This window comes from Medicago sativa, chromosome 5 (genome assembly GCF_051527215.1).
Source record: "Medicago sativa cultivar Bolivia chromosome 5, Bolivia_mono, whole genome shotgun sequence".
Lineage (NCBI taxonomy): Eukaryota > Viridiplantae > Streptophyta > Magnoliopsida > Fabales > Fabaceae > Medicago > Medicago sativa.
In genome coordinates, this window is record NC_140753.1 from 36236667 (window position 1) to 36308755 (window position 72089).

At 36.5% G+C, this 72089-nt stretch overlaps 1 protein-coding gene and 1 long non-coding RNA gene across 4 annotated transcripts; one reads left to right on the forward strand and one right to left on the reverse strand.

The window, feature by feature from the left end:
• Positions 1–4860: 4860 nt before the first annotated feature.
• On the reverse strand, positions 4861–5709 carry LOC146922041 (uncharacterized). The gene has a single exon (XM_085711441.1). It carries the CDS (start codon positions 5707–5709, stop codon positions 4861–4863), a length of 849 nt encoding a protein of 282 aa, XP_085567567.1.
• Positions 5710–29224: 23515 nt separating this feature from the next.
• Positions 29225–35097, forward strand: LOC146922042 (uncharacterized). Of its 3 annotated transcripts, none has more exons than XR_015012346.1 (7): positions 29225–29727; positions 30268–30342; positions 30638–33162; positions 33332–33439; positions 33596–33856; positions 34547–34627; positions 34818–35097. It is a non-coding gene; the product is annotated as an uncharacterized LOC146922042 (long non-coding RNA). The 3 variants fall into 3 exon arrangements; XR_015012347.1 differs by having other exon boundaries at positions 30288–30342; XR_015012345.1 differs by lacking the exon at positions 30268–30342.
• Positions 35098–72089: the final 36992 nt, after the last annotated feature.

Here is a 72089-nt window from a genome sequence, read left to right on the forward strand (position 1 = left end):
CTCTCTATTTAGTCCTTTCGTCAAAGGATCCGCTAAGTTTTCATTAGTATGTTCAAAATTAACTCTAGCCGTTCCAATAGAGTTACTCTATCTAATCATGTTGTGTTTCCTATTTATATGTTGTATCTTTCCATTATAATAATGATTCTTAATCTTTGCAATAGTCGTGGTACTATCACAATTAACTAACACAGCTGGTAACAGTTTCTCCCATTAAAAGATCTCAGCTAGCAAGCATCTTAGCCAACTTGCTTCTTCACTAGCAGTAGCTAGTTTTATCATCTCAGATTCCTTTGTGGACTGAGCATGGATGGTTTGCTTCTTAGACTTCCAAGAAACAGCTTCTCCAGATATGCTAAATATAAAAAGCAGCGGTCATTTTAGTCTCTAAAATTTATGAACAGACAAATATGTCCTTGAAAACATGTCAGTTTTAGTTTGTCCGTCGCATTTTTACATTAGAGGTACATGATGTACATTAAATGCATATAGAACATCTATATGTAGATCTATGCAATGCTATCATACAACTTACGTCAACAATATCTAAGCTCTTCTCAAGAAAAAAAATTAACAATATCTAAACTTAAATGCACTTTTCTAAATTTTGGAATTTTTTTTTGAACAACTCTAAATTTTCGATTTTAATATTTTTGTTTCAAAAATTTCTGGATTTTTTGCTCACAACTTAGTTTGGGAATTATTTTTCTCACATATCATATTCATTAATATGTGGAATTACATTTTTCGGCATGTCATTGCTTATTTTGAACATAGAACAAACAGGTCATTAAAAATAAACCCTAGACTTTATTGTAGGAAAAATGGGGGGGACTAACATCTCAAGTTTAGCAATACTGGAACTAAATCATGGTTAGGTTAAAATAGGGATCTCTATTGCACAATTTTTTTGGCATCAAGGGCTACCTGTCGAGAGATGTTTCCATATACGACAGTGGAAGAACTTGAAAATGCATGATGATAATTTCTGTCTTGACCAATTTTTACCCCGGAGACTGGAGTCATTTTATGTTTTGTACTATCTTTGTTCTTTTTCAATTCTCTTTTCTTAGGTTTTTATTTTTTTGAGATGAGTTGTCATTTTAAAGTTGTTTCACATACTAAGGATACTATCTTTGTTTCACTTTTTTTATTCAAAATGGGGTGTAGTGTAGTTAAGGAAACGCAACCCTCAAGTAATATACTTATAAGTGATTTCAGGGAAGGAACAAAATCAATCACTAATTACAGAATTAGAGACAGAATTTCGTGTTCACCTTAAAAATTGAGTTGACAAATATTAGTGACAAAATAATTTAAACATCTGCTACAAAATTTCAGTCATTAAATTCCTCACAAAACTAATTAGTTTAAACGTTTGTACTTTGTTATGGTAGTTTAAATGTTTGTACTTTGTTATGGTAGTTTAAACGTTAATTTGTACTTTGTTATGATAGCACTAGTTACTACTAGTGAAGAAACAAGTTGGATAAGATGCTTGCTAACTGAGATCCCTTTATGGGAGAAATTGTTATCAGTGGTGCTAGTTCATTGTGATAGTACCGCGACTATTGCAAAGATTAAGAATCGTTATTATAATGGAAAGAGACAACATATAAATCGGAAACACAACATGATTAGAGAGAAAAGCTAACTGATAAGCCACTAGTCCGGTACACTTGAGTATCAAGAACGGTCCCACATACCTTGGACACAATTTCTTAGTTCTGAAGACACCACTCAAACCCAGTTTAGGAGTAACCTTTAGGAACACATGATCACCTTCACTAAACTCTAAAGGTCTCTGTCTCTTGTCCGCATAATTCTGATGACTCTGAGCTGTTCTCATCTTTTCCTGAATTGATTTAATTTTCAAAGTTGTTTCTTGAATGATTTCTGGCCCAATAATGCCCTTATCTCCAACCTCGGCCCAACATAAAGGAGTCCTACACTTCCTACCATACAACGCTTCATAAGGTGCCATTCAAATACTCGAGTGGTAACTATTATTGTAGGAAAATTCTATCAATGGTAAATGATGATTCCAACTTCCACCATCTTCTAGAACACAAGCACGCAACATATCCTCTAAGGTTTATATGGTTCTTTCTGACTAACCATCGGTTTGTGGATGATGAGACGTGCTCCACTTCAAACGAGTCCCTAAAGCTCTTTGAAAAGCCTTCCAAAAATGTGAAGTGAAAATTGGATCTCTATCCAACACAATACTAACTGGAACGCCATATAGCTGACTATCTCTGAGATGAAAAATTCAGCATAATGCGATGTTTTGTAGGTAGACTTAACCGGTAAGAAATGAGCTGACTTGGTTAATCTATCCACAATCACCCAGATTGAGAAATTGAGTCATGACCTTTATGAGTACAGGGTAATCCTCATACAAAGTCCATAGTAATATGTTCCCACTTCCATTGAGAAATCTCTAATGGTTGAAGCATACCAGCTGGTCTCTGATGTTCTATTTGGACTTGTTGACATACAATGCACCTCGCCACAAATTCAGCAATATCCATTTTCATGCCAAGCCACTAGTATTCCCTCGTTAAATCTTGATACATCTTGGTAGCACCAGGGTGAATTGAAAAACTACACTTGTCGGCTTCTTCCAAGATCAATCTTCTAAGCTCTTGATCACTTGGAACACATATTCGTCCTTCAAACAAAATCGATCCATCCGAAGCCATTGAAAATTCTAGGTAAACACTTCTTTTGTGTAGTTCTGAATCGACACTTTGTGCTTGTACGATCCTTGACCGCAAATCATATGAGACTTCCAGTTTGTGTAACCAAATACCATCATCATCCTCTGTGACTTCAAGGTTAAGGACACGAACCCTCTCATACATATTACAAGCATGCATCATAACTTTGGCTTGAGCTAAAGCCTTGCGACTCAAAGCATCTACTACAACATTGGCCTTTCCTAGATGATATTTTAAATCAAAGTCGAAGTCTTTCAGATACTCCATCCAACGCCTTTGCCTAATATTCAAATCCCTTTGATCAAATAAGTATTTCAGACGCTTGTGATCACTGAATAGTTCAAATTGTGCTCCATACAAGTGATGCCTCCATATCTTCAAAAACGAAAACTATGGTTGCCAATTCCAAATCATGAGCGAGGTAGTTTTCTTCATGCGTCTTGAGTTGTCTAGATGCATAAGCTACAACATCATTTTCTTGCATAAGTACTCCATCGAGTCCCTTAGACGATGCATCACAAAACAAAATATATTTCTTCTCTGGGTCTGGTATAGTTAGAACTGGTGCTTGAGTTAACTTCTTCTTCAGAGTTCTGAAACTCTTCTCACATTCCTCATCCTACATGAAGGGTACATCTTTTCTGGTGAGTCGGGTTAAAGGTAAAGCGATATGGGAAAACTTCATGATGAATCGTCGGTAATAACCAGCTAATCCCAAAAAGCTTCGAACTTCCGAAACATTCTTCGTTCTTGTCCAATTCTGAACAGCCTCAACTTTCGATTGATCGACTGCCACACCTCCCAGAGAAATAACATGACCCAGAAACTTGGCTTCTGACAACCAAAACTCACACTTGCTAAATTTTGCATACATATGCTTCTCCCGAAGAATATCCAATACTATCCTTAAATGTTGAGCAAGCTCTATGAGGTTCTTAGAATAAACCAAAATGTCATCAATGAAAATAATGACAAATTGATCTAGATAAGGCTGAAAAATCCAATTCATATAGTTCATGAACATTGCTCGTGCATTAGTCACACCGAAAGGCATAATTAAGAATTCATAGTGTCCATAACGCGTTTTGAAAGCCGTCTTGGACACATCCGAAGATTTGATACGAATCTGATGATAACCCAATCTGAGGACAATTTTCGAGAACACTGACGCCCCCTTAAGTTGATCCAGTAGGTTATCAATTCTGGGTAAAGGATACTTGTTCTTGATGGTCACCTTTTTCAGATGATGATAATCAATACACAGCCTCATGCTGCCATCTTTCTTCTTGACCAGCAATACCGGTGCACCCCAAGGAGACACACTGGGCCTGATAAAATGCTTTTGAATAAGCACTTCCAATTGGGATTTCAATTCCTTGAGTTCCAAGGGAGACATTCTATATAGTGCTACTGACACTGTTTCGGCTCCCGAAATCAAATCAATTGAAAACTCAATTTCTCTTTCTGGTGGTAAACTTGTGATATCGGCCGGAAAATCATCCAGGTACTGACTGACAATTGGAATATCAATGGGACTTAAATCTATCTATGAAGTCACAGTGAGCATGACATAAAAACCCTTATCCTGAGCACAAATAAATTGAACCATCTGATATGTGTGCTTAAGCAGTTTTGACAAGGCCACTCCTTCCACCGTGTTACTAGTAGGCATGTAAATACTTTTCTCCGCACACCCTATATATACATGATTAGCTGACAACCAGTCCATGCCTAATATCATATCAAGGTGCTTCATAGGACGACACACTAAATCTATATAATATGTCTTGGTAGATACAGTGATAGGAAAATTCTCGCAAACATAGTTTGCTACAATTCCTTCGTCAGTGGCCGTAGTTACCATCACAGGGGGATTTAATAATGAAACAGATAATTGAAGAGCTTCAACACATTGAAAGGAAATGAAAGAACATGATGCACCACAATCAAATAAAACTCTAATAGGATTTTGACCAAGAAAACACATACTGCCAATCAAGTCCTCTTTAGCCTGAGCCTTCTTTCCATCAAGTGAATACACTCTACCCTTGCTCATTGTGGTACTTACACCTTTGCCCTTGTTCCCTCTAGTTGGACAATCTGCCATAAAGTGTCCTTTCTGGCCACAAGCATAACATTAATCGTCACCTACTTTGCATTGCCCATCATGGATCCTTCCATATTTCCTGCAAACTACAAAAGGGTTGGATGAACCCATCTGCTTCCCCTTCTGAGGAGACCCCTTTGGCTTCAACTTTTCATGATTCCCATCAACAAAATTTCCCCTCCTTCTATCAAAAGACGTGGTACCCTCTTTAACAACTTTGTCAAAACCTCTCTCAGCTTCCAGACTATTATGCACCATCTCATCAAAGTTTGTCAATCTCTGCTGACTGACCACAGCATAAAGTTCACCCCTCAAAGCATGCTTATACTGGTTAACCTTCCACATCTCATCACCTGCATACTCGTTGTGAGTAGAGTAATGAGACAATTCCTCAAACTTCCTTGTGAAATTTGTCACCGACATACTGCCCTGCTTCAACTGAAGAAATTCTTGCTCTTTTCGGACTTTGTATGTCACTGAGAGATACTTCTCTAACATCACTTGCTTGAAGTTATCCCAGTTTAATTCCATGCCACTAGCTACCATGCGGCATCGAGCTGTCTCCCACCAGTCTTCCGCTGGGCCACGAAATTGATTAGTTGCAAAAATGACCTTTTCTTCTTTCGTACAATCATCCATACAAAAAATCCTTTCCATATGCTTAATCCACCTCTTGGCCTCTGGCGGTTCAACGCGACCATTGAACTCTGGAGGATGATTCCGATTGTACTCTTGGAAAGCTGGATTCCCCACAACTAGAGGTGGTGGATGCGGTTGATGCACTTCCGGTCCTTGTTGCATAGCTGCAGCCCACTGCTGTTGGAACTGAGCGTTCTGCTGCAACTGTTGTTGCATCATCTGTTGGTTCTGTTGCATCATCTATGCCCACATATTCGCATCAGGGTTAACATTCTCCTCCACATTCTGATTAACTCTTGGTCGGGCTCATCCTCTTCGTGCTCCGGACATTTTCGATCTAACTGTCATATTTAAGTCAAAGTGATCAATTTCAATCAAATATAACAATGAGGATAACATCCTAAACTCAAAAAGAATAACTACTTGGATTGTAATCTTAATGACCCAAAAGGCACGATCTGAAACAACCTGCTCTGATACCAAATTGTAATGCACAATTTGAAAGTGTCTAGAATAGTCAAAAAGTGCGCTAAAACTGATATTGGATACATTAATTATACAATACAGAAATGACATCAAGTCAAGAGTTTAGATACAACGACATCCAAAGTCTTATGTTAAATTATTGTGCTGCAAGATAGTCGAATGAAACAAATCTACAAAGCTCATTACAACCCATCACATAATATAACATATGTATCAAGTAAACAACACGAGATTGGATCCATAAAAGCACGATCATTCCAAAGCTTTCTCTTTAACCTTGCCTCAAGAAACCTGTGAACCTGAACAAATAAGGAGAGGAATGAGACATAATGCCTCAGTGAGTTCTTCCTAACCCTAGGCTAGTGATAACCTCGAGGAAACCTATGGTTACCACGTGTCTAAGATACAACCTGCCGGTTGATTATACATGTGTGGTCATGCTTGCCTAGACAGTAGTGCATACTAGATCAGTCATAGAGTCTTCTTAACTTGTTATAGGCTTCTATCACTAAACGCGTCATGGCGGTCAAGGGGAAACTAAGACCGCTTGTTAAGATACGCTCTGTTATACCCTAATTTTGGACCTAAAAATACCAACTCAATTCTTCTTTTCTTGCATTACAAGCCATTTGATATGTCTCTGATCAATTGCATCTTTCTCTGCACTTTATTTCAATGTTATTTGAAAAATTCACATGTAAGGGCATTTTAGTCATTTCCTATTGTTAAAATTTCTTTCAGTCTTTTAAAAATTTGTTTGAGTCCTTTCAAGTAGTTTGAATAAGGCTTCATTTCAATTCTATGTCAAAATCCATTTCAAGAATTACATTTGAAGTCGTTTTGAGTCAGTTTTGCCCCTAGGGGCATTTTAGTCTTTTCACATGTCAAAACTCGGTTTAAACTCTTAAAATTGTCTCTGAGTCTTTTAATGTTGTTTGTATAAGTTCTTGCTTTAATTCCCTGTTAAAAAATCCATTTTAAATTTGCATCTGAGTCATTTTTAGTCGTTTTAGCCCCCAGGGGCATTTTGGTCATTTCACACGAAATTTCGGCAGAGAGAGGTTACTTTAAAGTACCTCATTTAGGCCATTGGTTCGTTTTAGTCCGTTTTGTCAAGTTTTAATCGTTTCACTTTACGTTATTTGCCGATTACCAATTTTAATTCATTTTATTTTATTTTTAAGTCCTAAATTTCTAAAATTTGCATTTTAGTCCATTTTTTGTCCAAGTCATAGTCCAGTGCCACATGTCAGTCTTTTATTTGTCCAAGAGTTAGTTACGCCACATGGCAGTTTGTCATTGGTCCAGGCAGTACAGTCATCAGCTATAAAAGCCACATCACAGTCAATGGTCAAGGTCACCAATCATTTTCTGCACAGTCATCACAAACAGATTCTTTTCTCTCTCTCTCTCCACATTTTCAGATCAAAGCACCAAATTCTTGATGAACTTGATGAATGTTCATCAAGAACACCAAGAACAAACCCTAACAAACTTTTCCAGGAATCAATTCTGCATCAACACATAATCATCAACGCAGAATCATCAACACAGAATCATCAATCACGCAAAAATTCGATCCAAAACTCATCACAACACTGTCAAATTCAAAACCGAAAATCATCAAACAAACTCCAATTCAGCACCGTTCGTCATCAACAACGACGAATTCAAATTTCAGTTGCAAGTCTGTAACGATCATCATCAACAGATCAAAAAAACGGAACAAAAAAGGCAAACGGTTCGCGAATCCAGCAACAACAAAAACCGAAGTCAGATCGAGCAAAGAAGAAGCCAGAAGAAGAAGGAGAGGAACGAACTTGAAGTTTTCCTTGTAGCTTGAACCTCCGAATTTAACAAGAGGTAAGGATTTGATTTCTCTCTTTTGAAGCTTTGTATGTGTTTTTTTGTTCGAATCTTTGAAGCTAGATCTCGGCCATATGAGTGTGATTTTGAGGAAAATAGTTTCGGATTTGTGCTTAGGAAGAAAAAGGATGTGTGAAACTGCAAAAAAATTTTGAATCTGAGCATCTTCATGTTATTCCGGCGGCGGCGCCGCCACCTTAGGGTGGCCGGCCACCGCGCCGGTGTAAGGTTGAAGATGAAGATCATCTTCTTGTTCTTGATTTTCCAGAAATGTTTAGGGAGAGGGGAGAGAGAACAACACGTTAGAGAGAGAAGGAGATTGGCTAATGAGTTTTCTTTCACGTGCTCTTGTGTTAAGACAATTCTTGATGCCTTTTTATCCCATGTGCTCATGACTATGCTCTTCCCGTGCTCCTTCGCATGCTTGGACCGTGGGATCTTGGATCTGATCCAACTGGATCGATCTAACGATCCCTGTACCTCCTTTTGACCCAGTCTTTCTCTTAGGATTGGGCTTGGGCCCTGGTGTGCTGTTGATTTCGTTTTTTGAGGTTTTTTTGCTATTCGTATGCTGCAAATTTGTTTTCTACACTCCTGTTTATGCTCAAAACCTTTGAAAAATTCCAAATAAATTTCCATAGGTTCTTGATGATATTCTTGATGTTTTTATGACATTTTACATAATAAAATTTGATAAAAAAATATGTATAGCATTTTTTCCTTATTTTTGTTAGAATTAGCAATTTTCTTGCACTTTTTAGTCCAAAAAACCTTTAAAAATTCCTAAAAAGTTTTCTATGTGTTCTTAATTGTTTTTGACATTTTTGTGATGTTGACTATGTCTTAAAATCTTGATTGAAAAGTATGTAGTATTTTCTTGTGAAATGTTTACCTTTTTTTGTTAAAAATATTGTGAAGTTTATATGTAATTTGAGTCCAAAAATCTTGTGAAAAATTCTAAAAATTTTCATACACATTTCTTGATAATTTTGTGGTGTTCTTGTGATAATTTTGCATAATAAAAATCGGTAAAAGATAATGTGGTGGTTCTCTTACTATTTTGTCATATTTTGTGCTAAAAGATAAATGAAAATTTGTGTGATTTTAATTCCAATTGCTTGGTGAATAATTGTGACCTATACCATTTGATTCCGTAGAGTTTAGCCACTGTTTGTGTTTGATATTGATGCATGAGTATGAATCTTGATTAGTTACTTAGCTTACAAGTTAGTTGTGTAGTTAAATAATGCAAACATGTTTAAAGTTTGTCTTAAAATGCCAAGTAAATCATGTTGCCTTAATTCCCATTCCAAGACTTGATTCTAAACCCTTAAAAATGTATTGGAATGTGGGAATTATAGACCACATGGTTCTTGTATTCTATGAACAAATTTTAGCCATGTTTGCACTCATTTTGCCTTTATTTTCTATCCTTTATGTTCTAGTGTTTCTCTTACTTTATTTCCTTTGATATTGTCATGTGTTACTAACCATTTCATTTCATGTCTCATATTCTCCATAAGCATTCCCATTTCATTCCATATCTCATCCCTTTCTCCCCTTTAATTTCTTGCACTTTAAGTTTCAATTCCATGCAAAAATTAGAATGTAATAACTAGGAGTTCTTGTAATATTTTACCTTTATGCACTTTTAATTTCTTGGCAAAGAGGCCATAGAATGTAACTAGGGTATGATGTAAAGGACAATGGACTCTAATGATGTACACCGACACAAGCACCGACACATGCACACACATCACTATATAGTTAGAATATGCATGTTTAGATGTATGTTTAGGATTGTATGTTTAGATGTATGTTTAGGCCTTATACTTAGAAAAATCAATTTCCAAAAAAAATATGAACAAACTTCACTCAAACATTTTTCATAATAAACCTTGGGATCAAAATCCCATTGAATTTTCCTTTTTTATTTTCTTAATCAAATTTCAATGAAAAATAACCATACTTAGACCATATTTTGCAAATGACTAATCCAACCCCACTTTTTACAATCTCATGCCCTTGAGGCCTCTTTCTATTCTTCAAACTCCAATTTTCAAACTTAAAATCAACCAACAAAAACAAAAACATTTTTTGAGAGAGAACTACGGTGGATTTGATCCCTTAAACGGGTACGTAGGCAAGGAACAAAATTCCTTCAATTCAACTAAAATAAAAATTCAAACACATTCTTCTCCCTCCAATTCTTCACTTAGAAACTCTTAGGTGTAAATATCATTTTCAAAATAGCATTTAAAAATAAAGCGCGCGCGTAGAAATTAAAGACGGTTCCTATAGGATACTATAGTCGTTATGGGTGCCTAACACCTTCCCGTAGCGAAAACAACTCCCGGACCTCGATTCTCAAGGGTTTTGCTTACTTTTTCCCTTCCCAAGAAAAAATAAAATATCACCGGTTTAAAAGGTTCAAACGTAATCAATGTTTGACACCTGAAAACCAAGATAAAACACGCTCTACGCATCGAGATCAAACATACCATATTCATGACACGATTGAAAAGTCGGATGATTAAGGGAAAACCTAAGATCGTCATCGACATAACTTTCTTTATCTTATCTTGCCTTCGAAACTTGTACTTCACTTACATCTTATCATATACGCAAGCATAATAATTGTATTCAAACATTAAGTTAGCGGTTAGCGTTGAACAATCAAGATTATCTGAGTTCATTTTACGGATTAATCCCGAGTGGAGTAACCCCGAAAGTTAATCCCTTACTACCGGTGGAAAAACCTAGCTAAGGTACACCGGACTCCCTTAGTGACGTGCGGGTCCCTATCAGCTTACCTTGTTCCCCTTGGAGAACCTCTTGCATCCAACCTTGGAAGGAATACAAAAGACACGACACCTTCACTTACTTAATGGTCTTGACCATAGATAATTCTTGTTAAACTTTCTTGTGAATACGATATCTAATTGTTCACGTCTTAGCATAAATAAATTCATGCTTATCTATCTAGTTCTCGACAAACTATGTCAAGGCTCTATGTTCATTCCCTTACTTGATGCATAGCTCACTACCTGATTATAACCTTATAACTTCTCTCATATACCATGCATTACTCGATTAGTTAAATACTTGCTTCTCTTTCAAGAAAATCATTTCAATATTTATTCAATGGAATCGTGGTTTGAGTGGTTCACTTTTGTAAAAAGACACCATGGAGAAAACCGCCACGCAAAACGCCATGCCTGCCTGAAGCAAGCAAAACAGTGAGTTTCTTCACTGTCTTACTCACCTAGGCGAGTGATTTGTGTGGGAGGCAAGCAGTTGCTCGCTGTGGCAAGTTGGGGGCGAGTAAACCCCCAGTTATGGTGGTTTAGCTCGCCATGGCGAGTAGTTACTCGCCCCGGCGAGTCATGAAAGTCCAGCACCCTCAAAAATGGTATTTTTGACCCAAAAACCTAAAAACCAAGTATCTCAAAGTATAATATGTCTCTAAGGACCATAGAAGACCTGTAAAACCTTAACCAGGCAAGTTTTAACAAGATAAGCAAGCATGGCATGAAAAGGGTAACAAAACTCTATGTATAAACCCTAAAAATTTATGTTTCTCTTACAAGCATAATCACATAATCCCATGGGTAGAATCTAACTAGGAACTCACCTTGATGAAGTTGAAGTTAAACTCAAAAACTCTAGACTTGACAGCAAAACCCTAGGAAGGAAAACTCTAGATGTGAAGAAACTATTTTGGTGAAGCTTGCTTCCAACTTTCTTACCCACACCCTTGATAAAACTCTATTCTTGCTTAGATTCTTACTTGATGATAGATTAAGTGCGGATTCAAGTATTTATGTGGGAAGGAGAAGGAAAAATCTAGAGGGAAGGGAAAGCAAACTTATGCCAAACCCTAGAGAGAGGAAATGAAGAAAATTGTGAAGAATTTGGACTTAAAGTCCTTAAATACAACCTCGGCTTGCAATTCCAAAAATACCCTTGGCCTTAACGCACACATTTTATCGTTTCAGATAAAACCTCGTATCTCTAATAAGCGGGATATTACAGATCCCACACATTAGTGGTGTTTATATAGTGGGGGTGTACCTCTAAGGAGGTGCATAATTAAGTGAACAAAGTAAGCACTATATATATATATATATATATATATATATATATATATATATATATATATATATATATATTATTTGGAAGGTAGCCCCTAATATGGACCTCAAAAGTAAGGGTCCATTGGTGGACCTGTACAAATGACTTGATGCAGCAGGTTACCATCATTTAGATAATAATTTTAATTTTATTAGAATATCCTCATATGATGACAAAAGAACAAAGCTAATTTTCCTGAAATGGTCACTGTTGCCTTTAGTGGTTGGAAAGGTCCAAAATCCTGAGCTTGCATTTCCGAACTTTGACGAATGATGAAGATGGTCCAAATCCATTCTAAATAGATTTATGTAGAATTTCATCAACAAAAAATTATGCAGAAAATCTTCCACAGTTATTTCCTATGTGATTCAACCAAAGCTCGCCGGAGAGGACGATTTTTACCTAATTACTTTGTGGGATTTTATTGATCTGGTGGCAAATGAACTTGGTGGGGGTAGTACAACAATCACAATAGCATGATTAAAAATCAAACCGTATCACCAAAAAATGGTCGAACCTAAAAATGAAAAGGTTGTAAAATCAAGTCTGTTAAGGTACACAGGTCCATCGGTGGACCTTTATTTTCAAGGTCCATATTAGGGGCTCCCTATTTGGAAATGATAAATTAAATAATTAATAAAATCATTACTAAAAAGTGCTTTCTTAGTCCCCAAGTTATGCTCAAATATTTTTGAACGCATTCTAGAATATTTTGGAACACAATCTGAAATATTTTAGTATGCAATCTAATATTTTTAGTGCTTGATCTGAAATATATTTTGGTACATAATATAATATATTTTGGTACTCAAATATATTTTGGTACATAATATAATATATTTTGGTACTCAATTGAGATATTTTTGTACTAGATCTAATACGTGAATTACTTAACGTCAAAGTAATGTATTACTTGTTCCCAAAGTTTCTCACTTATTAGTTGTAAATTTCCTCTATAAATAGAGAGCTCACGCAATGCATTCTACACACCGAAAATTCACAGTTGAGGCTTCATGTGCTTTTCTTCTCTTCTTCCTCCTTCGACTTGTGTTGACGAGTCCTTCTTCCATTCTTTTACTCTTAATAATGTCAAAACCCAATTTAGGAGAATAAGAATCCCTATGTACAACATTTTTATATGATGATTGGTCTTTGAAAATATATATGATTTTCATGATGAAAACTACATTTGCTAGACGAAAACATATATATTTCACCAATTTATTACTTTTATTTACCAAATGGTTTGGTTGCAACTAACACTATGTTCTTGCAACTAATACTATGTTCTTGAAACTTAATTTCAAAATATATGTTGATTGGTCTCTTGTTGGCACATGGAAATGAATGTTGTACACATGGATTCTTTTTCATTGTGGTTTCAAAACAAATCTCCAAAATTCCATTTATAGCAATTTTAATATTTTTACCTTTTTCTTATTTTTGCAAATTTCATATATTTCCCTTCATGATACAAACTAAATAGCAAGTGTCATAGCTTTTTCAAGTTTGCAACAACTCTTTATGTTCTATATTTGATGGGTTTTGACATTATTGCCCTCATCTCACCTACTTTCATGCAATATGGTCCCTTTGTTTTCATTGTTCATGACCCCGCATATTGAAATGACACTTACACCCTCTCCTTCTCTCTCTCAAATCAGAAAAAGTTGTAATGGAGTTTTCGTCTGTTTAAGTTAGCCTTCATAAAGTTTCTATATAATTATTCTTTTTTCCGATTCATTTAACAACTGATGTATCAAGATAATATCATAGTGCAGATGCATTAATTATTTAATGAATCTAAAAAAAGAATATTTGGTTGTATATGTGATCTAAAGGAGTATAACTTTGATATTCTAATAGTATTTTACTCTTCTCAAGTTGTTGATGGTTTAAAAAAAATATTTAAGACGTTCTCGTGAGCATAACTCATTTGCTACGTATATTGTATTAGAATTGTAGGGGTTAGAGCTCGAACAACAAATTCTTCATTTATTCACTTTAAAGGTTAAATTTCGGTCACTAGACTACATGATAAAAAAAGGAGACAAGACAGAGTGTTTTGACATTATTGCTCTCATCTCACCTACTTCCATGCAATATGGATTTTAATAAAAATTTAGATTGATTATCATATTGGTCGCAATCTATTATGAAACCAATTTGTGTTAAAGGTACTCAATCTTACACCAAGTTAAGATATTACTGAATCTAGTATTGCTTTTAAGCTTTCTCTTCTTACATTCAGTAATTTTTCATATAAGTTTTTGTAAAAACAATTTATCTTTAGAGTCCTTCTCCATCTTCTTCTTCTTCTTCTTCTTCTTAAAGTTTCTTCTTAACTAAGAAAGTCTACATGAACAATCAAAACGATTAATTTGTTAATTAAAACACCTACAATGAAAAACAATATAAAAAAACAGAGTGAGAGAACCATTCCAACTCCAACCCCAAAACTGATAGGATTTTGTTATACCCTAATTTTGGACCTAAAAATACTTGCTCAAAATATTTTTCCAACTCTGATGAGTGTCTTTGACTCTTGAGAGATTGTCAATTTGCTATTGTTTTACACTGATATTCTACCCTGCTTTATCTTCCAATTTTGCTTTAAAAATCTTTTCAATTGTGATTTTGCCTATGTCTTCTTGCATTTTAAACCATCCAAAAAATTTTCTTGCATTCCAAGTTATTTGAAGATTGTCTCTGATCAATTGCATATTTCTCTGCTTTTTATTTCAATGTCATTTGCAAAAATTCATGAAAAAGGACATTTTAGTCATTTCCTGCATTCAAACTCATTTTAATCCCTGAAAATGGTCTCTGAGTCTTTTCAATTAGTTTGTATAAATTCTTGCTTCAATTCCATGCTAAAATCCATTTCAAAAAAATTGCATTTTGAGTCATTTTGAGTCAGTTTAGTCCCTAGGGGCATTTTGGTCATTTCACACAAAATTTTGACAGAGAGAGGTTACTTTGAAGTACCTCATTTGTGTAGTTGGTTCATTTTAGTCCTTTTTGTGTTTTTTTATTGGTTTTACTTTACGTTATTTCCAATTTACATTTTTTACCAAATTTTATTATTATTTTCGTTTTAGTCCTTCAAAAGTTTTAAAAAAATTGCATTCAAGTCCTTTTGGTCTTAAAATTGTTTTTCTTAGTCTTTTTTCTTAATTGCAGAACAGTCCCTATTTGTGTCAAGTTTATTTTTTAGTCCTTTTTTTCAAATTGCAGTTTGGTCCTTGTTTTTAAAATAATTGCAGATCAGTCCTTTAACTTCCAGAAATTGCACAAAGGTCCCTAAGACCAAAATACAGCAAGGCCGAGCCAATAAGTCCATAAGTTAGTCCAAGGCAAGTCCAGAACACGTGGCAAACACACATTGGGTCTCAAGTACAAGTGTCAGCCTATAAAAGGCCCAATCATCACATTCCCCATTCAGAATTGAACACATCATCACAATCACAGAAACAGATAACCATTTTCTCTCTCTTGTCAGTTAGATCAAAAACTCAGAAAAGCTCAAGAACACGAAGAACATATCAAAACCCTAATTTTCCAGAATGAAAAATTCAACCAAATTCTCAGGAATTAACAAGAGTTCTCAGTGATTCATTGCTGAATCTTCATCATCGAACCTGTTTCCTTCACAATTCTGGTGCGAATTCATCACCAACCGTGACAAACTCAAGCATGATCATGAAGGAATCGAGTTTGAGAAGAAGAGGAATCGAAGAAGAAGAATCTAACCAGAGAAGACGAAGAGAAACATTCAACAAAATCAAATCAAATTCAATAGAGATTCGAAGCAAGTTCATCAAGATCGAATTAATTTCGCCAGAATCAATCAAGAAACATTTAACAAGATCAAAGCGAAGTCCAATTCGAGCCAATCCAAAACCCTAGGGTTTCGAATTAAACGTCGAATCAGAGATCAACAACGAAGGAACTTCAAACCTGCAAAAGATTGAAACGGTTAGGGTTTGAACATTTTCCAGAAAATTAAAAGACGAAGGGGAAATCGCTCGTTTCTCATCAAAAATTCATCATCGCAAACTGTTCGGTATCATTTCTTCCTTCCTCAACTTGATTTGTGTATGATTGTGTAGTTCTGGATTTTTTACTGTGATTTTGCCTCGTTTATATTTCAAAGAACCGAACCTTTACATCTTTAGATCTAGCAAAATCTAAAAAGTTTTTGAGTGTTTGAATGTTAGAAACGGGAACAGGAGAGGAAGACGATCCTTTCTGTGTAATTAGTTTTGAAAACGGCGTCAGATCGCCGGAGAAGATGAAGATTCCGATGAATCTTCATCTTCCTCCGTCGTCTACTACCGTCCTCCGCCTCTGTTCCCAGTTTCCGGCGAGGCTACTGAACCTAGAGAGAAGATAGAGTGTTTGAGGTTAGAGAGAGAAAGTGATGTTGTAAATGAATAAACCAGTCCCTGCGCCTTTATATAGACGCCTGAACCAGACCGGTTCACAAGAACCAGTCCGGTTCAGGTTATCTAGCGTTCTCAGCCATCAGATCTAGGGTTGATCCATCTGGATCAATCCTGTGGCTCTAGTTCCATACGCTCTGGACCTGGATCTTATGTGTATGGGCCTGGATCTGTCTCATCCTTTCTTTCTTCATTCCCTTCGTTTTTTTTCCTATACACACCACTGAGTTTTGCTATACATTCCTTGATGTATTTGTGATGTATTTGTGAATATTTTACATGTTAAAAATTGATAAAAAGGTATATGTGATGTCTCTTGTAATTTGTTTGATTTCTTTGTTAAATTCTTGTGAACCCTTGCTATGTTTTGACATGATATTTTGTCAATTTGATATTGATATTTGATATGCAATCTTGTGATATGTTTGCCTCTGATTTGTGTCCTTTTTACTGTTTGTGAATGCAATTTGTGGATTGCTTGTGTTACAAGTTATTGGATATTGTTTGTGAAAATAAAGTGTGAAATATGCTTATAATGAGTCATAATTTTTAGAGCTTGACATTGCTTTGTAATTTTCATGTCGTGGCTGAAATAAACCTTTTGAAAAACTTGTCATAACATGAGGATTATGGGACATGATCTTGCTTTGATATTATGATGCATATTAGGCATATTTTACTCCCTTTTTGATCAAGTTTTTTTGCTTTTTGCTTGTTAATATTGCAATTGTGTCTAGTATTTCTTTTTCTTGTATTTTCTACCACTCTTTGCCTTATGCTACTAACCCTCTACTTCATGTTTCATACATCTCATAAGCATCCCATCTCCATTTCACTTCTTGCCATTTAAATTCATGCAAAAATTAGAATGTAAAACCTAGGGTGGTGTATTTTACTTCATGCAATTTTAATTTCTTGCAAGACCATAGCATGTAAACTAGGGCCTATGTAAAGGACAATGGACTCTAATGATGTACACCGACACAAGCACCGAAACATGCACACACATCACATGGATACTTTAGATGTATGTTTAGGAAATGTATGCTTTAGATGTATGCTTAGGGATCACGATACTTAGGAAAATTCTCTTTTCCAAAAAACGTGAACAACTACACTCAAATAATTTTCCAAAGAAACCTTGGGATCAAAATCCCATTGAATTTTCCCTTTATTTTCTTAAACAAAAACTTTAATGAACTTTAATCATACTTAGACTTTCTTTGCAAAATAACTAATTCCACCTCACATTTTCCAAATCTTATGCCCTTGAGGCCTCTCTCTCTTATTCTTCAAAATTCTATTTTCAAAATTAAAATCAACCAACAAAAACAAAAACATTTTTTGGAAGAGAACTACGGTGGATTTGATCCCTTAAAAGGGTACGTAGGCAAGGAACCAATATTCCTTCAATTCCAATAAAACAAAAATTCAAACACATCCTTCACCCTCCAATTCTTAACATAGCAAACCTTTAGGTGTAAATAACAATTTCAAATAGCATTTAAAAATAAAGCGCGTGCGTAGAAGGTAAAGACGGTTCCTATAGGATACTATAGTCGTTATGGGTGCCTAACACCTTCCCATGACGAAAACAACTCCCGGACCTCGATTCTCAAGGGTTTTTCTTATTTTTTCCTTCCCAAGAAAAAATGAGATATCAAAGGTTAAAAAGGTTCAAACTTAATCAATGTTTGACACCCAAAAAACCAGGATAAAACAGCTGGCGACTTCACTGGGAGATTTGAGAGTTACGCCTAGTCTTTATTTTCACGCTTGCGCTTTCGTTTTTACTTGCTTCTTTTACTTGCTTTCTTATGTGAATAAATGTTTAAATTCTTGCAAAACGTGTGGGGGTGAGAATATTAAAGCCCTACACCCAGGCAGAGTGAACTTAGGATTTAGGGGGGATATAATCGACAATTCATTCCAAGGGTTGCCTCGTGTATTGGATTATGCGATCAATCCCACATAGCTGAGGCATTTTGGGGGTGACGTTGTCGGCGCGTGTTTGTCGCGCTTAGGCACTTTGCTTCCAATTGTTCTATGACGCTATGGACCGTAGATAACCGAACCTATCCATGGCCATTTTCTAGGATGTAGTGCGGAGGCTAAACCGAGTGTTGCCTCGAGTTTTAGTCGTCATGCGATATTACACTCAAGTTAGACCTTCTCGCGGATAATCATGGAGCGAGTGTTTGTCTTGTGGCACCATGATATACGTGGGAGAGTGATAGAGCCAAACCGCAAGCGCACGGCCTATCGAAGTAATAGTAGTAAGTAGAGTATCGTTCCGCTAGGGAGTTGGTCAATTTAATTATCTTTTAATGAATGATTAGAGGAGAGAAAGTTGGTTAGAAAGAGTTTGATTGCTGAAGGTAAAGACAATAATAATAAAAGGGCCTTAGGATCATTGGTTCATCTTAATAACTAATCCTTCACTTGACAAAACCTAAACTTCTAATTTCATGGTTTACACACTAATTTCTAAAGACCGGTTTCCCTTAGCCCCTCACCTTTCCGATGAAAGTCCGGTGAGAGTTTACTTCTAGCAACCAAGCCTATTTCACTGACATGATTACTAGAAGATGCATAGAGGATTGAAACTACTCTTTGTCTCAATAGTTGCAAAGACTATTTCACTGTTTTGCAACTATTGTCTAGATTCACTTGTTCCAACATCAAGACTCCGCTCTCGCTTTATGAATTGATGTTTGGGATGATGGATTAACGATTATCAAACCCTCCGCTTTCGCTTCCACAGTTTGATAATTGTTAATCCACGTTAAGACGGTGAATCTAGATTAGAAATTAGGGTTACATAGAAATTAGGGTTTAGACATGTTTTGTTTAGGATTGAGTCATTAGACTCTCCAATAATCCTAAGACTAAGAAGTCTACTCACTCATGTTCATCGTAGACATGGGGGAAGAAGAGAGAAAATAACGGTAAAGTAAATTGCGAAGAAAGTAAAAAGGAAAATAAAGACTTTTATTAAAATAGCAATTGAAATAAACAAAGGTAAAGATGATTGTTCATGGTGGAGAGCTACTCTATTTATAGCTTTACAATCGACTTAGAAACTAAGCAACTAAAAGGGTAAAACAGTAAAGCTGCAACAGGGTAACTTGGCCTTGAAGAAAAAGCAGCAAAAGTGGCTATGGAGGGTGGCACGGCCGTGCCACATGTTGGCACTGGCCGTGCCAAGCTTCTGACTTGGTGGGAACATATTTTTGTCCCGTATCTTCGTATTCTTGCGCTGTATTTGCTCCAGTCCTCTTTCTTTTGCTCCAAGACACCTTCCACCATATATTTATTCCTAAAATAAAATAAAACACAATTTGAAGTAAAATATTCTAAACTAAAATAAAATGCAATAAAATAAAATCAAATCTAAAATAAAACTAAACTAAATAAGGCAATAATTAATACTATCTATGACTCATCAGAGAGGCTGCGACTTGGGAACCTTTTAGAACCCGGTTACTATTACCCAAAGCCCTAGTATCACCGGACACCGTGTCCACCTATAACTCCATGACTTTGAATCTTAACCCTCCGTGTTTTCTCCGTACTTGAATGTGATCATGCATACATGCATAATTTTTTTTTTCTTTTCCATGTATTTATCGAAAGGCTTAGACAATTTGAATTTGTAAACATTGTAGGAATGGGGAAGACTAAGTCCTATAAGTTCACGGAAGTGGAATTGGCTAGTTTGAGAGTTTTGGCACTCAAGGTCAAGGATCCGATTGGTTTCCGACACCGTTATGGGGACTTACTTACTCTTCTCCGGACTAATGTGGATGAGAAGCTTGCGCACACTCTAGTGCAATTCTATGATCGGGAATATCGGTGCTTCACTTTTCCTGACTTTTAGTTGGTACCTACTCTAGAGGCTTATTCTTCCTTGACAGGTTTACCTATAGCCAAGGGAACACCTTTCACGGGTCTTGAGCATCCTCCTATGCCTTTGGTTATTGCCCATGATCTCTATCTCAAGACCTCCGATGTCTCCAAGAATCTTGTCACTAAGGCTCGCATCCGAGGGTTCACTTCGAAGTATCTACTTGAAAAAGCCAATCTCAAAACTACTTGTCAGGACACTCTTGAGGCTATTCTTGCACTACTCATCTATGGGCTTATCCTTTTTCCACATCTTGATGACTTCCTGGATATGAATGCTATTGTGATATTTCGCTCCAAGAATCTGGTTCCTACTTTGCTGGTTGACATATACCATGCTATCTACGATCGATCTGGCAAGGGTCGTGGATACATTCTTTGTTGTGTACCTCTCCTCTATAGGTGGTTTATTTCGCACCTTCTGAAGTCTTTTCATGATAATCCAGAGAATTGACTATTTCACAGCGGATTATGGCTCTCATTCCTAATGAAGTGGTTTGGCTCACTCCCACCTCTAGAGTCAAAGAAATTATCTTCGGTGGTGGAAAGTTTCTTAATGTACCTTTTCTTGGTACTCGGGGTGGAATCAACTATAACCTGGAGCTCGCCTTGCGACAATTCGGTTTCCCGATGAAAGAGAAGCCCATCTATCTTGCTACATCTCCTTACTTCTTCCATTAATCTAATGCTCCTACGGGAATAAGAGAGGATTTCATAGAGGCTTGGTCTAAGATTCGGAAGAAAGATGTGAAGCATATGGGTGTGAGATCCGGTATTGCTCATGAGGCCTATACCAATGGGTAATAAACCAGGCTGAGGAGATTGGCATGCCTTACCCCGCCATGAGATATGTGTCTGCATCTATTCCAATCATGCCTTTGCCTCTACCCCTGCCTACTCAGGAGAAGTATCAGGAGCATCTAGCTATGGAGAGCCGAGAGAAGCATCAGTGGAAGGCTAGATACAATGAGGCTGAGAATCTGATCATGACCTTGGATGGAAAAGATGAGCAGAAGACTCATGAGGTTTTGACATTGAAGAGGGAATTGGCTAAGGCTAGAAAAGAAATTGAAGAAAAGGATAAGTTTCTTTTGAGGGATTCCAAGAGGGCTAGGGGGGCCTGTGACTTCTATGCCCGATATTGAAGCTATGAGTCGGAGTCTGAGTCTGAGGATGACCCTTCCACCTCCTATGCTTGAGGATTGCTATTCCCTGTTGTTGTTCTCAGTTGTTGTTTATGTTCTTTTACATTTCAAAGTCTATCCATTGGCTTAGCATTTCAAAGGGAATTATCTTGTAAGACATTGTGATGTTGGCATGTTTCGTCTGGGTATGGTGTTTCAGTTGTTTAGTAGTGTTTACAAATTTCTAATTTGTCTAAAACCTTTCGATAACACAAAAAGAGTCTTTTTGCATATACATTAACACATCTCATGCATCATATGCATTTATTGGTCACAAAAAACTTCCCTCGTGCTCATTGCCTCCTGGTTTTTTCGCCGTAGTCTGAAAGGTGGCTCATGCTCGTAAGGTTTACCAACCAGCTAGAGTTCATCAGACAAGATTGTACAAGAGAAGAAACATGGCCAACTTTGAGGAAGAGAATGCTCAGCTCTGCGCCGAGTTGGCTGGTATGAAAGAAGACTTGGCCAAGGCTCATGACACTATGTCTACTCTGATGGCTGCACAAGAACAACTAGCCACATCTGTTCCGGCTACTACTGAAGTGATTCCATCCAACCCATTATCCACAGTGGCTTCTGATGCTCGATTTGTTATGCCCAATGGGCGCCCTTATGGACTCTCAGCTTTCTATGCTCCCAACACTGCAGTCGGTGCTTCTGGTATTGCCAATCAAGGACAGATTCCTACAACAACCTTTGCTCCTACAAATACTTCCATGCATCAAGCGACTACCGTTGTCACCAATCCTGTGGTACACACTGTGCCTCAGGTAATTAATGTTGACACTCCGCGTGGAGAGGACCCTATAGTTGAGGCTATGAGAGAACAGTTAAGAGAGCTAGCTGGAGAGCTCCGTGAGGTCAAAGCTAGCCGTGAGAATGGTGTTTCTGCTAAGGCTCATGATCTATGCCTGGTATCCCAGTTTGAGATTCCTAAGAAGTTCAAAGTGCCAGATTTCGATAAATACAATGGATCTTCGTGTCCACATAGCCACGTCATTCGGTACGTCCGGAAGATGGCCAACTACGCAGATAATAATGCACTGATGATCCACTGCTTCCAGGACAGCCTGGCAGAAGATGCGGCAGACTGGTACACTGGCTTGAGTAAAGACAATATCCATACTTTTGAGGAACTCACTGCTGCTTTTGAAAATCATTATGAGTTCAATACCCGCTTGAAGCCGAACAGGGATTCTCTTAAGTCTTTATCTCAGAAGGCAGACGAAACTTTCCGTGAATATGCTCAGAGATGGAGAGGGGTAGCTGCCCGTGTTTCTCCTCGGCTTGATGAGGAAGAACTGACGCAGACATTCCTGAAGACTCTAAAGAAGGAATATGTTGAAACAATGATAGTCTCTGCGCCAAATAACTTCTCCGACATGGTTACCATGGGAACTCGTCTAGAGGAGGCTGTCAGGGAAGGTATCATTGTTCTTGAAAAGGGTGAACCCTCAGCTAGTGCGCCAAAGAAGTATGGTAACGACCACCATAAGAAGAAAGAATCCGAGGTAGGGATGATGTCCGGTAACCAATCCACAACTGCTGTCTCTCCTATTAATGCTGCTCAGTTATCTCTACCCTACCAATATATGCAGTACTCTCAACATCCCTTCTTCCCGCCATTCTACCAGCAATATCCTCTGCCACCGGGTCAACCACCAATGCCCGTTAATGCCATTGCTCAGTAGGTACAACAACAGCCTCCTGCTCAACAGCCACAGCCGCAACAACAGGGCCCTCGGCCCAGGACTTACTTTCCACCAATACCAATGTGGTATGCTGATTTGCTCCCAACTCTACTTGCTAAAGGGCATTGCGTCACCAGGCCAGGCAAGCCTCCGCCTACGCCATTGCCTCCCAGGTTCCGACAGGATCTCAGATGTGAATTCCATCAGGGCGCTCAGGGCCACGATGTATAAGGGTGTTACGCTTTGAAGTACGTTGTAAAGGATCTAATAGACAGAGGACGGTTGACTTTTGAAAACAGTGTTCCACACGTTCTTGACAATCCACTTCCAGACCATGCAGCTGTTAACATGATTGAGGCTTTTGATAAAGTTGAAACATCCCGGGTTTCCCAAGAAGTCCTCGCTTTAAATGTCCGTAATGTTGCTACTCCTTTGGTGCCGCTACATGTCAAGCTTTGCCAAGCCTCCTTGTTTAATCATGATCATACTTCCTGTTCAGAGTGTCTTCAGAATCCTATGGGTTGTTGTACAGTGCAGGATGACATATAGATTCTAATGGACAATAAGTACTTGGTTGTCAGCGACGTTTGTATGATTGTGCCGGTGTTTCATGATTCTCCTACCAAAAGTGTACCTCAGACAAGGGAAGTGGAACCCTTGGTGATCAGGCTACCTGGCTCAGTGTCCTATGCCTCTCCTAAAGCAATCCCTTACAAGTACGATGCGACCATGATTGAGAATGGGGTAGAAGTGCCTCTGGTATCCCCAGCCACGGTTAGTAATATTGCTGAAGAAACTACAACTCTGAGAAGTGGGAGGGTCCGTCCACCCTTGTTCCAATAGAAGGTTGTTACACCTGCTGTCGCAGTAACTCCACTAGTTGCTCCTCCTATTGATAAGAATGCCAGCACATCGGGTCAGTCCATTGAAGAGTCTAATCTGGACGAGATTCTGAGGCTCATTAAAAAGAGCGATTATAAGATTGTAGACCAGTTGCTGCAAACTCCGTCAAAAATATCCATCTTTTCTTCCTCAATTCTCGCAGAAGTTAGATGTTAGAAAGGGATATACAAACATATAACTAATTATATATATCTCTCAAAATCCAGCCTTACCTTCATCATCTTCTTAAGCAAGTATATGTGCAAGAAAAATAATAACATTTAATTTGTGAATTTAAACTCCTATGATGAAAAACAGGAAGAAAAAATAGAGTGAAGAGAACTATTCCTGCTCCAACGCCAAAGCTGACGAAGCTTTTGATTAGTTACGAAAAAAGTTTTTGGAAATAACTAATTAAAATCCTCATCAGTTTTGGGGTTGGAGTTGGAATGGTTCTCTCACTCTGTTTTATTCATATTGTTTTTCATTGTAGGTGTTTTAACTAACAAATTAATCATTTTGATTGTTCATGCAGACTTTCTTAATTAAGGAGAAACTTTAAGAAGAAGAAGAAGAATAAGAAGATGGAGACGGACTCTAAAGATAAACTGTATTTACAAAAACTTATATGAAAAATTACTGAGTGTAAGAAGAGAAATCTTAAAAGCAATACTAGATTCAGTAATATCTTAACTTGGTGTAAGATTGAGTACCTTTAACACAAATTGGTTTCATAATAGATTCCGACCAATATGATAATCAATCTAAATTTTTATTAAAATCCATATTGCATGGTAGTAGGTGAGACGAGGGCAATAATGTCAAATCCCATCAAATGTTCCCGTCAAAGTTTGCAACAACTCTTTCTATTCAAAATTTGACGGGTTTTGACATTATTGCCCTCATCTCACCTACTTTCTTGCAATATGGTCCCTCGAACCTACATAATATTGATTTTATTATTAACTTGAAATGACACTTACACCCTTTCCTTCTCACTCAAATCAGGAAAAATTAGAATGTCATTTTCGTCTTTTAAGTTAGCCTTCATAAAGTTGATATATAGTCTATTGTTTAACTACCGATCTACCTTGATCTATCTTCGTTGATGTTTTTAAAGAGAAACTGAGAAGTTTTACGTGTTTACCTGTGATCTGTTCTGGAAATTCGAAGGAGAAGACGAAGAAAAACTTCTTGATTCTTCTCTGATCTTCTGATGAACACTTCGTTGTTGTTTCACCCGAAAATAAATCGGTGAGTTTGCTTTGGTGCACCAGTCTGATTCGATCTACTCTTTCTTCTTCTCCGGTTTGATCTTTCTTCGATCCTTCTTCTTCTCCCTCTTCGTCTCTGTGATCGCACCGGTTCGTCTTTGAGATGAATTGGTGCTGGAATTGCAGAGAATGCAGTTCAATGATGAAGATTCACCTTCGAATCTCTGAGAGCTGCGAAGAAATTGTTCAATCTTGCTCAATTGTGCTTATGGAAAAGTTAGGGTTTGGTATTGGGGATGAATGTTCTTGGAATTTTCTGGAAACGGTTAGGATTTTGATCTTTGATGAGATGAGAGAGAATTGGTTTTGTGTTTGTATGAGTTGGCACGTTGTGAATGGAAAAGTTACTGTTGCGGTGGCTGAGATGGCCTTATATAGGCTGCCATATGTACTTGAGACCAATAATATGTTGACACCTGTACTGGGACTCTAACAAACTCGGCCTTGGACTTGTTTTAGGACTTGGGACTAATCTGCAATTTTTGAAAATACAAAGACTAAAATGCAATAATAGAAAAAGGACTTGAAAACAAAATTAAAACATTCGAGGACTAAAATGCAAAACTGTCAAAGGACTAAAAGTGCAATTTTAACAACTTGGAGGACTAAAATGAAAATAATAATAAAATTGGGTACAAAATGTAAAATGGAAAATAACGTAAAGTGAAGCTAAAAATAAAATCAACAAAAGGACTAAAATGAACCAACTACCAAATGAGGTACTTCAAAGTAACCTCTCTCTGTCAAAATTTTGTGTGAAATGAGCAAAATGCCCCTAGGGACTAAACTGACTCAAAATGTCTCAGATGCAATTTTTGAAATGGATTTTGGCATGGAATTAAAGCAAAGATTTATACAAACCAATTGAAAAGACTCGGAGACAATTTTCAGGGATTAAAATGAATTTGAATGCAGGAAATGACTAAAATGCCCTTTTCCATGATTTTTGCCAATAAAATGCAGAGAAACATGCACTTGATCAGAGACAATTTCAAATGACTTGATATGTAAGAAAAACATTTTGGATGACTTGAAATGCAAGAAAACATAGACAAAGTCACAATTGAAAATTTTTCAAAACAAAGACAGTAAAACATGCAACTAAAACATAGTAAAATATCAGGGTAAACAACATCAAATTGGCAATCACTCAATAGTAATAGTGTAACACCCATACTAGACGTATCTAGAAAGCCTAGCATGTCCGTTAAATTGATACTGGATACATTAAAAAAATATTCAACATAAAATTTTACCGAATGAATTATATTTACATCAAGTCACGTTCGGATAAATCATAATACAATACAACTCATCCATACATAAAAATACATTCTTGAAATCCATAATATCCTGCAGCGGTACGAACGAACCCTTGAAGTAATATCCATCCAACTACGAACATGCATGCCCATCCTGCTTATCTGAAACAAATAAGGATTGGGATGAGACATAATGTCTCAGTGAGTTCCCCTAAATCCTAGGCTATAGGCAACCTCAAGGGGAAACCTACGGTCGCCACGTGTCTACATTACAACCTGACGGTTGATTATACGTGTGTGTGGGGACTTGCATACTTAGACGGTAGTGCATACTAGAGCCATCATAAACATATCTTACTTGTTATAGGCTTCTCATCTATACATGTCATGGCGGTTGAGGGAACCTAAACCGCATTGCCAAGTGTACGCTTTACGTAACAAGGCCTAAACATAAATAACATAACATATTCATGACATGATTCTAAACCGGACGATTAGGGAAACCTAAGGTCGTCACGGGCATAGCTTTCTTTACTTGTCATATACATGTCTTGCTCTCGTCTAATAGCATTTCATGCTCTTGTTCTTGAACATAATCATACATGGGCTCGATCAAGAGCATAAACATAACATAATCATAATCATGATAAACATAATCGTGCCTAAGTTCATTCATTGGTTAGCGTTGAACAAACAATTATTATCATGATTCATTTTACGCATAGTCCCGGGTGGAGTAACCCCGAGATCAATCCCATACATGACCGATGTACGTACATCGGACTCCCTCGGTGTCGTGCGGGTCCCTTGCAGCTTAAACCGTCCCCCTTAGGTCGAGAACCTCCCATATCCCCCTGGCGTGGATAACCAGAGACACGATCACCTACGTCTTGTTTACTTAGTGACATGCGGGTCCCTTACGGCTTAAATCGTTCTCATTACGAGAACCCCTTGTATCCCCCTGATGTGGATAGCAAGAGACATGTCACCTACACTTATTAATCATAGTCTTATCGTACGTATACTTAAACATATTCATACTAGCTTGCTTAATACCTCGGACCCTTGAGTCGATCCGATTAGTGGTAATCTTATACTTGTTCATGCTTGTAAATTCTTAATCATGGTGGAGTGATTAACTAATCAAACCACGACTTAACATAATTGCTACAACACTCTTGATCATGTGCGAAGACTACAAGCTTTGCGTTTTATCATTCTAGAGATTCATGCTAACTAGCTAGTTCTCGACAACTGTGTCGAGGCTCTAGTTTTTCCCTTACCTATGGATAACTTGCTACCCGTCTCTTGACATGATTTCTCTTGTATGCCATGCCTTACTAACTTGAATAATACTTTCCTCTTTAACATAAGAATCTTGCTTTCATTGATCATCATTTAGGACCATGGTTTGAGGGGTTTACATTCGTAAAAGAAGTTACCACGGAGAAAACCGCATCGCGAATCCCCATGCCTGCCTGAAGCGAGCAAAACAATGAGATTCCTCTCTGTCTTACTCGCCTAGGCGAGTAGATTTGCTGGGGAGGTGAGTGGTAGCTCGCCGTGGCGAGTTGGGGGTGAGCAGGACCCCCTGTTCGGCCCTCTAGCTTGCCTCGCGAGCCCTTTGCTTGTCGTGGCGAGCTGTGATAGTCCTGCAACCTCAAAATTGATATTTTTGACTTAAAAACCTCAAACCAAGTGTCTCTATGTGTTTTGGAACATATTTGATCATTGGAAACTTATAAAACATTCATATGGCAAGAATTAACATGTATAGCATGCATGGCATAAAAAGGGGCTACTAGACTAATACTTGAACCCTAGAATTTCATATCATTCATAATATACATATATAGCATAATCACAATCCCAAAGGGGTGGGAAGTCTATCTATGGAACTCACCTAGCAAGTTTCTTGAGACATTTTCCAAGCTTCCAAGCCCAAGCATCAAAACCCTAACTTGATTCTCTTGCAATCTTAGGCCACGCCATTCAATCTTGTTGTTTTCTTGAACTCTAAGACACCATGATCTTGGTTTGTTCAACAAATCTTGAATTTCATATCCCAACTCAAACTTCCTTCTCCAAAACCCTAGCTCTTGTTTCCAACATAACCTCAAGGTTATTTCTTGCTTAACTCTACAATTCCATGCTACATGATCAACATAAGCTCCAAGTCATAAATCAAAAGCCTTAACCTCTTATCCAACCCAAAACCCTAACTTTTGAACCCATCCTTGAGAGAAGAAATGAAGGAATCAAACAAAATCCAAGCTTCTTTAGGTTCAAGAGATCAAGAGGCACTACAACATTTTGAGTCTACCACAACGCCTATTTTTACGAAGGCAAAATTACCGTTCTGATAGAGTACATTAGAAAACGGATATTCATTTTTGTTGGCGTAGAGTATTGAATTTTACCATTATTTTTGCCACTTCAACAACCGTTTTTGTACTCCCAATAGAGAACAGTCTTATCTTAATTCAATTGGGTAACAACTATAAACCATGTTTCTCTCAAAAAAAAAAAATTATAAACCATGTGCGCATAGTTTCTAATGCTTTTATTTCTTTTTTACAAAAAAGATAAAAATAAAAATAAAACAAAAAATCCTCCTTCAAAGAAAAAAATAAAACAAAAAATAAATTTTTTTCAAAGCTTGTTACGCTAATTTGATTGTCAAATAACACCAAAAAAAAAATTCGATTGTCAAACACTATTCTAACTTAAACATGTTTCTACAACTTTCAAACCCCAAAATATTCACAAATCATCTCTAGATCCAGGATCCCTCAATTGGAAGTCCAAAATCAAACTTGTGAGTTCCTAAACTCTAAACTTGCGATCTCCATCCCCAAATCGTTTGCCCTTCTGCCCATATTTGCAATCGGCGTCCTCTTTCGACTTTCTTGGTGCATCTGTTATCATCTGTCGTCTTCAGCACGTGTGACACACTAAACGCTTTTTGCGAGTGAGAGGCAAAACCCCTTACCCAATTCGTCGACCACCGTCTTCTTCTGATTGCATAGAATATTTCATCTTCGCTTCTGGAATTTTCCCATGATCCGCTTTGCTCTCGATCCCCGTTGCGGCAATACCATCTCACTGGTTTCACATCTCCGCCAAAGGTAATGTCATTGTTCTAATGCTTCTTTCTTTCACGTTGGCTTTTCACATTGATAAATCAAATGGTTGATATGAAGTGTGATTTTTTGTCTTCTATTGTGTTGGTTTTTGTTTTGATTTTGCTATTGTTGTGCCTCATGGTATAATGCATGTCTTCTGTTTGATAAAATGCTTCAACCAACCTCTATTAACAATGCTTGTTTTCTGTTTGATAAAATGCTTTAACAAAATTTTATTTACTTCTTTAATATTAGTAATGTTATTCTCCTGCACCTATGCTCATTAAAGTTGTTTGGATTCTGCACCTATTCTCACAGTAATGTCATTCTTCTGCATGTTACTTGATGATTAAAATGTCTTTGATCATTCTCACTTTTGTCAAATATTCCCTGTTTTCTTATCAATTTATGGCATATTTCACAATCAGTTACGCTTGTTCAGATCAACATGTTTCATATTACTTGCTGTATGGGTTCTGAATATGTGAAAAACAATTTTAGGCACCATATATAAAAGTGTCTCAGATAATTTATTTACATTAGGGCTACAAATTGGTTGCTAGGCAGATCAATAATGATTGTTGAGCCACTTCGATTTCAATAGCATACTTCTACATGGTAAGTTTTTATGACAATGCTTATCTTGCTATGTTGACCTTTGCCTCTTGTTTATTTTATTTGCTTATTTTGTAATGAACCTAATTCCAATAAAAATGCTATTGTTGAATTGAAGGAACTACATACGGTTAACAGTTTTTCAAGTGATATATTGTTGCCATATTAGTTAGGTTAACAGTATAAATACTTCGGTGTTTATTTATTGTTAATATTCTGATCTATGCTTCGTTTTGGATCAAATAATTTCACCATTTCAAATGATTTTACCCGCGTTTACTTCTTTGCATTGTTTCAGAACTTGAAGCTCTGGATTCGAATCACTGTCTCAAGCTATCGGATATGAATTCTTACTAAAAAGTCTACAGATAAGTTTATGTTTCTTTGTTATTGATGGATTGATTGTCAAGGGATGGATTCTATCATGTGGTTAAGAAAATAGAAAAGTGTATAGGATTCATAGCCTTTTCTAATGTATATTGTAGTTGGGTAATAGTTACATACTTATATCAATAGTTAAATAAGAGCTTACACCCTGTTTCTATCAGTGTTGTCAAACGCGGCCGCTCCCGGCGCTATCGCGGCGCGGAGCGGCCAAAAACGAGGAGCCGCGTCACAACGCCACCGAGTCACGCGTTTGTGGAAAGCGGGTTTCGCGGCCGCGAAACTGCGACGCGGAGCGGGTCAATAGCGGGTCAAAGCGCCCGCTTTTCCGGTTCGGAGCTCAAAACGACTGTGTTTTGGTTGTTTCCGGTTAGATCTGTGCTTTTACATCACTGTAGGAGAGAGATGACGATGACGGAGGAAGAGGAAGGAGAAGGGAGGAAAGAGAAAGAGAAAGAGAAAAGTGAAGGAAGAGGAAAGAGAGTTAAGATCAACGGTGTGTTTTTGTTTTGTGGTGGATTACAGCTGTTTTGTTTTTTTTTATTGATTTGAAAAAGCACGTTTTTTTAGTCACGTGAATGAGCAGGTTTCTGCTTTCCAGCTGTAACTCATCAACCTATTATTTGTCCTTTTCTCTTTCTTATCACTTTACTATCAATTTTTTATTTTTTTAATTGAATCTTCTTTGATAATTCAATAATTTACATTTGTTTTTTATTTTTAATAATTATTAATAATTAATTGCTAATGTGATTTAAAAAAGTCACACTCATATAATAATCATAATAATAATTTGTTTTACTAAATTAATAGTAATAATACATGTTTTAAAAGAATAATAAATAATACATAGTGTAGTATATTGTTTTTAAATTATGGTATGATATATTATTTTTGTATTTATCAAAAAAATATAGTATGATATATAGTTTTTAAATTAATAAGTATATACAGTTGATTTGTTTCTTAAATACATTGTTTAAGGTATTTTAGTATTTTTTTTAGCATTATGGTATTTAAGTATATTGTTTAAGTATATTATTTAAGGTATTTTAATAGTTCTTTTTGAACAATATGATATTTTAACATTAAAAGTATTTAAGTATAATAGTATTTAATACTAAAAATAATTAATAATCTTTAATTTTTCATTTATACTAATACCAAATATAATTTTTTCCATAATTTCTTGGTCCTTAATTAATAATATAATTTTTAGTTTTAGGGTCCGCGTCATGTAATAGCCCCCGCGTCGCGCCCGCATACCGCGCCGCGTCAATTTTTGGGGTGGCCGCGTCGCGCCGCGTTTCCGCTTTGACAACTATGGTTTCTATCTTCTTCCTTTTTTTTTCTTTATTGTTTTGGGAGTTGATAATACTTTAAAGAATACAAAGCTAATCACTTCTATATCAATATCAAGGCTTGATTTCTAAGATACCCTATTTCTATCATCTAAGATACTTTAACACCTAGCGTTCCTCATCCGTCTTCGAAGATCTTGAACCCGTCGTCATCAACATTGTGAACTCTTCCACAATGAGTATCTTAATAGTGGCCAAGAATGCCTCCAATTCTCTTTATACTACGTATTTTCCTCCTTCTCTCCAACCGTCGTCGTTATGGTTTTTATGAGTTCTCTAATAACTCCTCTTTGCTTCACACCACTACTAATTTATTCTTTCACTCAATTTCGGCGTGCTTTAACCTCAATTTTTGTGATAATTTTTTTTCTTGGAAATAGTGAATATTTGGGGTTAGGGTTTTTTGACGATTGAAATGAGTACATATGAAAACTAAAGGTCGGAAATAGTGAATATTTGGGGTTAGAGTTTTTTATGATTGAAATAAGTACATTTGAAAACTAAAGGTAGGAAATAGTGAATATTTGGGGTTTTGTGATTTTGATTAGGTTATATTGAGTTGTTTGTTTGGGATTTTATTTCTGGATATGGTGATGTATGATAGGATGATTATGGTGAATGCTCTGAAGTTGGTTGTTAAGGTTATTCATAAAGCTTTATATGCTATATATAACTGAGGAATTCATGAAAAAACTTTTTAATGTGTACAATATTTATTCATGGGAATGATCCTTGTGTTCTTCCTTGCTAAAATCTCAATTTATTTTGTTTTGGTTTCCACTACCTCTACTTGATAATCGTCCTGCTATAATGGTTCTAAGGATGTTATTAATGAATTGGACATGATTGAAGAGTTTCTCAAATGGGTTCAGCTATATTTTTAAAGATGATAGCACATTAAAAAGATTATGCTTTTGAAGTTTAGTTTTTATTTTTGTTCATAGTTTATCTGAATTTTGTTTTTACTTTTTTATTTAATGATATTTTGTGATGCTAAATTTTTAGTTATGAAGGCATTTTGGGGATGATATTGCTCAAGGAAAAAAGGTGTTTATGCTACTCAAATTGGGCTTGTCAGGTTTGTCTTTGTTCCATTGACATTGTGGCGGTGTCAGTTAGCGATGTTAATTATGCTTAGGTGGTTTAAGTGATAGAGGTAGTGAGAACTAAAACAAGATAAAATTTGGCATTCTTCATTGTTTTCTATTATTCCCTTCTTGTCTTATACTTAGTCATATTTTTTGCAGCCTTTAACCATGTAAGGTGGAATTTATTGTCTATTAAGTGATAGATGGAGAAGAAGATAGGGGGACAAGTCCACTCGTGATTAAAGTGTTTAAAGGAGGCATCAAAAGGTATGGACATCTTATGCCACTATATCCAATTGTCATAGGCATTTGAGCTTAGTATTTACTCTTGGAACATGCTTATGTATATTTCTGGTGATTTTCCATGTATGCTTGTAATTCTTTAAGTCAATTTTTCATGCCTTTCTATACCCTGATATATAGGTTGAGCATCCTGTACTAAATGGATAGATGTGATAAATTTGCCAGTAACACAAGTTGCAATCGGGATGAGTATCCTACGAAGCATGGATACAAATACGGACATCGGACATGAACATAAACACAAACACAACACCAATAATAATTTGAGAAAATCACATAATTCAGTGTAGTTATGTGTCAGTGTCATGTCGGTGTCCGACATCGACACATGTCCAACAACAAGACACGCCTAATCCAAAGGGTGTCTGTGATTCATAATTGGTACCCCTCTAAACTTTTTTTTTACTCTTATTGCTTTCTTACATGTATTAATTAACATCTTCTCTAAAGAGTTAAGTTATGAATCTATAGTATAGTGCTATTAATATATACCTATTTACGATTCCAAGTGACACATACTAGTACTATATATTGATAAAACATAGTTCCATAAAGACAAAATGGAATCCCAATCCATTGTGCCTTGCTATTTGGGTTGAAATAATTTGGTTTGTTAATCTCTAAAGTGAATCATGTTATGATATGAATACATGGGTTTTATTTATGTAAATTTCATGACTAATTAAGTTGTAGGCATTTGTGTTTTTTTTTTATGACTAGTTGTCTTTTTGATTGTTTCTCTTGTACAAGGCCTAATTGAAAGTATCCAAGTGTCATTTGCACATAATATTAGTTTCCTCAACCCCATGTCTCATTGGTGTTCTCTCACCCTCTCGTTTGCCCTTTTTCTTTGTTTTCTCATCTTTTAATTTTAGATTTGAGATGAAAATTGTGGTTTCACATTGTTTCCTCCATGGCTGCCCATCAAATTTACTTTTGTATCTTTGACTAGAATTTTATTAATTTTTATCTCTTTTAATTTGTCATTGATTTATCTCCATTGGTTTCCTATTTTCCCTGACTAAATTGTTACATTTGTGTTTTCTCACTAATTCTTTTTACTATTTGCAGGTTAGTCATCAATTTTGTAGCCTTCAATGAGGCTCGGCAAGTTGATACAACAATATATGTATAAAGCAAAAAATAAATAAGGTTTTCATCTCTTTCTCTTTGTTTTGATTTGTTAAAGTTTCTTATGATATAGAAACATAATAATCTTATGTACTCAAATAAAGCATTTTAGTGTACCTCTGTGTATGGTTCTTTGCCTCTGTTTGGAATTTGTATCGTGCATGAGAATTTTTGTACACATTACTTATTGAACATTTTAATTTTATTGTAGAAGAATAATAATGATATTGACGAAGAATTTCAAGATTTGGAAGCACAAGATGAAGGGATATAAATGTTTTAAGTATTTTTTTTTTTTTTTTTCTGATAGATATTGGTGGTCACTTTAAAGATGTTATATTGATTGTGATCAATGATAATTGTCATTATATCTAAAGGGTATTCATTAGAAATCCAAAAAATATATATGTAATTTTGAAGATGTTATTTTCATTGTGATCAATGATGATTGACATCTATTTCATTTTATGTAATTTTTTAATTTAGTGTCATGTTACAATTTTATATCAATAAAGTTTTTACTAATATTATATTCTTTTTAGATCTTTTTTTTTTTTTTTTGGTTCAACAGATCTTATTTTCTTTATTAATTCATCTACGAAATAATATTTTTTTAAAAAAAAAAAAGTTTTTGCAACGTTTTTTGACTGTTGGAGTAGTTATGAAGAGGCCATTAGATACAGGTATTCCAGAACGGTTCCCGTATTAGCAACAGTTAGAGGCGTAGCGACATTCCCTAGAAAACCGTTTCCGAAGGCTACCAATTGCTACGCTTTTTTTTCTTCACAACGGCAAAATTCCGTTGTTGTTTGGATCTTGGAAAACCGTTTTCTTATGAATCCTAAAACTACGGTTTTTTCTACTTCGTTGCCCTTTGTGAACTAAACCGTTGTGAAAAGATAAGACAACGCCTCAGTTTGCCACAGACGGTAAAGCGTTCTCGTATTTTACAGCAACAGTTTTTCGCATTTTGCTACGCTTTTTTGGCGTTGTCGTAGGATGAATATGTTGTTGTGAAAATTTCTGGACAATCAAAAAAAAAAATCCCGAGTTACCGAGTAAATTGGGAGCACATCTTTTATAACAAACTAGCGGTAGGAAGGGCACTACCATGCCCGTCTAACCTATCTTTTTACTACGCTAACTTGTGTATATATTTTAAGGGATAAATTTGACCCACATTTTGAAGAAAAAAATAAAACAAAAATTGGCCTTTTTTTGTCGATGACTTGGCCCCGTGACCAGAATATGTCTTCACTCATTTTAAAATATGCTCAAAGAACAAAACCAATTTGAAAATTTTTTTCTAAAAGACCTCAAATTCTATTTTTATTGTTCCAATTTGTTCCTTTCAGAATTAATAATAAATTTAGTGGAAATTTGTCGAGATTAAATTATGGATTTAATATGTTTTTAATCCCTCCCTGAAATTTTTTATTCACTTTTAGTCCCTATTTGATTTGTATAGGGACTATTTTGGAGGACTAAAACTATCCAATTTTTGTAAAATGTTTTCAAAATAGAGACTATTTTTACAAACTAAAAAATTTTGGAGGACTAAAATTACCATTAAAATTTCGTAGGGACTAACCTTAAAAACTCATGATTTTGTAGGGGTTAAAAACTTATTTAACCCTTAAATTATTCAAAAAATATATATTGATATATATTTTATTATTTTGAAATTTTAAATAAAATATTTAATTTTTTTGACAAGAATAAAATAATTAATTTAGTCATTAGAAAGTTTTTTCATAGTTGCCAAATTTTATTACAATATTTTGGAACACATCCTGATATATTTTGGTATGCAATCTAATAATTTCATACGTGATTAGACATATATTTTGGAACTCAATAGTATATTTTTGTACTCAATATGAAATATTTGGGACTGAATTTGAGATATTTTTGAACTAGATCTAATATGTGAATTACTTGTTCCCAAAGATTCTCATATATTAGTTGTGAAAGGTATTCTGAAACTTCGAATCTTTTTCTTTTCTCTCCTTCTTTGACTTGTGTTGACGAGACATTCTTCCCTTCATCTCCTTTTTTTTTTTTTTTGGTCCATGAATTTAACCCTTTTCTTCTTTCTCCCATTTTGACTTGTCTTGAAAAAAATTTCTTCCCCTCATCTCATTTTTTTTCCCTTCGAAATTAAGAGTGTTCTGAAGACCGTATACCCTTATAGATATAATGTCTCTTGGGAATTAAGAATGGTCTTAAGAGTCTAGTCCCTTTACTAATTTATGTCCGTTCAGAATAAATAATGTATTAAGAACATAATCCCTTTTTTCATATAAGCAGAATGATCTTAAAAATATATTCTTCCTCAATTCTCGCAGAAGTTAGATGTTAGAAAGGGAGATACAAACATATAACTAATTATATATATCTCTCAAAATCCAGCCTTACCTTCATCATCTTCTTAAGCAAGTATGTGTGCAAGAAAAATAATAACATTTAATTTGTGAATTTAAACTCCTATGATGAAAAACAGGAAGAAAAAATAGAGTGAAGAGAACTATTCCTGCTCCAACGCCAAAGATGACGAAGCTTTTGATTAGTTACGAAAAAAGTTTTTGGAAATAAATAATTCAAATCCTCATCAGTTTTGGGGTTGGAGTTGGAATGGTTCTCTCACTCTGTTTTTTTTCATATTGTTTTTCATTGTAGGTGTTTTAATTAACAATGTAACACCCACGTCGTGGCTTTCGATATCCCGCTAGGTGGATACGAAAGGTTCCCGACCTAAGGGGAACGGTTTAAGCCGCAAGGGACCCCCACGACAATAGTAGGAACCGAAACACATCGGAATGAGAGGGATCCGGAGGCCGTGTAGGTATGGGACTACATGGTTGAAGGAAGGCTTATAAGAATTGTTAGGTACTACCCATATCAACAAGATGCATCTTCTTTTCGGGAGCTCAATCCATAGGAACTCCACAGTTAAGCGTGCTTGGCTTGGAGTAGTACTAGGATGGGTGACCTACCGGGAAGTTTCCCGGTAAGCATGTGAGTGAGGACAAAGCATGCTGAAAAGACTCGTGTTGGTTTGTGGGGTTAGTCGGCAATCCTGTAAGCAATCTGGGATGTTACAAACAAATTAATCGTTTTGATTGTTCATGTAGACTTTCTTAATTAAGAAGAAACTTTAAGAAGAAGAAGAAGAATAAGAAGATGGAGACGGACTCTAAAGATAAACTGTATTTACAAAAACTTATATGAAAAATTACTGAAGGTAAGAAGAGAAATCTTAAAAGCAAATTTGAGGTAGTAGGTGAGACGAGGGTCAAATCCCATCAAATGTTCCCATCAAAGTTTGCATCAAGGTTTGCAACAACTCTTTCTATTCAAAATTTGACGGGTTTTGACATTATTGCCCTCATCTCACCGACTTTCATGCAATATGGTCCCTTTGTTTTCATTGTTCATGAACCTACATATTATCTTCCTCGAACCTGCATAATATTGATTTTATTATTAACTTGAAATGACACTTACACCCTTTCCTTCTCACTCAAATTATGAAAAATTAGAATGTCATTTTCGTCTTTTAAGTTAGACTTCATAAAGTTGATATATAGTCTATTGTTTAACTTTGTGTATTCTCAATACGTTTTTGTTTGTTTCTTTCTTTATATATGTGGTAAATGAAATAGATCAAAGGAAAAGAAAGTTCTAGAAAAATAGGGTTTTGTTCCTAGGAGATGGGACGTGGGAAGATTGAGATTCAGAAGATTCAAAACAACACCACAAGGCAATTGACATTTTCAAAAAGAAGAATTGGATTGTTGAAGAACACTCGTGAGCTTGTGAAGCTATAATTGGAATCATCATTTTGTCAAGCACCAGAAAGCTCTCTCAGTATTGCTCTGATTCCACTAGGTATATGTATTTACGCTCAATTTTGTTTTATATTTTCTCTTAGATCCCTAGAATTGTAAATTTGTTTGATTTGTGTGATGTAAACTAATTTGTAGAGGAGAATCGCAGCTTACTTGTAAAATAGTATAGTGTGAATTGAAAAAAGTGGAAGTCCCACATCGGCCGGATCCCACACATTAGTAGTGTTTATATAGTGGGGGTGTACCTCTAAGGAAGTGCATAATTAAGTGAAAAAAAAAGAACTAAATGAAAAAAATATATTTATGTATTTTATTATTTGGAAATGATAAATTAAATAATTAATAAAATTATTACTAGAAAGTGCTTTCTTAGTCCTTAAGTTATGCTAAAATATTTTTTAACACAATATAGAATATTTTGGAACACAATCTGAAATATTTTAGTATGCAATCTAATATATTTTAGTGCTTGATCTGAAATAATTTTACAAAGCAAGATATCCAAGAGAAAAATATAAAATGAAATGTTGAAAGGTAGATATACAAGTAAGCTGCGATTCTCCTCTACAAATGTGTTTACATCACATAAATCCAACAACTTTACAATTCTAGGGATCCAAGAGAAAAATAAAAAACAAAATGAAGGGTAAATATATATATACCTAGTGGAATCAGAGCAATACTGAGACAGTTTTCCCGTGCTTAAGAAAATGATGAGTCCAATTTGAGCTTCACATAGTATAGAAAGCTCGCGAGTCTTCTTCAACAATCCAGTTCTTCTTTTTGAAAATGTCAATTGCCTTGTGGTTTTGTTTTGAATCTTCTTAATTTAAATCTTCCCACTCAATCTTCCCACGGCCCATCTCTTAAAACAAAACCCTAGCTTGCTAGAACTTTCTTTTCCTTTGATCTATTTCATTTACCACATATAAAAGAAACAATAGACTATATAGCAACTTTATGAAGGCTAACTTAAACGGACGAAAATGCCATTATAAATTTTACTGATTTGAGAGAGAAGGAAAGCGTGTAAGTGTCATTTCAATATGTGGGGTCATGAACAATGAAAACAAAGGGACCATATTGCATGAAAGTAGGTGAGATGAGGGCAACAATGTCAACACCCATCAAATATAGAACATAAAGAGTTGTTGCAAACTTGCAAAAGCTATGACACTTGCTATTTAGTTTGTATCATGAAGGGAAATATCTGAAATTTTCTAAAATAAGAAAAAGGTAAAAATATTAAAATTGCTATAAATGGAATTTTGGAGATTTGTTTTGAAACCACAATGAAAAAGAATTCATGTGTACAACATTCATTTCCATGTGCCAACAAGAGTCCAATCAACATATATAAGAGGAAGAAGAATTAGAAGATGGAGACGAACTATAAAGATAAACTGTTTTTACAAAAACTTATATGAAAAATTACTGAATGTAAGAAGAGAAATCTTAAAAGCAATACTAAGATTCAGTAATATCTTAACTTGGTGTAAGATTGAGTACCTTTAACACAAATTGGTTTCATAATAGATTGCGACCAATATGATAATCAATCTAAATTTTTATTAAAATCCATATTGTATGGTAGTATGTGAGACGAGGGCAATAATGTCAAAACGCATCAAATGTTCCCATCAAAGTTTGCAACAACTCTTTCTATTCAAAATTTGACGGGTTTTGACATTATTGCCCTTATCTCACCTACTTTCATGCAATATGGTCCCTTTGTTTTCATTGTTCATGAACCTACATATCATATTCCTCGGACCTGCATAATATTTATTTTGTTATTAACTTGAAATGACACTTACACCCTTTCCTTCTCACTCAAATCAGGAAAAATTAGAATGTCTTTTTTGTCTTTTGAGTTAGCCTTCATAAAGTTGATATATATTCTATTGTTTAACTTTGTGTATTGTTTTTGTTTGTTTCTTTCTTTATATATGTGGTAAATGAAATAGATCAAAGGAAAAGAAAGTTCTAGCAAGATAGGGTTTTGTTCCTAGGAGATGGGACATGGGAAGATTGAGATTAAGAAGATTCAAAACAACACCACAAGGCAATTGACATTCTCAAAAAGAAGAATTGGATTGTTGAAGAACAATCGTGCTCTTGTGAAGCTCAAATTGGAATCATCATTTTGTCAAGCACCAGAAAGCTCTCTCAGTATTGCTCTGATTCCACTAGGTATATATATTTACCCTTCATTTTGTTTTATATTTTCTCTTAGATCCCTAGAATTGTAAAGTTGTTTGATTTGTGTGATGTAAACTCATTTGTATAGGAGAATCGCAGCTTACTTGTAAAATAGTTTAGTGTGAATTGAAAAATGTGGAAGTCCCACATCGGCCGGATCCCACATGTTAGTAGTGTTTATATAGTGGGGGTGTACCTCTAAGGAGGTGCATAATTAAGTGAAAAAAAAGCACTAAATGAAAAATATATATTTATGTATTTTATTATTTGGAATTGATAAATTAAATAATTAATAAAATTATTACTACAAAGTGCTAAAATATTTTTTAACACAATATAGAATATTTTGGAACACAGTATGCAATCTAATATATTTTAGTGCTTGATCTGAAATAATTTAACAAAGCAAGAGATCCAAGAGAAAAATATAAAATGAAATGTTGAAAGGTAGATATACAATTAAGCTGCGATTCACCTCTACAAATGTGTTTACGTCACATAAATCAAATAACTTTACAATTATAGGGATCTATGAAAAAATAAAAAAACAAAATAAAGGGTAAATATATATACCTAGTGGAATCAGAGCAATACTGAGAGAGGTTTTCGGTGCTTTAGAAAATGATGAGTCCAATTTGAGCTTTACATAGTACAGAAAGCTCATGAGTCTTCTTCAACAATCCAGTATTTCTTTTTTAAAATGTCAATTGCCTTGTGGTTTTGTTTTGAATCTTCTTAATCTCAATCTTCCCACTCAATCTTCCCATGACCCATCTCTTAAAACAAAACCCTAGCTTGCTAGAACTTCCTTTTGCTTTGATCTATTTCATTTACCACATATATAAAGAAACAATATACTATATAGCAACTTTATGAAGGCTAACTTAAACGGACGAAAATGCCATTATAACTTTTTCTGATTTGAGAGAGAGGGAAAGGGTGTAAGTGTCATTTCAATATGTGGGGTCATGAACAATGAAAACAAAGGGACCATATTGCATGAAAGTAGGTGAGATAAGGGCAATAATGTCAAAACCCATCAAATATAGAACATAAAGAGTTGTTGCTATGCCACTTGCTGTTTAGTTTGTATCATGAAGGGAAATATCTGAAATTTGCTAAAATAAGAAAAAGGTAAAAATATTAAAATTGCTATAAATGGAATTTTGGAGATTTGTTTTGAAACCACAATGAAAAAGAATCCCTGTGTACGACATTCATTTCCATGTGCCAACAAGAGACCAATCAACATATATTTTGAAATTAAGTTTCAAGAACATAGTGTTAGTTGTAACCATTTGCATTTCAAAACATGTTACGACCATTTGGTAAATAAAAGTAATAAATTGGTGAAATATATATGTTTTCGTCTAGCAAATGTAGTTTTCATCATGCAAATCATATACATTTTCAAAGACCAATCATCATATAAATGTTGTACATAGGGATTCTTATTCATTGTGGTTCAAAACAAATCTCCAAAATTCCATTTATAGCAATTTTAATATTTTTACCTTTTTCTTATTTCAGCAAATTTCATATAATTTCCTTCATGATACAAACCAAACAGCAAGTGTCATAAGTGTCATAACTTTGACAAGTTTTCAACAACTCTTTATGTTCAACATTTGATGGGTTTTGACATTATTAGGAGTAGAAGAAAGGAAGAAGGACCTGTCAACACAAGTCGAAGGAGGAAGAAGAGAAGAAAAGCACAGGAAGCATCAACTGTGAATTTTCGGTGTGTAGAATGCACTGTGTGAGCTCTCTATTTATAGAGAAAATTCACAACTAATATGTGAGAAACTTTGGGAACAAGTAATACAATACTTTGACGTTAAGTAATTCACGTATTAGATCTAGTCCAAAAATATCTCAATTGAGTACCAAAATATATTATATTATGTACCAAAATATATTTGAGTACCAAAATATATTATAGTATGTACCAAAATATATTTTAGATCAAGCACTAAAAATATTAGATTGCATACTAAAATATTTCAAATTGTGTTCCAAAATATTCTAGTTTGCGTTCAAAAAATATTTTAGCATAACTTGGGGACTAAGAAAGAACTTTCTAGTAATGATTTTATTAATTATTTAATTTATCACCAAAGGTTCCACTTTTCGAGACGAACTTACGTTAAACTTTATTATGGGGAAGTAACTTGTTAATTACGTCCATAATCATAATACAATGAGTATTACATAAATAGAAGGAACTATAGTAGGAATTTGGCAAGAATCCGAGTCAAAAAGGTAGGATAAAATTTTGGTCACCAAAGGTTCCTCCTTTGGAGACGAACTTAAGTCAAACTTTATTATGGGGATGTAACTTGTTAATTAGGTCCATAATCATCATACAATGAGTATTACATAAATAGAATTAACTATAGTATGCATTTGGAAAGAATCCAAGCCAAAAAGGTAGGATAAAATTTTGGTCACCAAAGGTTCCTCCTTTGGAGACGAACTTAAGTTAACCTTTATTATGGGGAAATAACTTGTTAATTAGGTCCATAATCATCATACAAATGAGTATTACATAAATAGAATGAACTATAGTATATATAATATATATATATATATATATATATATATATTATTTTGTGCTTACTATGTTCTCTTAATTATGAACCTCCTTAGAGGTACACCCCCACTATATAAACACCACTAATGTGTGAGAACCATTCGATGTGGGACTTCCAGTTTTTTCAATTCACACTACACTAGTTCTACCCATTATAAGAATTTGTGTTTAGTCAATTACTCAATTTCCACACATTTTCTTAAATAATGGTTTCGAGAAATATCATCAAAGACGTCTCCGTATAATTTTCTAGTAAACAAAGGTGTCACCTACAACTTTAACCATTGCATAGCGGATACTATTTCGATTTAACAAGAGTTTCTATTACCTCATCCTTCTATCGCTGCAGGATCATGATTTCTCAATCCTTATCATACTATGATCTATCACTTCATGTCTTGTTATTACCCATTGAATCTAAGTCTTGGGATCTCCAGTCATGTAGGTCGGGTTACCATAACTAAGTGAGCTATATGTATTAGTCCCAGCCTACTGGAAGTATCTTGGATTTTCTCTCTATTTAGTCCTTTCGTCAATGGATCCGCTAAGTTTTCATTAGTATGTACAAAATTAACTCTAGCCGCTCCAATAGAGTTACTCTCTCTTATGATGTTGTGTTTCTGATTTATATGTTGTATCTTTCCATTATAATAACGAGTCTTAATCTTTGTATAATAGTCATGGTACTATCACAATTAACTAACACAGTTGGTAACAATTTCTCCCATTAAAAGATCTCAGCTAGCAAGCATCTTAGCCAACTTGCTTCTTCACTAGCAGTAGCTAGTTTTATTATCTCAGATTCCTTTGTGGACTGAGCATGGATGGTTTGCTTCTTAGACTTCCAAGAAACAGCTTCTCTAGATATGCTAAATATAAAAAGCAGCGGTCATTTTAGTCTCTAAAATTTATGAACAGACAAATATGTCCTTGAAAACATGTCGATTTTAGTTTGTCCGTCACATTTTTACATTAGAGGTACATGATGTACATTAAATGCATATAGAACATCTATATGTAGATCTATGCAATGCTATCATACAACTTACGTCAACAATATCTAAGCTCTTCTCAAGCAAAAAAATTAACAATATCTAAACTTAGATGCACTTTTCTAAATTTTGGAATTTTTTTTTTGAACAACTCTAAATTTTGGATTTTAATATCTTTGTTTCAAAAATTTCTGGATTTTTTGCTCACAACTTAGTTTGGGAATTACTTTTCTCACATATCATATTCATTAATATGTGGAATTACATTTTTTTGGCATATCATTGCTTATTTTGAACATAGAACAAACGGGTCATTAAAAATAAACCCTAGACTTTATTGTAGGAAAAATGGGGGGACTAACATCTCAAGTTTAGCAATACTGGAACTAAATCATGGTTAGGTTAAAATAGGGATCTCTATTGCACAATTTGTTTGGCATCAAGGGCTACCTGTCGAGAGATGTTTCCATATACGACAGTGGAAGAACTTGAAAATGCATGATGATAATTTCTGTCTTACCCCGGAGACTGGAGTCATTTTATGTTTTGTACTATCTTTGTTCTTTTTCAATTCTCTTTTCTTAGGTTTTTATTTTTTGAGATGAGTTGTCATTTTAAAGTTGTTTCACATACTAAGGATACTATCTTTGTTTCACTTTTTTTATTCAAAATGGGGTGTAGTGTAGTTAAGGCAACGCAACCCTCAAGTAATATACTTATAAGTGATTTCAGGGAAGGAACAAAATCAATCGCTAATTACAGAATTAGAGACAGAATTTCGTGTTCACCTTAAAAATTGAGTTGACAAATATTAGTGACAAAATAGTTTAAACATCTGCTACAAAATTTCAGTCATTAAATTCCTCACAAAACTAATTAGTTTAAAGGTTTGTACTTTGTTATGGTAGTTTAAATGTTTGTACTTTGTTATGGTAGTTTAAATGTTAATTTGTACTTTGTTATGATAGCACTAGTTACTACTAGTGAAGAAACAAGTTGGATAAGATGCTTGCTAACTGAGATCCCTTTATGGGAGAAATTGTTATCAGTGGTGTTAGTTCATTGTGATAGTACCGCGACTATTGCAAAGATTAAGAATCGTTATTATAATGGAAAGAGACAACATATAAATCGGAAACACAACATGATTAGAGAGAAAAGCTAACTGATAAGCCACTGGTCCGGTACACTTGAGTATCAAGAACGGTCCCACATACCTTGGACACAATTTCTTAGTTCTGAAGACGCCTCTCAAACCCAGTTTTGGAGTAACCTTTAGGAACACATGATCACCTTCACTAAACTCTAAAGGTCTCCGTCTCTTGTCCGCATAACTTTTCTGATGACTCTGAGCTGTTCTCATCTTTTCCTGAATTGATTTAATTTTCAAAGTTGTTTCTTGAATGATTTCTGTCCCAATAATGCCCTTATCTCCAACCTCGGCCCAACATAAAGGAGTCCTACACTTCCTACCATACAACAATTCATAAGGTGTCATTCAAATACTCGAGTGGTAACTATTATTGTAGGAAAATTCTATCAATGGTAAATGATGATTCCAACTTCCACCATCTTCTAGAACACAAGCACGCAACATATCCTCTAAGGTTTATATGGTTCTTTCTAACTAACCATCGGTTTGTGGATGATGAGATGTGTTCCACTTCAAACGAGTCCCTAAAGCTCTTTGAAAAGCCTTCCAAAAATGTGAAGTGAAAATTGGATCTCTATCCGACACAATACTAACTGGAACACCATATAGCTGACTATCTCTGAGATGAAAAATTCTGCATAATGTGATGTTTTGTAGGTAGACTTAACCGGTAAGAAATGAGCTGACTTGGTTAATCTATCCACAATCACCCAAATTGAGAAATTGAGTCATGACCTTTCTGAGTACAGGGTAATCCTCACACAAAGTCCATAGTAATATGTTCCCACTTCCATTGAGAAATCTCTAATGGTTGAAGCATACCAGCTGGTCTTTGATGTTCTATTTGGACTTGTTGACATACAATGCACCTCGCCACAAATTCAGCAATATCCATTTTCATGCCAAGCCACTAGTATTCCCTCGTTAAATCTTGATACATCTTGGTAGCACCAGGGTGAATTGAAAAACTACACTTGTCGGCTTCTTCCAAGATCAATCTTTTAAGCTCTTGATCACTTGGAACACATATTCTTCCTTCAAACAAAATCGATCCATCCGAAGCCATTGAAAATTCTACGTAAACACTTCTTTTGTGTAGTTCTGAATCGACACTTTGTGCTTGTACGATCCTTGACCGCAAATCATATGAGACTTCCAGTTTGTGTAACCAAATACCATCATCATCCTCTGTGACTTCAAGGTTAAGGACACGAACCCTCTCATACATATTACAAGCGTGCATCATAACTTTGGCTTGAGCTAAAGCCTTGCGACTCAAAGCATCTACTACAACATTGGCCTTTCCTGGATGATATTTTAAATCAAAGTCGAAGTCTTTCAGATACTCCATCCAACGCCTTTGCCTCATATTCAAATCCCTTTGATCAAATAAGTATTTCAAACGCTTGTGATCACTGAATAGTTCAAATTGTGCTCCATACAAGTGATGCATCCATATCTTCAAAAACGAAAACTATGGTTGCCAATTCCAAATCATGAGCGAGGTAGTTTTCTTCATGCATCTTGAGTTGTCTAGATGCATAAGCTACAACATCGTTTTCTTGCATAAGTACTCCATCGAGTCCCTTAGACGATGCATCACAAAACACAATATATTTCTTCTCTGGGTCTGGTATAGTTAGAATTGGTGCTTGAGTTAACTTCTTCTTCAGAGTTCTGAAACTCTTCTCACATTCCTCATCCCACATGAAGGGTACATCTTTTCTGGTGAGTCGGGTTAAAGGTAAAGCGATATGGGAAAACTTCATGATGAATCGTCGGTAATAACCAGCTAATCCCAAAAAGCTTCGAACTTCCGAAACATTCTTCGTTCTTATCCAATTCTGAACAGCCTCAACTTTCGATTGATCGACTGCCACACCTCCCAGAGAAATAACATGACCCAGAAACTTGGCTTCTGACAACCAAAACTCACACTTGCTAAATTTTGCATACATATGCTTCTCCCGAAGAATATCCAATACTATCCTTAAATGTTGAGCAAGCTCTTAGAGGTTCTTAGAATAAACCAAAATGTCATCAATGAAAATAATGACGAATTGATCTAGATAAGGCTGAAAAATCCGATTCATATAGTTCATGAACATTTCTGGTGCATTAGTCACACCGAAAGGCATAATTAAGAATTCATAGTGTCCATAACGCGTTCTGAAAGCCGTCTTGGACACATCCGAAGATTTGATACGAATCTGATGATAAGCCAATCTGAGGACAATTTTCGAGAACACTGACGCCCCCTTAAGTTGATCTAGTAGGTCATCAATTCTGGGTAAAGAATACTTGTTCTTGATGGTCACCTTTTTCAGATGACGATAATCAATACACAGCCTCATGCTGCCATCTTTCTTCTTGACCAGCAATACCGGTGCACCCCAAGGAGACACACTGGGCCTGATAAAATGCTTTTGAATAAGCACTTCCAATTGGGATTTCAATTCCTTGAGTTCTAAGGTTGACATTCTATATGGTGCTACTGACACTGTTTCGGCTCCCGAAATCAAATCAATTGAAAACTCAATTTCTCTTTCTGGTGGTAAACTTGTGATATCGGCCGGAAAATCATCCAGGTACTGACTGACAATTGGAATATCAATGGGACTTAAATCTATCTATGAAGTCACAGTGAGCATGACATAAAAACCCTTATCCTGAGCACAAATAAATTGAACCATCTGATATGTGTGCTTAAGCAGTTTTGACAAGGTCACTCCTTCCATCGTGTTACTAGTAGGCATGTAAATACTTTTCTCCGCACACCCTATATATACATGATTAGCTGACAACCAGTCCATGCCTAATATCACATCAAGGTGCTTCATAGGACGACACACTAAATCTATATAATATGTCTTGCTAGATACAGTGATAGGAAAATTCTCGCAAACATAGTTTTCTACAATTCCTTCGTCAGTGGCCGTAGTTACCATCACAGGGGGATTTAATAATGAAACAGATAATTGAAGAGCTTCAACAAATTGAAAGGAAATGAAAGAACATGATGCACCACAATCAAATAAAACTCTAATAGGATTTTGACCAAGAAAACACATACCGCCAATCAAGTCCTCGTTATCCTGAGCCTTCTTTCCATCAAGTGAATACACTCTACCCTTGCTCATTGTGGTACTTACACCTTTGCCCTTGTTCCCTCTAGTTGGACAATCTGCCATAAAGTGTCCTTTCTGGCCACAAGCATAACATGAATCGTCACCTACTTTGCATTGCCCATCATGGGTCCTTCCACATTTCCTGCAAACTACAAAAGGGTTGGATGAACCCATCTGCTTACCCTTCTGAGGAGACCCCTTTGGCTTCAACTTTTCATGATTGCCATCAACAAAATTTCCCCTCCTTCTATCAAAAGACGTGGTACCCTCTTTAACAACTTTGTCAAAACCTCTCTCAGCTTCCAGACTATTATGCACCATCTCATCAAAGTTTGTCAATCTCTGCTGACTGACCACAGCATAAAGTTCACCCCTCAAAGCACGCTTATACTGGTTAACCTTCCACATCACATTACCTGCATACTCGTTGTGAGTAGAGTAATGAGACAATTCCTCAAACTTCCTTGTGAGATTTGTCACCGACATACTGCCCTGCTTCAACTGAAGAAATTCTTGCTCTTTTCGGACTTTCTATGTCACTGAGAGATACTTCTCTAACATCAATTGCTTGAAGTTATCCCAATTTAATTCCATGCCACTAGCTACCATGCGGCATCGAGCTGTCTCCCACCAGTCTTCCGCTGGGCCACGAAATTGATTAGTTGCAAAAATGACCTTTTCTTCTTCCGTACAATCATCCATACAAAAAATCCTTTCCATATGCTTAATCCACCTCTTGGCCTCTGGCGGTTCAACGCGACCATTGATCTCTGGAGGATGATTCTGATTGTACTCTTGGAAAGCTGGATTCCCCACAACTAGAGGTGGTGGATGCGGTTGATGCACTTCCGATCCTTGTTGCATAGCTGCAGCCCACTGCTATTGGGACTGTGCGTTCTGCTGCAACTGTTGTTGCATCATCTGTTGGTTCTGTTGCATCATCTATGCCCACATATTCGCATCAGGGTTAACATTCTCCTCCACATTCTGATTAACTCTTGGCCGGGCTCATCCTCTTCGTGCTCCGGACATTTTCGCTCTAACTGTCATATTTAAGTCAAAGTGATCAATTTCAATCAAATATAACAATGAGGATGTAACATCCCGCTCGTCAGCTAATGGAAATTTCATCTGCTAAATGTATCAGAGGACTAAGATTCATAGAAAGTGATCATGATGAATAAAGTAAGTACGACGAAAGATACTAATGAGTAATATCAATCAAGCATGAGTTATGTATCAGAGTCAGGTGAACACGACTGAGGCGAAGGGCAAAGTGGTAAAACGTCGCAAGCGACTATATAAGGCCATAAGGGCCATTTTCCCTCATTTCCCACTTCACTTTCTCTCTCTAGGTTTTGGGCAAAACATTTCTCTCCTCCTTCTCTCTAGAATTTCGCCCTCCTTCCCTCTCCAAATCATCCAAACTTCTTCCAAATCATGATCAAGCATGGATTAAGGCAGCTTAGCAAGCAAGAAACACATAAGGGAAAGGATTGAGGCATGGTTTGGTGAAAAAGGGCTAAGGATCAAAAGCTAGGGTTTGATGCTAGATGCTTGAGAAGTGGCAAGGAACATGTTAGGTGAGTTCCATAGATAGTTTACCTTCCCTTGGTTGTGTAAATTCATGCTAGAAAGTAGTAATTTATGTTTATGAGGGATTTGGAACCCTAATGGACTTTTGATAAATTCTTGTTGATTTGATGTTAAATTGCCATGAAATATGTTTATAAATGTATATATATGTTGCTGGATGTTTTGGTGCATTGCAGGAACCATTAGAATGAGTTTTGGGTCAAAAAATTGGAAATTTTGTACCACAGACCCGAAGAGCTACGCTATTAGCGAAATCGACGCTAATAGCGAAATTTTCAGGATAAGCCACGCTCCAGGGGCGCTATTAGCGCAGCCCTCTGGACCAGCCAACATGCTTTATGGCTGTTGGCTCAGTGTGGGTCCGTGGTGCATTCCGATGTTTTTCTTTCAACGTTTTATAACTTTATAACCCCAAAACAACATCTAGGCAATGCACATAACATCGAACGATTCTTGAAAAGGAAATCATGGCAATCTTAACATGAATGGCAAGAGTGATTCAAGAGAGTTTAGCCGAGTTACTCGGGTAGCAAAGAACTAGGCATTGGATGAAAATAGAGCCTTGACATAGCTTGTCAAGAACTAGAATAGTTAGTAAAGAATAGAATGTTAGGCATGAGTGGAATGCTTGACTAGAGGCGAAGAGATATAGGGTATTCTATTCGTATAGAAACTAGAGAGCCATACGAGTATGGCAAGACATGAATTGATTAGACATCTCTTCACATAGCAAGCTAAACAAGCATATAGTTTACCTCTAGTTGGATCGTATAGGCATCCGAGGTAAAAGAGATAGCTAGCATAGATTTAATACTCATGCATATTTATAGACCCAGACTTTAAAGTTAAAGGTGCCATGTCTCTTGTGTCCACACTAGGTTGGTGCAAGGGGTTTCCATTAGGTGAAACGGGGTTAGCCGTAAGGAACCCGCATGTCACTTAGTAAGTAAGATGTAGTGGTCGTGTCTCTTGTGTCCACACTAGGTTGGTTCAAGAGGTTTCCATTAGGTGAGATGGGGTTAGCCGTAAGGATCCCGCACGTCACTGCAGGAGTGCCGTTGGTTATACCTTAGATAGGTTTCCATCGGATAGATAGGGATTGCGCTCGGGGTTACTCCACTCGGGGCTTTCCGTAAAATGAACTCAGATAATGTTTGTTTGTTAAACGCTAACTTTATGAATGAATCCGACTGTGCATATTATTAGATATATTATGTTATGTCATAGAGCCTTGACGTAGATCGTCAAGAATAGTAGAGCCTTGACGTAGATCGTCAAGAATAGTAGAACATAGACGTAGATCGTCAAAACTAGTATGATAGTAAGATAGAATATGTTGTGAGATACAACATAGTTATGCATAGAGCAAGTATAGAGAAAGATATGCCGATGACGATCTTAGTTTTCCCCTAATCGTCCGGTTTAGAATTGTGTCATGATTATAGTATGCTTAGGTCTCGATACGTAGAGCGTATTTTTGGCATTGCGGTTTTAGATTCCCCTTGACCGCCATGACACGTATAGGAAGTGAAGCCTATAACAGTGAGATAAGACTATGACGGCCCTAGTATGCACGACCGTCTAAGTATGCAAGTCCCCACACACGTATAATCAACCGGCAGGTTGTATTTTAGACACGTGGTGACCGTAGGTTTCCCCTGAGGTTACCTATAGCCTAGGATTTAGGGGAACTCACTGAGACATTATGTCTCATCCCAATCCTTATTTGTTTCAGATAAACAGGTTGGATGGCACGCTAGTAGCCGAATGGATATATCAGCAAGTGCTCGTTCGTACCCGCTGCAGGATGATATGGATATGCAAGGACACATTTATCATATTTTAGAAAAGTCGAGTTACTTTATTATTGTACGAACGCACATTGTTGTATTAGATATTCATTGTGAGTTTTTATGTTGTAAATTTTTAATGTATCCAATACTAAATAAACGCACATGCTAGACTTTCTAGATACGTCTAGTATGGGTGTTACATTTGGTATCAGAGCAGGTCGATTCAGATCGTGCCTTGGGTCATTAAGTTACAACAAAGGTAGTGGGACCATTGGGTTCCGGGTAAATGTTCTAGTTGTTGTTGTTAGTTGAGCCTGATCAACTCAATTTAGCATTCGACGATTAGAATGGATGCCTGAGAGCTGAATAGGACCCTGGAGGAACGAAGTATGTGATGAAGATACACCGGAAAGTGTGAACTCGGAAGTGAGAGCTCGGAATGAGTATTAGTAAGAAGTTGATCGTGCCAGTAGGTGGCCGGTGAACTAAGCAAGTAGAAGTACGAATCCTCCGGGAATGTAAGGCAATGTTGAGAAGGCCCGTTCCGATAGTGTTGGGTAAGTTGTTAATGATACTTCATATACCCTTAAGTGAAGAATACAGAAATATCTTAGCAGGACCTGAAGCTTCAGTAAGGGTCGTAGTTGGAACGGAATTGTATTCCAGAAAGTAAGCGCAAGGCTACAAGATAGAGAGCAGTCGACGTAGGTTGACGGGATTAGTGGACTCTCAGGATTAGCGTTATGTTATTGAGATTATGGACTTGAAAGTTCAAAGTGAATGAGGTTCTAGTGTTCGGGAAGCTACGTTAAGCGGTAACGCAGAGAAGTAAGCTACTCGTAGTAGAAAAGGATTCAGTGAAAGTTTTATGTTATCAGGAATGAAGCATTAGTTTCTAAAGTGCCGAGAATTGTATCGAATTAGGTTGATGCTTGCCATGCATATGTAGTAGAATATATTTTAGATTTTGGGAATGACTGATGTGCATTGATTTACTTGAAAAAAAAAATATTTATGCAAAGTATGTTTTGAAAAATTGAGCTGAAGAAACTCATCAATAGCGAACCCGGAGCGAAATTTTCAGTTCGTCTCTAGGGAATGCAGTGACTATTGGAGAGTTGTCTTCACCATCTTTTATGCGATGAGAAATTGTTTTTTTATATCAAGTGGCGAATGCATATCACCCCCTAAAGTTTTCAAAAGGGAAAATGCATGGGCAACCATCAACGAAGATCGATTTGGTTTAACGTGACTTTGGAAGTTAATGTGTCAAGAAATGAGAATGAGTTTGGATCAAGAGTTTAGAGGCATCAGTATCTAGAATGGAAGTCACAGATGTGAAGGCATAAAGTAAGAAGTTAAATGGTGCAAAGTCATATGAAATCACGAGGATTTTGGATTTCGCAGAGTTAAGAGTACCTCTCGAATCTATGTTTTGCTTGATGAACTTGCGAAGGCTCGTTAGGATGCTAAGTTGTAAAGTTTACATGATTTTAGAAAGACATACGCATATGGGTGATTGAAGTTGACATTTTTGAAATTCAAAATGAAATTCTGTAGGTGCCGGTTTGTTATGACTCGCGTAGTTTGGGCTAAACTCACTAGGACTAAGATTTGATGACACATACGTGTTGTCAACTCGTCCTGGGATTTTAGAGTAATGACTGGGACCTAGATTCAGTATATGTTTTATATATAGTTATAAATCATCAACGTCAATGACCCGTGTGCTAATTTACGAAATTTTATTAGAAAGAAAAGGTAACGAGTAAGCATAGGAAGGATTGAGCAAAACATGGTATGCAAGATGCGAAGCTACAATGTTAGATGCATAAAGAAGTATGTCCGAATGCAAGATTAGTCTATTATGGAATGTTGCAAGAGCGTTTCATGGAATAGTAGTTATGTAATAGCAAAGATGTGTTCCTTGAGTTAAGTTGATCGGGGACAAGAGTATGACATTGATATGTCCAGAGGTAAGTTTCCTTGAGATACAATCTTACCAGCAAAGATTAGAGCGTGGTTGCAGAGTAGAATGCAACGTAGAAATATCAAGCAGAGTTCAAGCAGATATTAATGTAATAATAGAATAAGAACAAAGTTCACTCATCTCAACGGATCAGTGTATTGGTTGAAGCCAACCGGTGGGAATCAGAGTAGCGCAACGGAAGTTAAATAATTAATTAAGTTGCGAACAGTAGCCATGGAACATGGAAAATTGGTAGTAAGAAACTTCGTGAAGAAGTTCAGGATAGCAATGCAGCTTTAGTGAGAAGTATTATATGGAAAGCGAGGAGTTCTCGTTATGTAAGTAAGTATAGATGCTTATGCAGCCAGTAATGATTAAAGTAAAAGTTTAAAGAAAGCATCTTCACTTAGGTAAGATGAGAAAGACTAGAGTTAACACAGATGAATTAATCGAGTTGCCTTTTTGGTGATGTCGAATTCGTAGAAGAGTTGTTGGTTAGTCAGAAAGAGTATGTGCTATGTTAATGGAGTACGATTTATGAGTTATACCATACTTGTTAAATGGTAACGATACTTTCTAGAATGGTGTTAAGCCATGATTTTATGACTTTTAAAGTTAAGATTGGTACTGAGGAACTTGGGAACGATGTTTAATTTAAAAACATGAAATTTCACATTGTTAAAACTGATGAGATACGTTGTAAGCGAGTAAGCTCACTTAAGACGTACAGACTTCAGGACCAGCTTGTTAGAGACAAGTGTGAAGGAGAGTCGTAAAACCTTTTTCAGATATAGAGACTCGTCCTGTGGTTCTGCAGTACTAGTATAGACTCAGTTTTAAAATGATATTTTTCTAGTCGTGTATTTATTCATTCCAAGAACTTATGTACCAAAGTTTAGAAACTCTTAGAAACGAAAGCTAGAATGAGTATCGTTATTAACTAACAAGCAGTGGCGTTAGAAAGTATGCAGAAACTTTAGAGGGTAAAGTTTTATGAATGACAATGCCCATGTGATACTAAAGTCATACGGGATGCACAGATTTGTGCTTGGAGTGTTCAATGCAAGTGCAAATGGACTTAGTAGAAAGTTTCAAGAGCATGTGAACCGTCAGACAGGTTAATAGATTGTCAGATGAATCAGAGTAATTGATTTCGCTTCTTCATGCCAAGCTAGACAAGTTACCTATGAATTGCAGTACAGGGAGACTATGAAGAGATAGAAAGGTTTCATAAGACTACGATTAGAGATGAGTAGAATCATCAAGATAAGTAGCAACAGTAAGAAGCATAAATCGCAATGTGCGGTAAAACAGATTATGTATGCATAATAAGATGTATACATGGAAGATGTGTTAGATACACGTAAGCACTGCAGGGCAAACCTGGATATTAGTAGAACTCCAGTTTAAAGGCAAATCCTGAGTGATTCTGATATAGAAAAGTTACTTAGATGCAGAGTTCATGCTAAGCGGAGAAGGAATAGATCCAAGACAAGCAATCCGTATAACAACAGTTAGTTTTAATCACTATGTTCTCAGATAATTTTGTGATTTGAGGTAGATATTAAGATAGAAGAGATCTTATTCGTTATGCGGATTAAGAAGAGGAAGAATTACATGCTTTGTTGAGAAAAGTATTCTTCAACTCCCTAGAGTGGTTTAATCAGATATTGTATAGCAGAAACCAAAGGAAGCAGACTTTTGCTGCGATAATTGGTAGATGATTCTAAATTTCGAGGACGAAATTTTTTTAAGGGGGGTAGAGTGTAACATCCCGCTCGTCAGCTAATGGAAATTTCATCTGCTAAATGTATCAGAGGACTAAGATTCGTAGAAAGTGATCATGATGAATAAAGTAAGTACGACGAAAGATACTAATGAGTAATATCAGTCAAGCATGAGTTATGTATCAGAGTCAGGTGAACACGACTGAGGCGAAGGGCAAAGTGGTAAAACGTCGCAAGCGACTATATAAGGCCATAAGGGCCATTTTCCCTCATTTCCCACTTCACTTTCTCTCTCTAGGTTTTGGGCAAAACATTTCTCTCCTCCTTCTCTCTAGAATTTCGCCCTCCTTCCCTCTCCAAATCATCCAAACTTCTTCCAAATCATGATCAAGCATGGATTAAGGCAGCTTAGCAAGCAAGAAACACATAAGGGAAAGGATTGAGGCATGGTTTGGTGAAAAAGGGCTAAGGATCAAAAGCTAGGGTTTGATGCTAGATGCTTGAGAAGTGGCAAGGAACATGTTAGGTGAGTTCCATAGATAGTTTACCTTCCCTTGGTTGTGTAAATTCATGCTAGAAAGTAGTAATTTATGTTTATGAGGGATTTGGAACCCTAATGGACTTTTGATAAATTCTTGTTGATTTGATGTTAAATTGCCATGAAATATGTTTATAAATGTATATATATGTTGCTGAATGTTTTGGTGCATTGCAGGAACCATTAGAATGAGTTTTGGGTCAAAAAATTGGAAATTTTGTACCACAGACCCGAAGAGCTACGCTATTAGCGAAATCTACGCTAATAGCGAAATTTTCAGGATGAGCCACGCTCCAGGGGCGCTATTAGCGCAGCCCTCTGGACCAGCCAACATGCTTTATGGCTGTTGGCTCAGTGTGGGTCCGTGGTGCATTCCGATGTTTTTCTTTCAATGTTTTATAACTTTATAACCCCAAAACAACATCTAGGCAATGCACATAACATCGAACGATTCTTGAAAAGGAAATCATGGCAATCTTAACATGAATGGCAAGAGTGATTCAAGAGAGTTTAGCCGAGTTACTCGGGTAGCAAAGAACTAGGCATGGGATGAAAATAGAGCCTTGACATAGCTTGTCAAGAACTAGAATAGTTAGTAAAGAATAGAATGTTAGGAATGAGTGGAATGCTTGACTAGAGGCGAAGAGATATAGAGTATTCTCTTTGTATAGAAACTAGAGAGCCATACGAGTATGGCAAGACGTGAATTGATTAGACATCTCTTCACATAGCAAGCTAAATAAGCATATAGTTTACCTCTAGTTGGATCGTATAGGCATCCGAGGTAAAAGAGATAGCTAGCATAGATTTAATACTCATGCATATTTATAGACCCAGACTTTAAAGTTAAAGGTGCCATGTCTCTTGTGTCCACACTAGGTTGGTGCAAGGGGTTTCCATTAGGTGAAACGGGGTTAGCCGTAAGGAACCCGCATGTCACTTAGTAAGTAAGATGTAGTGGTCGTGTCTCTTGTGTCCACACTAGGTTGGTTCAAGAGGTTTCCATTAGGTGAGATGGGGTTAGCCGTAAGGATCCCGCACGTCACTGCAGGAGTGCCGTTGGTTATACCTTAGATAGGTTTCCATCGGATAGATAGGGATTGCGCTCGGGGTTACTCCACTTGGGGCTTTCCGTAAAATGAACTCAGATAATGTTTGTTTGTTAAACGCTAACTTTATGAATGAATCCGACTGTGCATATTATTAGATATATTATGTTATGTCATAGAGCCTTGACGTAGATCGTCAAGAATAGTAGAGCCTTGACGTAGATCGTCAAGAATAGTAGAACATAGACGTAGATCGTCAAAACTAGTATGATAGTAAGATAGAATATGTTGTGAGATACAACATAGTTATGCATAGAGCAAGTATAGAGAAAGATATGCCGATGACGATCTTCGTTTTCCCCTAATCGTCCGGTTTAGAATTGTGTCATGATTATAGTATGCTTAGGCCTCGATACGTAGAGCGTATTTTTGGCATTGCGGTTTTAGATTCCCCTTGACCGCCATGACACGTATAGGAAGTGAAGCCTATAACAGTGAGATAAGACTATGACGGCCCTAGTATGCACGACCGTCTAAGTATGCAAGTCCCCACACACGTATAATCAACCGGCAGGTTGTATTTTAGACACGTGGTGACCGTAGGTTTCCCCTGAGGTTACCTATAGCCTAGGATTTAGGGGAACTCACTGAGACATTATGTCTCATCCCAATCCTTATTTGTTTCAGATAAACAGGTTGGATGGCACGCTAGTAGCCGAATGGATATATCAGCAAGTGCTCGTTCGTACCCGCTGGATGATGATATGGATATGCAAGGACACATTTATCATATTTTAGAAAAGTCGAGTTACTTTATTATTGTACGAACGCACATTGTTGTATTAGATATTCATTGTGAGTTTTTATGTTGTAAATTTTTAATGTATCCAATACTAAATAAACGCACATGCTAGACTTTCTAGATACATCTAGTATGGGTGTTACAGAGGATAACATCCTAAACTCAAAAAGATTAACTACTTGGATTGTAATCTTAATGACCCAAGGCACGATCTGAAACAACCTGCTCTGATACCAAATTGTAATGCACAATTTGAAAGTGTCTAGAATACTCAAAAAGTGCGCTAAAACTGATATTGGATACATTAATTATACAATACAGAAACGACATCAAGTCGAGAGTTTAGATACAACGACATCCAAAGTCTTATGTTAAATTATTGTGCTGCAAGATAGTCGAATGAAACAAATCTACAAAGCTCATTACAACCCATCACATAATATAACATATGTATCAAGTAAACAACACGAGATTGGATCCATAAAAGCACGATCAATCCAAAGCTTTCTCCTTACCCTTGCCTCAAGAAACCTGTGAACCTGAACAAATAAGGAGAGGAATGAGACATAATGCCTCAGTGAGTTCTTCCTAACCCTAGGCTAGTGATAACCTCGAGGAAACCTATGGTTACCACGTGTCTAAGATACAACCTGCCGGTTGATTATACATGTGTGGTCATGCTTGCCTAGACAGTAGTGCATACTAGATCAGTCATAGAGTCTTCTTAACTTGTTATAGGCTTCTATCACTAAACGCGTCATGGCGGTCAAGGGAAACTAAGACCGCTTGTTAAGATACGCTCTACGCATCGAGATCAAACATACCATATTCATGACACGATTGAAAAGTCGGATGATTAAGGGAAAACCTAAGATCGTCATCAACATAACTTTCTTTATCTTATCTTGCCTTCGAAACTTGTACTTCACTTACATCTTATCATATACGCAAGCATAATAATTGTATTCAAACATTAAGTTAGCGGTTAGCGTTGAACAATCAAGATTATCTGAGTTCATTTTACGGATTAATCCCGAGTGGAGTAACCCCGAAAGTTAATCCCTTACTACCGGTGGAAAAACCTAGCTAAGGCACACCGGACTCCCTTAGTGACGTGCGGGTCCCTATCGGCTTACCTTGTTCCCCTTGGAGAACCTCTTGCATCCAACCTTGGAAGGAATACAAAAGACACGACACCTTCACTTACTTAATGGTCTTGACCATAGATAATTCTTGTTAAACTTTCTTGTGAATACGATATCTAATTGTTCACGTCTTAGCATAAATAAATTCATGCTTATCTATCTAGTTTTCGACAAACTATGTCAAGGCTCTATGTTCATTCCCTTACTTGATGCATAGCTCACTACCCGATTATAACCCTATAACTTCTCTCATATACCATGCATTACTCGATTAGTTAAATACTAGCTTCTCTTTCAAGAAAATCATTTCATTATTTATTCAATGGAATCGTGGTTTGAGTGGTTCACTTTTGTAAAAAGACACCACGGAGAAAACCGCCACGCAAAACGCCATGCCTGCCTGAAGCAAGCAAAACAATGAGTTTCTTCACTGCCTTACTCACCTAGGCGAGTGATTTGTGTGGGAGGCAAGCAGTTGCTCGCTGTGGCGAGTTGGGGGCGAGTAAACCCCCAGTTCTGGTGGTTTAGCTCGCCATGGCGAGTAGTTACTCGCCCCGGCGAGTCATGACAGTCCAGCACCCTCAAAAATGGTATTTTTGACCCAAAAACCTAAAAACCAAGTATCTCAAAGTATAATATGTCTCTAAGGACCATAGAAGACCTGTAAAACCTTAACCAAGCAAGTTTTAACAAGATAAGCAAGCATGGCATGAAAAGCGTAACAAAACTCTATGTATAAACCCTAAAAATTTATGTTTCTCTTACAAGCATAATCACATAATCCCATGGGTAGAATCTAAATAGGAACTCACCTTGATGAAGTTGAAGTTAAGCTCAAAAACTCTAGACTTGACAGCAAAACCCTAGGAAGGAAAACTCTAGATGTGAAGAAACTATTTTGGTGAAGCTTGCTTCCAACTTTCTTACCCACACCCTTGATAAAACTCTATTCTTGCTTAGATTCTTACTTGATGAAAGATTAAGTGCGGATTCAAGTATTTATGTGGGAAGGAGAAGGAAAAATCTAGAGAGAAGGGAAAGCAAACTTATGCCAAACCCTAGAGAGAGGAAATGAAGAAAATTGTGAAGAATTTGGACTTAAAGTCCTTAAATACAACCTCGGCTTGCAATTCCAAAAATACCCTTAGCCTTAACGCACGCATTTTATAGTTTCAGATAAAACCTCGTATCTCTAATAAGCGGGATATTACAGATCCCACACATTAGTGGTGTTTATATAGTGGGGGTCTACCTCTAAGGAGGTGCATAATTAAGTGAACAAAGTAAGCACTATATATATATATATATATTATTTGGAAGGTAGCCCCTAATATGGACCTCAAAAGTAAGGGTCCATTGGTGGACCTGTACAAATGACTTGATGCAGCAGGGTACCATCATTTAGATAATAATTTTAATTTTATTAGAATATCCTCATATGATGACAAAAGAACAAAGCTAATTTTCCTGAAATGGTCACTGTTGCCTTTAGTGATTGGAAAGGTCCAAAATTCTGAGCTTGCATTTCCGAACTTTGACGAATGATGAAGATGGTCCAAATCCATTCTAAATAGATTTATGTAGAATTTCATCAACAAAAAATTATGCAGAAAATCTTCCACAGTTATTTCCTATGTGATTCAACCAAAGCTCGCCGGAGAGGACGATTTTTACCTAATTACTTTGTGGGATTTTATTGATCTGGTGGCAAATGAACTTGGTGGGGGTAGTACAACAATCACAATAGCATGATTGAAAATCAAACCGTATCACCAAAAAATGGTCGAACCTAAAAATGAAAAGGTTGTAAAATCAAGTCTGTTAAGGTACTTTTTTATATCTATGTTGCTTTTGCTGCTGCTTATGTTCCTGGATACAATGTGGGAACAGACTGGAGTAAGAGTGGTTTTTTAGTAGAAAAATAAAAATAAAATCAAGTCCATTGGTTCCATTGTTGTTCTCTCACTTTCTCCTCTAATTTGCAAACTCAGTCCCAGCTGAAGACCCTTTTTTGGGATAAAATTAGGAGAAATGATTATTGTTTCCATCATCTCCAAATAACCAGATCTAATTATTGATAAAATTATTTTGGTAAATGATTATTGTTTCCAAATATTTAGAGCTAAAATGGTTTACAAATAAAATTATAAATAGTTTAATCACAAAGATCATCATACGTTCCATTAAAAAAAACATAAACATAAGATGTTGAAGATAGAGATGGAAGACTAGTTTCAAAAAGTAAGAACAGTAGAGGTGCAAGCTGTTAGCACATGGGGTAGAAGTCTTTAATCATTTCTTTTGTATGGAACTGGCTGTAATAGGTCATTTACACAGGTCCATCGGTGGACCTTTATTTTCAAGGTCCATATTAGGGGCTCCCTATTTGGAAATGATAAATTAAATAATTAATAAAATCATTACTAGAAAGTGCTTTCCTAGTCCCCAAGTTATGCTCAAATATTTTTGAACGCATTCTAGAATATTTTGGAACACAATCTGAAATATTTTAGTATGCAATCTAATATTTTTAGTGCTTTGATCTGAAATATATTTTGGTACATAATATAATATATTTTGGTACTCAATTGAGATATTTTTGTACTAGATCTAATACGTGAATTACTTAACGTCAAAGTAATGTATTACTTGTTCTCAAAGTTTCTCACTTATTAGTTGTAAATTTCCTCTATAAATAGAGAGCTCACACAATGCATTCTACACACCGAAAATTCACAGTTGAGGCTTCATGTGCTTTTCTTCTCTTCTTCCTCCTTCGACTTGTGTTGACGAGTCCTTCTTCCATTCTTCTACTCTTAATAATGTCAAAACCCAATTTAGGAGAATAAGAATCCCTATCTACAACATTTTTATATGATGATTGGTCTTTGAAAATGTATATGATTTTCATGATGAAAACTACATTTGCTAGACGAAAACATATATATTTCACCAATTTATTACTTTTATTTACCAAATGGTTTGGTTGCAACTAACACTATGTTCTTGCAACTAACACTATGTTCTTGAAACTTAATTTGAAAATATATGTTGATTGGTCTCTTGTTGGCACATGGAAATGAATGTTGTACACATGGATTCTTTTTCATTGTGGTTTCAAAACAAATCTCCAAAATTCCATTTATAGCAATTTTAATATTTTTACCTTTTTCTTATTTTAGCAAATTTCATATATTTCCCTTCATGATACAAACTAAATAGCAAGTAGTGTCATAGCTTTTTCAAATTTGCAACAACTCTTTATGTTCTATATTTGATGGGTTTTGACCTTATTGCCCTCATCTCACCTACTTTCATGCAATATGGTCCCTTTGTTTTGATTGTTCATGACCCCGCATATTGAAATGACACTTAAACCTACAGTTTCTAAATGAATCGGAAAAAAGAATAATTATTCTTTCTTCATTTAACAAATTCTTCATTTCTTCATAAAGTTTCTAAATTTTTATTAAAATCCATATTGCATGGAAGTAGGTGAGACGAGAGCAATAATGTCAAAACACTCTGTCTTGTCTCCTTTTTTTATCATGTAGTCTAGTGACCGAAATTTAACCTTTAAAGTGAATAAATGAAGAATTTGTTGTTCGAGCTCTAACCCCTACAATTCTAATACAATATACCTAGGGTGGTGTATTTTACTTCATGCAATTTTAATTTCTTGCAAGACCATAGCATGTAAACTAGGGCCTATGTAAAGGACAATGGACTCTAATGATGTACACCGACACAAGCACCGACACATGCACACACATCACATGGATACTTTAGATGTATGTTTAGGAAATGTATGCTTTAGATGTATGCTTAGGGATCACGATACTTAGGAAAATTCTCTTTTCCAAAAAACGTGAACAACTACACTCAAATAATTTTCCAAAGAAACCTTGGGATCAAAATCCCATTGAATTTTCCCTTTATTTTCTTAAACAAAAACTTTAATGAACTTTAATCATACTTAGACTTTCTTTGCAAAATAACTAATTCCACCTCACATTTTCCAAATCTTATGCCCTTGAGGCCTCTCTCTCTTATTCTTCAAAATTCTATTTTCAAAATTAAAATCAACCAACAAAAACAAAAACATTTTTTGGAAGAGAACTACGGTGGATTTGATGAAGGAAAATCGAATAGAAGAATGGAGTAGAAGCAGCGGAAAATTTTCGATTTTCATTCCTTGGATCATTACGAAATTCAAACATGAATCAGTGATTCGATTGTTACCTTGAACTGTGGAATCTGAAAGCTAGAACTGAAACTGGAATCTCGATCACAGCCAAGCAAGCAGCAAGCAGCAAAGCCTCTAGCAAGTCCACACGAACAGTGCTCCTCCAAAACTCGGTGCTAGCCAATGAATTGGAAGTGCAGAGAAGAAAGGGGTTGCTTCAAAACGTGTAACAAAAAACTCCAGCACTAGAGTTCTATTTATAGAACTTCTAGTGTGCTTTGCAAGTCAGAAGTCACTATTGGGCTTCAGTAAGCCCAACAACGAGTTTAGTAATTTTGTTAACTAATTAGCGTTATTTACTAAACGCACCCCTTATATAAGTCATACTTATATATTTCTCTTTTGACTGTTCTTTGTGTGTGACCCTATAGGTTCTAGTCACGTTGGCAATAATATTAAATCTAATATTTAATATTATAAACAATGAGCGGTATCTAGCAACACATCATTGCTACCCAAGTGACAAGAATGTCAAGTGATCTGACGAAACCTTTCCATGATAATACTTATGTGTACAATTACTCCTTTGTCTCGATATCTCTATTGATCCCAAGGCATAGATATTGTCACCCTTGTATAGATCAATGTTTATATTTCTTGATTCCGAAATATACTGAATAACGAATAAGTCCAATATCTTATATTGACTTAGTTCGGCATGGCCATGCAGTTTTACAGTCATATTTCATCAAGAGGCCTAAAGATATATCTCCTGTTTATGAGGAGGGACAAATCCCATCTAGGACACTCATGTCCCTCAGCATGCTTCATCAAGTACCCATCAACCGACGTTATGGTTATCCTTTTACAGACAACGTTAGAATGGCAACAAAGCACTTGAGTCCACATCTAGGGATCATAGTGGTTTCAGGTCTAAGAGCAATATACATTATTATCATTGTGAGAATATCTTATGACATTTTCATAACATACTATGTAGTATTCTCACGGTGGGTCAATCCAGTATAAATATTACCCCTAATATTTATACCTATGTATAAACTTAATATCTCAATATCAATGACCCATGAGATGCGGTCATCAGTCTACATACATAATAGTCTTTATGCTTTATTATTATCCCAATTCATATTAAAGCTTGACTATGGATATGTTTAAGAATAGCGTTCTTTACGTAATGTAATCTCATGATTAAGTCACACTTAATATTCCATTACATGAACTATCTATTTTAGAGACTTTATTATTTTGAAACATAACAAAATCAATAAAGAAATGCCTTATTATTATATATATTCACAATATATATTTATATCAATATCATGATACAAAGCCAAACCCAATCAATATTGATTGGATATTAGGGCTTACTCCAACATTTGATCCCTTAAAAGGGTACGTAGGCAAGGAACCAATATTCCTTCAATTCCAATAAAACAAAAATTCAAACACATCCTTCTCCCTCCAATTCTTAACATAGCAAACCTTTAGGTGTAAATAACAATTTCAAATAGCATTTAAAAATAAAGCGCGCGCGTAGAAGGTAAAGACGGTTCCTCTAGGATACTATAGTCGTTATGGGTGCCTAACACCTTCCCATGACGAAAACAACTCCCGGACCTCGATTCTCAAGGGTTTTTCTTATTTTTTCCTTCCCAAGAAAAAATGAGATATCAAAGGTTAAAAAGGTTCAAACTTAATCAATGTTTGACACCCGAAAAACCAGGATAAAACAGCTGGCGACTTCACTGGGAGATTTGAGAGTTACGCCTAGTCTTTATTTTCACGCTTGCGCTTTCGTTTTTACTTGCTTCTTTTACTTGCTTTCTTATGTGAATAAATGTTTAAATTCTTGCAAAACGTGTGGGGGTGAGAATATTAAAGCCCTACACCCATGCAGAGTGAGCTTAGGATTTAGGGGGGATATAATCGACAATTCATTCCGAGGGTTGCCTCGTGTATTGGATTATGCGATCAATCCCACATAGCTGAGGCATTTTGGGGGTGATGTTGTCGGCGCGTGTTTGTTGCGCTTAGGAACTTTGCTTCCAATTGTTCTATGACGCTATGGACCGTAGATAATCGAACCCATCCATGGCCATTTTCTAGGATGTAGTGCGGAGGCTAAACCGAGTGTTGCCTCGAGTTTTAGTCGTCACGCGATACTACACTCAAGTTAGACCTTCTCGCGGATAATCATGGAGCGAGTGTTTGTCTCGTGGCACCATGATATACGTAGGAGAGGTTGCGACTTGGGAACCTTTTAGAACCCGGTTACTATTACCCAAAGCCCTAGTATCACCGGACACCGTGTCCACCTATAACTCCATGACTTTGAATCTTAACCCTCCGTGTTTTCTCCGTACTTGAATGTGATCATGCATACATGCATAATTTTTTTTTTCTTTTCCATGTATTTATCGAAAGGCTTAGACAATTTGAATTTGTAAACATTGTAGGAATGGGGAAGACTAAGTCCTATAAGTTCAAGGAAGTGGATTTGGCTAGTTTGAGAGATTTGGCACTCAAGGTCAAGGATCCGATTGGTTTCCGACACCATTATGGGGACTTACTTACTCTTCTCTGGACTAATGTGGATGAGAAGCTTGTGCACACTCTAGTGCAATTCTATGATCGGGAATATCGGTGCTTCACTTTTCCTGACTTTCAGTTGGTACCTACTCTAGAGGCTTATTCTTCCTTGACAGGTTTGCCTATAGCCAAGGGAACACCTTTCACGGGTCTTGATCATCCTCCTATGCCTTTGGTTATTGCCCGTGATCTCTATCTCAAGACCTCCGATGTCTCCAAGAATCTTGTCACTAAGACTCGCATCCGAGGGTTCACTTCGAAGTATCTACTTGAAAAAGCCAATCTCAAAACTACTTGTCAGGACACTCTTGAGGCTATTCTTGCACTACTCATCTATGGGCTTATCCTTTTTCCACATCTTGATGACTTCGTGGATATGAATGTTATTGTGATCTTCCGCTCCAAGAATCCGGTTCCTACTTTGCTGGCTGACATATACCATGCTATCCACGATCGATCTGGCAAGGGTCGTGGATACATTCTTTGTTGTGTACCTCTCCTCTATAGGTGGTTTATTTCGCACCTTCCGAAGTCTTTTCATGATAATCCAGAGAATTGACTATTTCACAGCGGATTATGGCTCTCACTCCTAATGAAGTGGTTTGGCTCACGCCCGCCTCTAGAGTCAAAGAAATTATCTTTGGTGGTGGAAAGTTTCTTAATGTACCTCTTCTTGGTACCCGGGGTGGAATCAACTATAACCCGGAGCTCGCCTTGCGACAATTCGGTTTCCCGATGAAAGAGAAGCCCATCTATCTTGCTACATCTCCTTACTTCTTCCATTACTCTAATGCTCCTACGGGAATAAGAGAGGATTTCATAGAGGCTTGGTCTAAGATTCGGAAGAAAGATGTGAAGCATATGGGTGTGAGATCCGGTATTGCTCATGAGGCCTATACTCAATGGGTAATAAACCAGGCTGAGGAGATTCGCATGCCTTACCCCGCCATGAGATATGTGTCCGCATCTATTCCAACCATGCCTTTGCCTCTACCCCTGCCTACTCAGGAGAAGTATCAGGAGCATCTAGCTATGGAGAGCCGAGAGAAGCATCAGTGGAAGGTTAGATACTATGAGGCTGAGAATCTGATCATGACCTTGGATGGAAAAGATGAGCAGAAGACTCATGAGGTTTTGACATTGAAGAGGGAATTGGCAAAGGCTAGAAAAGAAATTTGAAGAAAAGGATAAGTTGCTTTTGAGGGATTCCAAGAGGGCTAGGGGGGCCCGTGACTTCTATGCCCGATATTGCAGCTATGAGTCGGAGTCTGAGTCTAAGGATGACCCTTCCACCTCCTATGCTTGAGGATTGCTATTCCCTGTTGTTGTTCTCAGTTGTTGTTTATGTTGTTTTACATTTCAAAGTCTATCCCTTGGCTTAGCATTTCAAAGGGAATTATCTTGTAAGACATTGTGATGTTGGCATGTTTCATCTGGGTATGGTGTTTCAGTTGTTTAGTAGTGTTTACAAATTTCTAATTTGTCTAAAACCTTTCGATAACACAAAAAGAGTCTTTTTGCATATGCATTAACACATCTCATGCATCATATGCATTCATTGGTCACAAAAAACTTCCCTCGTGCTCATTGCCTCATGGTTTTTTCGCCGCAGTCTGAAAGGTGGCTCGTGCTCGTAAGGTTTACCAACCAGCTAGAGTTCATCAGACAAGATTGTAGAAGAGAAGAAACATGGCCAACTTTGAGGAAGAGAATGCTCAGCTCCGCGCCGAATTGGCTGCTATGAAAGAAGACTTGGCCAAGGCTCATGACACTATGTCTACTCTGATGGCTGCACAAGAACAACCAGCCACATCTGTTCCGGCTACTACTGAAGTGATTCCATCCAACCCATTATCCGTAGTGGCTTCTGATGCTCGATTTGTTATGCCCAATGGGCGCCCTTATGGACTCTCAGCTTTCTATGCTCCCAACACTGCAGCCGGTGCTTCTGGTATTGCCAATCAAGGACAGATTCCTACAACAACCTTTGCTCCTACAAATACTTCCATGCCTCAAGCGACTACCGTTGTCACCAATCCTGTGGTACACACTGTGCCTCAGGTAATTAATGTTGACACTTCACGTGGAGAGGACCCTATAGTAGAGGCTATGCGAGAACAGTGAAGAGAGCTAGCTGGAGAGCTCCGTGAGGTCAAAGCTAGCCGTGAGAATGGTGTTTCTGCTAAGGCTCGTGATCTATGCCTGGTATCCCAGTTTGAGATTCCTAAGAATTTCAAAGTGCCAGATTTCGATAAATACAATGGATCTTCGTGTCCACATAGCCACGTCATTCGGTACGTCCGGAAGATGGCCAACTACGCAGATAATAATGCATTGATGATCCACTGCTTCCAGGACAGCATGGCAGAAGATGCGGCAGACTGGTACACTGGCTTGAGTAAAGACAATATCCATACTTTTGAGGAACTCGCTGCTGCTTTTGAAAATCATTATGAGTTCAATACCCACTTGAAGCCGAACAGGGATTCTCTTAAGTCTTTATCTCAAAAGGCAGAAGAAACTTTCCGTGAATATGCTCAGAGATGGAGAGGGGTAGCTGCCCGTGTTTCTCCTCGGCTTGATGAGGAAGAACTGACGCAGACATTCCTGAAGACTCTGAAGAAGGAATATATTGAAAGAATGATAGTCTCTGCGCCAAATAACTTCTCCGACATGGTTACCATGGGAACTCGTCTAGAGGAGGCTGTCAGGGAAGGTATCATTGTTCTTGAAAAGGGTGAACCCTCAGCAAGTGCGCCAAAGAAGTATGGTAACGACCACCATAAGAAGAAAGAATCCGAGGTAGGGATGATGTCCGGTAACCAATCCACAGCTGCTGTCTCTCCTATTAATGCTGCTCAGTTATCTCTACCCTACCAATATATGCAGTACTCTCAACATCCCTTCTTCCCGCCATTCTACCAGCAATATCCTCTGCCACCGGGTCAACCACCAGTGCCCATTAATGCCATTGCTCAGCCGGTACAACAGCAGCCTCCTGCTCAACAGCTACAGGCGCAACAACAGGGCCCTTGGCCCAGGACTTATTTTCCACCAATACCAATGTGGTATGCTGATCTGCTCCCAACTTTACTTGCTAAAGGGCATTGCGTCACCAGGCCAGGCAAGCCTCCGCCTACGCCATTGCCTCCCAGGTTCCGACAGGATCTCAGATGTGAATTCCATCAGGGCGCTTAGGGCCACGATGTTGAAGGGTGTTACGCTTTGAAGTACGTTGTAAAGGATTTAATAGACAGAGGACGGTTGACTTTTGAAAACAGTGTTCCACACGTTCTTGACAATCCACTTCCAGACCATGCAGTTGTTAACATGATTGAGGCTTTTGATAAAGTTGAAACATCCCGGGTTTCCCAAGAAGTCGATTTTAGAGTTTTCAAAAACGACCGAAATGGGGGTTAAGTGAATTTCCTTGTTAATTTACGGTTTCACTCATTTTTGACACTTTTTCTTTCACTAAAAAGGGCATAAAGTGGCATAGCCTTATTGAATCGAAACATGTAATAGTTCATAGGAAATCTGACTAGAATATCTATGACTTCCATGGTTTATTTTAAAATTTTCAAAAACGGCCGAAATGGTGGTTAAGTGAATTTCCTTGTTAATTTTCGGATTTCACTCGTTTTTGACCCTTTTTCTTTCACTAAAAAGGGCATAAAGTGGCCTAACCTTATTGAATTGAAACATGTAATAGTTCTTAGGAAATCTAACTTGAATATCTATGTCTGCCATGGTTTATTTTAAAATTTTCAAAAACGGCCGAAATGGTGATTAAGTGAATTTCCTTGTTAATTTATGGATTTCACTCGTTTTTGACCCTTTTCCTTTCACTAAAAAGGGCATAAAGCGGCCTAGCCTTATTGAATCGAAACATGTAATAGTTCCTAGGAAATCTAACTAGAATATCTATCACTTCGATGGTTTATTTTAAAATTTTCAAAAACGGCCGAAATGGGGGTTAAGTGAATTTCCTTGTTAATTTACAGATTTCACTCGTTTTTAACCCTTTTTTCTTTCACTAAATAGGGCATAAAGTGGCCTAGCCTTATTGAATCGAAGCATGTAACAGTTCCTAGGAAATCTAACAAGAATATCTACGACTTCCATGGTTGATTTTAGAGTTTTTAAAAACAACCGAAATGGGGGTTAAGTGAATTTCCTTGTTAATTTACGGATTTCACTCGTTTTTGACACTTTTTCTTTCACTAAAATCTTTCACTACAAAGGGCATAAAGTGGCCTAGCCTTATTGAATCGAAGCATGTAACAGTTCCTAGGAAATCTAACAAGAATATCTACGACTTCCATGGTTGATTTTAGAGTTTTCAAAAACGACCGAAATGGGGGTTAAGTGAATTTCCTTGTTAATTTACGGATTTCACTCATTTTTGACACTTTTTCTTTCACTAAAAATGGCATAAAGTGGCATAGCCTTATTGAATCGAAACATGTAATAGTTCATAGGAAATCTAACTAGAATATCTATGACTTCCATGGTTTATTTTAAAATTTTCAAAAACGGCCGAAATGGGGCTTAAGTGAATTTCCTTGTTAATTTTCGGATTTCACTCGTTTTTGACCCTTTTTCTTTCACTAAAAAGGGCATAAAGTGGCCTAACCTTATTGAATTGAAACATGTAATAGTTCTTAGGAAATCTAACTAGAATATCTATGTGTGCCATGGTTTATTTTAAAATTTTCAAAAACGGCCGAAATGGGAGTTAAGTGAATTTCCTTGTTAATTTACAGATTTCACTCATTTTTAACCCTTTATCTTTCACTAAAAAGGGCATAAAGTGGCCTAGCCTTATTGAATCGAAGCATGTAACAGTTCCTAGGAAATCTAACAAGAATCTCTACGACTTCCATGGTTGATTTTAGAGTTTTCAAAAACGGCCGAAATGGGGGTTAAGTGAATTTCCTTGTTAATTTACGGATTTCACTCTTTTTTACACTTTTTCTTTCACTAAAAAGGGCATAAAGTGGCCTAGCCTTATTGAATCGAAACATGTAATAGTTCATAGGAAATCTAACTAGAATATCTCTGACTTCCATGGTTTATTTTAAAATTTTCAAAAATGGCCGAAATGGGGGTTAAGTGAATTTCCTTGTTAATTTTCGGATTTCACTCATTTTTAACCCTTTTGTCTTTCACTAAAAAGGGCAAAAAGTGGCCTAGCCTTATTGAATCGAAGCATGTAACAGTTGCTAGGAAATCTAACAAGAATATCTACGACTTCCATGGTTGATTTTAGAGTTTTCAAAAACGACCGAAATGGGGGTTAAGTGAATTTCCTTGTTAATTTACGGATTTCACTCATTTTTGACACTTTTTCTTTCACTAAAAAGGGCATAAAGTGGCATAGCCTTATTGAATCGAAACATGTAATAGTTCATAGGAAATCTAACTAGAATATCTATGACTTCCATGGTTTATTTTAAAATTTTCAAAAACGGCCGAAATGGGGCTTAAGTGAATTTCCTTGTTAATTTTTGGATTTCACTCGTTTTTGACCCTTTTTCTTTCACTAAAAAGGGCATAAAGTGGCCTAACCTTATTGAATTGAAACAGGTAATAGTTCTTAGGAAATCTAACTAGAATATCTATGTGTGCCATGATTTATTTTAAAATTTTCAAAAACGGCCGAAATGTTGATTAAGTGAATTTCCTTGTTAATTTATGGATTTCACTCGTTTTTGACCCTCTTCCTTTCACTAAAAAGGGCATAAAGCGACTTATTGAATCGAAACATGTAATAGTTCTTAGGAAATCTAACTAGAATATCTATGATTTCCATTTTTTATTTTAAAATTTTCAAAAACGGCCGAAATGGGGGTTAAGTGAATTTCCTTGTTAATTTACAGATTTCACTCGTTTTTAACCCTTTATCTTTCACTAAAAAGGGCATAAAGTGGCCTAGCCTTATTGAATCGAAGCATGTAACAGTTCCTAGGAAATCTAACAAGAATCTCTACGACTTCCATGGTTGATTTTAGAGTTTTCAAAAACGGCCGAAATGGGGGTTAAGTGAATTTCCTTGTTAATTTACGGATTTCACTCTTTTTTACACCTTTTCTTTCACTAAAAAGGGCATAAAGTGGCCTAGCCTTATTGAATCGAAACATGTA

Bases quoted from the DNA above. Each gene is read 5' to 3' on its own strand.
- LOC146922041 (XM_085711441.1), bottom strand. From the start codon at position 5,709: ATGATGCAACAGAACCAACAGATGATGCAACAACAGTTGCAGCAGAAC.